General features: G+C 36.1%; 4 protein-coding genes, 3 non-coding genes and 1 pseudogene across 8 annotated transcripts; 7 read left to right on the top strand and 1 right to left on the bottom strand.

The window, feature by feature from the left end:
• Positions 1 to 11,897: 11,897 nt before the first annotated feature.
• Positions 11,898 to 14,328, top strand: LOC142643773 (acetylserotonin O-methyltransferase-like; annotated as a pseudogene).
• A 542-nt stretch (positions 14,329 to 14,870) lies between these two features.
• Positions 14,871 to 15,017, top strand: LOC142605413 (U4 spliceosomal RNA). The gene has a single exon (XR_012839038.1). It is a non-coding gene; the product is annotated as a U4 spliceosomal RNA (small nuclear RNA).
• A 23,411-nt stretch (positions 15,018 to 38,428) lies between these two features.
• LOC142643811 (acetylserotonin O-methyltransferase-like) lies at positions 38,429 to 40,213 on the top strand. Its single transcript, XM_075818524.1, has 2 exons — positions 38,429 to 39,252; positions 39,747 to 40,213. Exons 1-2 carry the CDS (start codon positions 38,494 to 38,496, stop codon positions 40,041 to 40,043), a joined length of 1,056 nt encoding a protein of 351 aa, XP_075674639.1. The 5' UTR covers positions 38,429 to 38,493; the 3' UTR covers positions 40,044 to 40,213.
• A 243-nt stretch (positions 40,214 to 40,456) lies between these two features.
• On the top strand, positions 40,457 to 40,609 carry LOC142605411 (U4 spliceosomal RNA). The gene has a single exon (XR_012839036.1). It is a non-coding gene; the product is annotated as a U4 spliceosomal RNA (small nuclear RNA).
• An 8,536-nt stretch (positions 40,610 to 49,145) lies between these two features.
• Positions 49,146 to 50,863, top strand: LOC142643701 (acetylserotonin O-methyltransferase-like). The gene is made up of 2 exons (XM_075818407.1): positions 49,146 to 49,959; positions 50,494 to 50,863. Exons 1-2 carry the CDS (start codon positions 49,201 to 49,203, stop codon positions 50,788 to 50,790), a joined length of 1,056 nt encoding a protein of 351 aa, XP_075674522.1. The 5' UTR covers positions 49,146 to 49,200; the 3' UTR covers positions 50,791 to 50,863.
• A 276-nt stretch (positions 50,864 to 51,139) lies between these two features.
• On the top strand, positions 51,140 to 51,292 carry LOC142605410 (U4 spliceosomal RNA). Its single transcript, XR_012839035.1, has one exon. It is a non-coding gene; the product is annotated as a U4 spliceosomal RNA (small nuclear RNA).
• Positions 51,293 to 53,119: 1,827 nt separating this feature from the next.
• On the bottom strand, positions 53,120 to 57,175 carry LOC142643799 (GPI mannosyltransferase 1). Of its 2 annotated transcripts, XM_075818516.1 has the most exons (6): positions 57,015 to 57,155; positions 56,443 to 56,576; positions 56,273 to 56,355; positions 55,997 to 56,179; positions 53,848 to 54,395; positions 53,120 to 53,668 (listed from the first exon to the last, which is right to left on the bottom strand). In XM_075818516.1, exons 2-6 carry the CDS (start codon positions 56,544 to 56,546, stop codon positions 53,357 to 53,359), a joined length of 1,230 nt encoding a protein of 409 aa, XP_075674631.1. In that variant the 5' UTR covers positions 56,547 to 56,576; positions 57,015 to 57,155; the 3' UTR covers positions 53,120 to 53,356. The 2 variants fall into 2 exon arrangements, with proteins under 2 accessions (XP_075674631.1, XP_075674630.1); XM_075818515.1 differs by having other exon boundaries at positions 56,273 to 56,576; positions 57,015 to 57,175.
• A 4,064-nt stretch (positions 57,176 to 61,239) lies between these two features.
• On the top strand, positions 61,240 to 63,894 carry LOC142643666 (heterodimeric geranylgeranyl pyrophosphate synthase small subunit, chloroplastic). The gene is made up of 2 exons (XM_075818368.1): positions 61,240 to 61,801; positions 63,004 to 63,894. Exons 1-2 carry the CDS (start codon positions 61,427 to 61,429, stop codon positions 63,658 to 63,660), a joined length of 1,032 nt encoding a protein of 343 aa, XP_075674483.1. The 5' UTR covers positions 61,240 to 61,426; the 3' UTR covers positions 63,661 to 63,894.
• The last annotated feature ends 8,195 nt before the right edge of the window (positions 63,895 to 72,089 follow it).

Below are 72,089 nucleotides of genomic sequence, written 5' to 3'. Positions count from 1 at the left end.
ATTTCTCTCTCTCTCTCTCTCTGCACGGACGTTAACTCCAATCGAATGAAATGGTATTCCTTTTCTTTCCTTTTTGTTTTACACAATGCAATGCACTATTCCATCTTGATCCTGACATAACTATATTTGTCATCAACATACCCATGGTTAATGTTTATTTTTTTTGCTTTCTAAAATATTTGGTTTTATTTTTTACACCCCTAAACTATAGTGTTCAAAATTTAATTTTGTTAGTATAAACCAATTCAAGAATTCTTTGAGTAAGAGATATATAGTCCATTTTTCTTTTATAGAAAGGTTAGAGGTCTAAGTGTACATTTAAGTTAGATTAATAAGGGTGATATGAATATGTAATTAGACATGAGTGTATGGGTTTGTATTTCCTTTTTAAGGACTATGAGTTTACATTTTAATTGTTTGTTCATTTAGACCCCTTAAATAGATTGCTTAACCTAATTTATTAACCAAGTGATTACTTAGATTAATTTTCAGATCTAAGTTAAACACAAATAAATCATATCATGCAAAAATGCGAAAAAGTAAATAACACTACGATAAATCTACCATTTTTTCTATCACAACTCGTCATGTTGTGAGTTATAGCAAAAGTAGTGTAATTTGTTATGGTCCTATCATTTTTCATAAATAAATAAAAGAAAAATGGGATCTGATTGTCATTATAAGTTGTTTAGTATTATTAATTACATAGTAAAGACAGTGTAAAGAAATATCTAAATTAAGGGAATCATTTCTTGTGTTACCAAATCCTACTTACAATAAAGGATCTTTCATTCCCCCCACTTGGTCAATATTAGGGTTTTTTTTTCCCTATAACTATTACATTCTTTGAATTATGAGTAAAATTATATTCAGTTAGCTAAAGTAACCATTGGTGAGACGAAATTAATTGAGGGATAAAGATATATCTAAAGTTTGAAAGTCATCCCATATCGGAGAGGTGAGGCAGATTAAGTTCCATTAATTTGACAAGTAGCTATATGTAAAGAAGAGCTGCACAATATTGTAAAATATCTCCTTTGCAGTTGGGTCTATATGATGCAGATTGTTAGGTTCTAACCGCCGAAGTGTATTGCTGGTTGAAAGCTATTAGCCTTCGCCAGATTTGGCCCTGTCCTTAGAAATTTTTTAAAAGGGTTCCCTTCTCACTAAAAAATGGAACCCTGGCCTTCGATGAAATCTGTGTGTTTGACAATTAGGATTGCGGGTCGCGAGTTTATGGCACTTGATGCACACAATCTCTCCACACATTTTCGCCAATTGCAGGTTGTTCAGGCATTAATGGCACTTGATGCACACAATCTCTCAACACATTTTTGTCAGTTGCACGTTGTTCAGGCTTTGAGCTTCTCAAAGCCAATACATTTGATCTCCATTGCTTCCAATCACTTGCTGAAATGGTACATTTCAATGTCAAGTTAATCACCCTTGAACATATGAAATAAAATTATGACCTAGATACAACAAGCTAAGTATAGTTATTGCTAATATGTATGTTGTTAATCTAATAAGAGCCTCATCCAATCGTTGATGGGTGCATATCAATGTTATGTTTTTACAATTTTGTCTTAAGCATAGCAATTTTAAGGTTTCACCCTTCCCTTCGGGTGACATAAAAGCACTCTCACCGAAGTTCCAAACTCCATAGCACTTCATGAGAGAAACCTCAATTAATCGAAACCAATGCCATGGCTTGAACTCTCTTCGGTCTGTGGCCAAATGTATGCCTGAGACCAAAAAAGGTCTAATGGAGTCGGTCGACTATGATCCTAATATTACTATGGTTTGGTCAAATAAGTTAACCAGTCAACCACAAACATAGCAGCATCCCTAACCAATTTTCCATGTACTCACATGCTTCTAGGGAAATTATAAATTAGAAGATGCAGCTATGGTATTGACTCATGAAAGAAGGAAAAAAAAAGAAAAGAAAAGACCATTATGATCTATCTCCTCTACCAACAAGCCGGAGGGACACCCCATTATGCCCTGCCAACCCACAAGCCAAAAAAATAGGCATCACATCAACCGATGCTTGGGTTTTGTGAAAGTTTTTTTGCAAGAAAAGAGCTCACAGAGAACAATTATGAAAGAGTTTAAGGCATATATTAATCATCCATTTTAAGGCAAATTATTTAAAAAGTTAGTCACTTTTTCATTTTCTAATAAAAAGTTTTTAAAATGGTTTACTAGTATATACCCTAAGGGTATACATTAATTATCTATTTTATAAAAAAAATTTAAAAATTAAAAAATTGTTTAAAAAGTTAATTTATTCTGAGGGCATACGTTAGTTAAAACCATTATAAAAGAACCAATATCAAAAGGGAGACATGCAACCTTAAGACAAAGATTCCCATTGCTACTCTAAGAAACATTAGGCATGTAACTAATTTTATCATTGCGGTGGCCATCAGCAAGCCCTACAAGGAAGAGCCAATCTCCAAAACCATTCTTCAGTGTTTGTGTAGGAGTGAGTATCTTGAGGTCATCATGTCAGGTTCTAAAAGTTTAGAATAATTGACAAACCATGAACAAAAATTTATCTAGATATAGATCTAAGAGTTTATGAAGTCATATTAGACAATACTTAAAGTGTTGCAAGTCAAAATTCAAATAACATACAAGCTGCAAGTTCCGAAAGTTAAAATCAAACTGGTTTGAACGATTAGGTTTGATTGATCAGAAGGGTTCAATTGATCATGCTCGATCAATCAGATGTCGCAAATCAGCAAACGTAAAAAGCCCAAAACTTGTCTGTTTGAAGCCCAAATCACGATCCGTTTTTCCAATATTTAAAGGACATTATAAGCTAACCCTAGAAGGGTTTTTTAGAGGTTTTTAGAGAGAAAGAGTGCATCTTGTGCCTCCAATTGTAGATCATGGGATTTTGCACCCAAATCTTTCTAAAGTCTTCTACTGGCAATATTCCTTGAAAAATCTCAAGATCTAGTGTTGTAGAAGTTGTTGCATACAAGATCAACTATTGATGATGATCTGAAACCTTTGAGTGGGATCTCAAAATGAGACCAATTTGAGCTATCAGGCTCGATTGATCGGAGGGGTTCAATCGATCAAGCTAGCTCAATCAGATGTCGTAGATCAAAAAAAATCAACAAACGTAAAAAGCCCATAACTTGTCTGTTTGAAGCCCAAATCGCAATCTTTTTTTCTAATATTTAAAGGACATTATAAACTAACCCTAGAAGGGTTTTTTAGAGGTTTTTAGAGAGAAAAGTGTGCATCTTGTGCCTCCAATTGTAGATCACGGGATTTTGTACCCAAATCTCTCTAAAGTCTTCTACCGGCAATATTCCTTGAAAAATCTCAAGATCCAGTGTTGTAGAAGTTGTTGCATACAAGATCAACTATTGATGATGATCTGAAACCTTTGAGTGGGATCTCAAAATGAGACCAGTTTGAGCTATCAGGCTCGATTGATCGGAGGGGTTCAATCGATCAATTAGATGTCGTAGATCAACAAAAATCAACAAACGTAAAAAGCCCATAACTTGTCCGTTTGAAGCCCAAATCGCAATCCTTTTTTCCAATATTTAAAGGACATTATAAACTAACCCTAGAAGGGTTTTTTAGAGGTTTTTAGAGAGAAAAGTGTGCATCTTGTGCCTCCAATTGTAGATCACGGGATTTTGTACCCAAATCTCTCTAAAGTCTTCTACTGGCAATATTCCTTGAAAAATCTCAAGATCCAGTATTGTAGAAGTTGTTGCATACAAGATCAACTATTGATGATGATCTAAAACCTTTGAGTGGGATCTCAAAATCAGACCAGTTTGAGCTATCAGGCTTGATTGATCGGAGGGGTTCAATCGATCAAGCTCGGTCAAGCCAGATGTCGTAGATCTTAATAATCTTATGTGCATATAAATCAAACCAATAAAATCAATTTTTCAGAAAATCCACTTTATTCAAGATCATGGTTAATTAAACCATGCATGAATATAATTGAAAATAGATTTCAAGGATGTAATTAAAAACACGCTAATAATGTTGCACCATTCCTGTTGACTTTTTTTTTAGTATCAATATTTCTTGACCCCTTTGGATTATATAACTCAGCATGCACAAATTCCATCAAGCATACCGTGAGTTTTATTTTTATTTTCTAAAGTTTTATTTTTGATTACATATATTTGTTAAGCAAAGCAATAATCTTCATAAGAAAATATTAATTTCCTCAAATAAAGCTAGCACCAAATATGCATGTCAGCATTTGTCTTTTTGGTAATAAAAATGTTCTTAAACTGAATACAAAATTATTCTTAGCAAAAGTTGGAGTCGGAGTTTGAAAATGTTATTCAATCAAACATTGATTTTTTGATACAAATCAATGTGGGCGAATAATAAAAGAACAAAAAATAAATGTTCAATTTATAATTAAAAAAAATGGACTGCCTTGTTTACTAATAATATATAAGCTTAAATTTCTGAATTTGTTCATGATTTATTTGGGTTTTAACCGGATAGTTGAAATTATAGTTAAAAGATATTGTTAGAATTGTTTCACGTCTTTGTTCATTTTTGTAAAGTTTTAAACCCCTTAACACAATATGTTTAACCTAATATTAAGCCAAATTGATTAACAAATTTGTTAATTAAAACTAGGTTAAACCAATATGTGTAAAATAAATATAATGCGGAAATATAAAAAACACAAAGATCTGATGACCCAGGAAAACCAAAGCAGTAAAAAGCTTGGAGATAATTTAATCGAGCTATCCTCAATGTAAAATAGATCTACTATGAAAGAATTGAAGTTTGTACAATAGAACTTAGACCACTAACATCCTATTGCTACCTCGAGTAGCAAACTTACTACTACGACCACATGACAGCTCCGAGTCCACGGACTATTTCTATCCTTTGATCCACTGCAACCACAAGTTCTTCTACTTGTGACTTTGAAACTCCAATCATAGATTTCAAATCTTCGTTAAGTTCTTTATGTAGCAACTGAAGCAATCACCAAGCTCTTGACATCAATCTTGATCTTGATAACCCTAAGTGTGTATGAAGGTAAACACCCCTAGATATTACAAGAGATTCAACCCACAACACATCAAAAGCTTCTAAAACGTAGCTAGAGTTTTCCTTTTTATATGTGGAGTAAAACATAAAACCCTACACGTCAAACAAGCTTGGGCTGAGTTGGAAATTTTGCAAAAATTAATTCTACACGATTTTCGATCGATCGAATCTAATTTTCGATTGATCAAACCTTGTAGAATTTGTCCACTAATTTCTACAACCACTCAATTCCAATTTTACAATAAAACATACTTTGAACAAACCTAAACCTAGACTCTATATTTTGATCATGATTCGCCAACACATTGCACATTGAAGTTCAAATACATTAGTTCCTAAGATCTTAGAACCTAACAATTTTTTAGATAATTCAATGGCTACAACTAGGGAATGCAACCGGAATTTGAATCCTAGAGCTATAAGAGCCTCTTAACGTTTCTGTCATTCATATGATTGAACAAGTTTGGCTAGTTGGTCTGGTATAATTTTTAAAACCATAAGTAAATATGCTAATTAAATTCAATCACTAGCTAAAAGAAAAGGAAAAGGGAAAAGTTTAATGTAAATATACTTTTGATTCTTTGAGGATATGGGATAGGTCACATTGTTTTATTGATTGCTTTCTTAGAGGGAGTTGTTATATTGCTTGTTGATTGCAAACTCCATATCCTACCAGCTCCTGGCCGGGCCTAAAAAATGTGTCTTGTATTTGCTTATAATAACTATGTGGCCGACAAAGATGCACTGATCAATATAAATGGATCAATCAATCTACCTGCCAATCACAGTTTCGGGTTTGGTACACCAGATCTAATTAGGATTCGGAATAGTAAAGAAAATTATATGAAGCAAAACACATGATTTACATTAATATTCCGTGAAAAACGTCCACTACAATTAGCCTTTTTTTTCCTTTTCTTTTTTTCTTTCGCGAAGGCTATTAGCCAACTAGATAGCTTAGTTTTTTTGATGAACAGATAGCTTAGTTAATATCAAGCACTCAACATAGATTATTAAAATGTATTGAATTAGGCTAGGCTAATGTAAAGAGCTATATATAGAAATGTTACAAATTTTAATAAATCTTACAAACGGGTGTTTCACTACTTTTAAAGAAATCTCTTAAGTAATTATTTATTAGGTATTCGTGCATAATTATTGTCACGTAAAATAAAAACTTATATTAAAATTGGTAATAATTTTAAATTTCCGATCATTAGACATATCAACATATCTCGATGCATCAGGTTTTTAAGTCAAATAACCAAATAAAAAGCTAAAAGGCCTCTCCATCTAGTAACTTCTACTCATCAGATATTTTATGTTAGATAACCAAACAAAAAGCTATGGGTCACTCCATCTGGTGACTTCTGCCCATAAGATTTTTTTGTTAAATAACCAAACAAAAAGTTAAGGGTCTCTCCATCTACTAACTTCTACCTATCAGGCTTTTTGTTAAATAGCCACACCAAAAAAAAAAAAAAAAAAGCGCTAGGGTGGTCTCTCCATCCACTGACTTCTCTCTATCAGGCTTTTTGTTAAATAGCCAAAAATAATAAAAATAAGAATATATATAAATAATAAAATAATAAAAAGCTAAGAGTTTGATCTCCATCTAGTGGCATCTCTCCATCTATTGAGTTCTACCAAACAAAAAGCTAAGGGTCTCTCCATCTAGTCACATCTACCTTTGTTCAATTATGGAGGTTTACTGGTTCAATTAATTCAAGCGGTTTTTGTCGTCTAATGTCTAATAAGGAACTTAAGTTCAAATGTTATTTATATCAAAAATCAATTAATGGTTTGATTTGATAATAAAAGACAATAATCATATAATATCAAGTTTATCATAAACAATATAAGGGTTTGATCTCATTGGCTTCACCCCTCTCTCTCTCTCTCTCTCTCTCTCTCTCTCTCTCTATATATATATATATATATATATGTATATATATATGTTGGGTGCAAGTTTAGAACAATATGGCTAGGAGTAGAATTTAGTATTTAAGTTGTTGTTATGCTAGATATGAAAAAAACAAAGTATTGCCGAAACTCTATTGCTGAATTTCGGATCTTACAACTTCATTTACAACTCACATCTATATATAGATGTGTTAGGAGTTTAGGATAACTGCAAGTTTGCTTCATTTCTCTTTAATTGACACTTGTCCATGAGGTGTATACTTGCATGCTTGCTTGGTGCTAGATTTTTCATTTGTTGACAGTTTAGATTTCAGTTGCTTCTTTCTTTGACACATAGGGAGCCACTTGTCAATTGCAAATTACATTTTAACACCCCCTCTTAATTTGTAATTCCCACATTTTTCTTGAACCCTTCCAATTTTTCAGAAGTACCAAACTTTGTAAAAACATCTGCTAGTTGCTCATTTGTGTTGACAAAGTTGAGCTGTATTTCTTCTTCTTGCACCAATTTTCGGATGAAGTGATGGCGGAGTTCAATGTGCTTTGTTCTACTGTGAAACACCGGATTTTTGGTCATAGCAATGGCTGACATGTTGTCACAGTAGATGATGGTTGGCATCTCTTCACTCTGTTGCATGTTTGAAAGAATTCTTCTTAGCCATACAACTTCACATGCTGCATCTGTTGCTGCTATGTATTCGGCTTCGGTTGATAATGCAACGATTTTCTGCTTCTTTGAGGACCACGAAATTGGTTTTGTACCTAGGAAAAATAAGTAACCAGAAGTGCTCTTGCGGTCATCAATCGAACCTACCCAGTCGCTATCTGTATATCCCACTAGCTTGCTGTCTTTTTCTTTCGCATATTTGATACCAAGTTTCTTTGTACCATTTAGGTAGCGTAGAATTCTTTTTGCTGCTAGGAGGTGGATTTTGCTTGTTCATTCATGAATCTGGAAATAAGACTGACTGGTTGCACAATATCTGGCCCTGTGTTTGTTAAATAAATTAAGCTTCCAACCAAACTTCGATAATTTCTTGCATCAACTTTTTCTGCGCCATCATCTGAGTGCAATTTCTCATTGAATGCCATTGGGGTGGATACTGGTTTGCAATTGTTCATTTGGAACCTTTTAAGTAGATCTTCAAGATATTTTTCTTGAGATATAAATATTTCTCCTTTGCATTGACGTACTTGGATCCCTAGAAAATATTTCATGGGACCTAAGTCTGTCATTTCATATTTTTTCATCATTGCTCCTTTAAATTCTACAACCATCTCTGGGTTTGTACCAGCATAAATAAGGTCATCAACATATAAACAAACTAAAAGAAGATCTTTTATACCTTTTTTCTTGACATATAGTGATGGTTCACTTGGACTTCTTTGGAATCCATTTTGCTGAAAATATGAGTCAAATTTGCTATTCCATGTTCGCGCCGCTTGCTTTAGTCCATATAAGGCCTTTTTGAGATGATAGACCTTGTCTTCTTTTCCTTTCTGCACATAGCCTGGTGCTTGTTCGACGTATACCTCTTCTTAAAGTTCTCCATTTAAGAATGCCGCTTTTACATCAAGCTGGAAAACTTGTTGCTCCATTTGGGCAGCTATGGCTAGGACAGTTCTGATAGTTTCCATGCGAGCAACTGGTGCAAAAGTTCCATTGAAATCCACACCTGGTTGTTGTGAGTAACCTTTTGCCACTAATCGCGCCTTGTGCTTTTGAATTGAACCATCTTCTTTGTACTTTGTCTTATAGACCCATTTTAGCCCGATTACTTCTTTCTTTTCAGGCTGATCAACAAGTTCCCATGTGTTGTTCTTTTCAATAGTTGCAATTTCATCTTTTATTGCTTTTTTCCAAACTTCTTCTTTAGCTGCTTCTTCAAAATTTTGAGGCTCACATGCAAAAAATGCTACATCAGATGATTCATAAATTTCTTTCAGAGAACGTACTCTTCCTGGTGGAGTTTCAAACTCTAAAGATGTTCCAATTGATGGACTTGTTCTTGCTGATGGGCTGTGACTTGAGCTTGAACTTGGAGCTGATTGAGAGCTTGAACCTTCTTGATTTATCACTAGTTCAATAATCTTGAATAGCTTAGGCCCTTGATTTGAATCGCTTTCCCACTTCCATGTTGCTGATTCATCAAAGATAACATCACGAGAAATCACTATCTTGTTTGTTTTGGGATTGTAAAGGCGGTAGCCTTTTGATTCATTGCTGTAGCCGACAAAGATGTTCTTTTCTCCTTTTTCATCGAACTTTTCTCTTTCTTGTTTTGGAATATGAGCATAAGCAACACATCCAAACACTTTTAGTTGATGAACTTGAGGTTTCTGTCCATGCCACGCTTGATAAGGAGTCTTGTTCAGAACAGCCTTTGTAGGAGACCTGTTTAAGATATAAACAGCAGTGTTAACTGCTTCAGCCCAAAAATTATTTGACAGCCCTTTCCATTTTAACATGCTTCGTGCCATTTCCACAATTGTACGGTTTTTGCGTTCTGCCACACCATTTTGTTGTGGAGTACGACGAACTGTGAGTTGTCTTTGAATGCCTTGCTCTTTGCAATATTTTTGGAAAGGTCCATAAATAAATTCTCCACCAGGATCTGTTCTGAGAGTCTTCATTATTCTGCCACTTTGTTTCTCTGCAAAAGCTTTAAACTGAAGAAAAAAAATTAAAATCCTCTGATTTTTGTTTAAGAAAATAGACCCACATCATTCTAGTGTAGTCATCAACGAATAAGAGAAAGTATCTATTATTATTGAATGATGAGGTTCTTGTTGGTCCACAAATATCAGCATGCACCAATTCAAGTGGTGCTCGGGCTCTCCATGCAGTTTTTGGAAACGGGAGCCTATGCATTTTTCCATAAATACAGCCGTCACAAACTTGATTTGGCTTAGCAATTGGAGGCAATCCTAGAACCATATTTTTATCCTTCAGCAATTTAAGGCCATTATAATTTAAATGTCCATATTTTAAATGCCACAAATATGCTTCATCTATTTTTTCAGTCTTGAAGGCGAAATTCTCAGCTAGTGGCATAGTGAGAGGAAAAACATTTTTAGAATTCATTTTAACTTTTGCCACTACGGAATTATTCTTCTTATCTATGATTGTCCCTTCATCATCATCAAAATTTATTTTGTTGCCTTTCCTTAATAGTTGTCCAAGGCTTAAAAGATTTGCAGCTATACCAAGAACAAAATGCACATCATAGATAAGTTTAGAGTTACCTCCTTTTGATTCAACATCTACTACACCTTTTCCTTTGATGTCATGAAATTTTCCATCTCCAAGCTTCACTTTGGATGCGTAGCCTTTATCAAGACTCACGAAAAATTCTTTGCTTCCTATCATATGATTACTGCAAGCACTATCCAGATACCATGTACTTCTTGGTTCTTGTTGTACAGACATACATGAGAAAAACACTTGTGCATTTTCAACTTCCTTAGTGAAGTTGGCATCATGTTCTTCTTTAGCACTTTTATCATCTTTATACCAGCAATCTCTTTGAGAGTGATTTGGGAATTTACACTTAGTGCATCGAAAATAGCAATTTGTCCAGATTTTTTACAGATTATGCATTGAGAGTCAAAGTTACTAGAGAAATTTCTTTGGCTTGAAAAACTTCTTTTTCCTCTGCCTCGACCTCTAAAATTCTATTTTCCTCGTCCTCCTCCAGTTTGATTCCTTTGTTGGGAGGAACTGCTGGCTTTATTTTCTTGTTCATTTTTTGAGTTTTTATTGTCTGTACTTTTCACTTTAGATTGAAAGGCTTGTTCAAAAGATTGAGAAGAAAATCTACCCATCCTTTTTTCATGTGCTTCAAGAGATCCACAAAGCTCGTCTAGTGTAAGCTTTGATAAGTCTTTAGCTTCTTCAATTAGGGCATAGTTGAAGGTGGATGTGCTTGTACTTGCTGCCATGGCTTATGGTTGTTTGGCTTATAGTCCTAGGACAAAAGGGGCTGGCAACCTTGATCTGATACCAAATTTGTTGGGTGCAAGTTTAGAACAATATAGCTAGGAGTAGAATTTAGTATTTAAGTTGCTGTTATGCTAGATCTGAAAAAAATAGAGTATTGAAGAAACTCTATTGCTGAATTTCGGATCTTACAACTACATTTACAACTCACATCTATATATAGACGTGTTAGGAGTTTAGGATAACTGCAAGCTTCAAGAATACTACAGAAGTTTGCTTCGTTTCTCTTTAATTGACACTTGTCCATGAGGTGTATACTTGCATGCTTGCTTGGTGCTAGATTTTTCATTTGTTGACACTTAGGGTCCGTTTGGATAGAGCTTATTGTTGAAAACTGAAAACTGAAAACTGAAAACACTGTACCAAAATAATTTTTAAATGTGTAAATAGTGTCATGGGACCCATTTTTAATAAAAAAAATTATGTAAAGTGAAGTTTGTGGGTCCCGTGAACAGTACACGGGACCCACAAATGTGCTGAAAAGTCAGCAAAAGCTGGCTACTGTTCATGCACATTGCATGAACAGTAGACTTTGTCCCCTGACCCGTACAGCAGCAGAAGAAGAAAAAAAAAAAAAAACGCAAAACGCATAAGCTGTATCCAAACTCAGCTTTAGATTTCAGTTGCTTCTTTCTTTGACACATAGGGAGCTACTTGTCAATTACAAATTACATTTTAACAATAAAGAGCAAGAGTACAAGTCAAAAAGTAGGACAAATCTTTTTGGCTGGATTAGCACTAAAGGAAATAAAATAAAAATATTAGTAAAATCTTGAAAGTAATTAATCATAGTGATAGCTTCATTTTCCTATTGCGCAATAAATCTTTTTGTGTATATGAACCATCAACCTGAAATGTCTTACCTAGCTCAAGCAGAATTAATAGATTGCTCATGCTAAGAGAGGAGGGAAGAGAGAAAGAGATGGAAGAAACGCAAAGAGAGTTTCACCATGAAGAAGAAGAAGAACATGCAGACATAAATATCTGGAAGTACATAATGGGATTTTCAGAATTGGCCGTAGTCAAGTGTGCCATTGATCTTGGGATAGCTGATGCCATTGAAAGCCACGGACGCCCCATTACACTCTCGGACTTGTCTTCAACTCTAGGATGTGCTCCTTCCCCACTCTATCGCATTATGAGGTTCCTAATGCACCGTGGAAAATTCAAAGAGAAACTCACTACCCAAGGCTCCCCAGGCAAGGGGGGAGACCCCCCAACTTTGATTATTTTTTAATCATTCTATACATTTCTTTATCTAATATTTTATCGTTTTTCACAAACTGAGTGTATAAGCAATAAATTTTAGGATTAATTATAATATTATAAACTACATAATTTGATATTATTTTCAAGTTAAATTATGAAGTTTTAAATATACAAAAGAAATTTATATAATTAAAAATTTTATCATTTAACTATTTGAATTTAACAAAAACTAACTTGGAAGCTTTATTTGAGATTTATCTAATCACGAAAAACCATTTTATGAAAAATTTAAGTAGAACGTTCACTATTTAAAATTATGACAACACAATTTATTCATATCTAAAAATATCTTTATAAGTAACATAATATACTTGATATGCTATCTTTCCTTGAATTCTCTTACATTAAAATATAATCTAATATTCAAATGAGTAGCATTGCGTTGTTTAAATTGATGTTAAGTACCATATTCATATATATATATAATGTGTGTGCATTATATGGGCATCTAGTCATGTTTTTGAGCGTGGAAGACAAGCTAAGTATGTTGTATTTTTCGTCTTCTGATGCTAAATCTTGGCTCCACTTCTGTTCCCAGGTTATGCACAAACGCCTCTATCTCGCCGTTTGATGAGACAAGGAGAACATAGCATGGCTGCTTTAATTTTGCTGGAGAGCAGCCCAGTGATGCTGGCACCATGGCTTAGTCTAAGTGCCCAAGTTCTAGCCAATGGGACTTCGTCATTTGAGAAAGCTCATGGTAAAGATCTATGGAGCTATACAGCAGCAAATCCTGATCATAGCCAGCTCTTCAATGAAGCAATGGCTTGTGATGCAAGGCTGGTGGTGCAGGCGATGATTCAAGGTTGTCCAGGATTATTTGATGGGCTTAGCAGTTTGGTAGATGTGGGTGGAGGCAATGGAACCACTATAAAGTTGTTGGTTAAGGCATGTCCATGGCTTCAAGGCATCAACTTTGATCTTCCTCATGTTGTCTCTGTTGCTGCAGAGATCAGCGGAGTTGAAAATGTTGGGGGTGATATGTTTGAAAGTGTTCCAAAGGCTGATGCTGCTTTCATATTGGTAAGTTCATGCAAATGAAAATGGTGCCCTGGGTGTATAGGTCATTTATGTGTTTAGGAAGCCACTAAAGAAGACCTGCTGTTCACCTAGCTGAAACACACATAAAAGGTTTTGTAAAAGGTCTTCAAGTAGTTTCAACTTTCAAATCTTTCATACCTCCGAAATATATGCTATTAAGCCTATTAGATAAGACAATGCTATGAATTTGAAAATAAGAAACATGAACAAGAGTTACAAGACACGACACACAATATACAAAAATTATAGTAATTAATTAATACATATCTTTCGGTATATTTTAGTCATTTTAAAAACATATTTATGTTTAAGTTTTCAAAATAAAATCATTGAAATTATGTTTAAAATAGAAGGAATTTTTAAATAAGAAGTTATAATGTTTTTTTCTTCCAACGCAGAAAATTATCCTAGACATATTTTTGTTTGTCATGCTTGACAAGGACATGTCAAGGATTTTATTGAAGCGTCCGAACTTCTTTAATTTAAAATAGCAATATTGTTACTTCAACCGTAAGCTTAAATTTTTCCTTGGCCCCCATACTCTATTAGAATCAAAATTGGTTTTGTATTTCTCAAGTTTAATTAAGTACACCCTTTTTATGATATCTGGTTCTTTGGCTTAAGTAGTTTACTTTGAATATTGCAGTGGGTTCTGCATGATTGGGCAGACAAAGAGTGCATCCAAATCCTTAAAAAATGCAAAGAAGCAATTCCAGAGGACAAGGGAAAGGTAATAATTGTTGATGCTGTGATCCAAGAACAAGAGGAAACGGACAAGCTGACTGATGCAAGGTTGATGCTAACATGGTGATAATGGCCCATACAACTACGGGCAAAGAGAGGACCTTGAAAGAGTGGGGATTTGTTCTTGGAGAAGCTGGATTTAGTAGATACACAGTGAAACCAATTCGTGCTATGCAATCAGTAATTGTGGCGTTTCCATAATTTATAGTAGCTAAGAAATAAGGATTATCTCTACTTTATAATTTGAACTACCGTTGATTCTCTTTCGCTTTGTTGTTATGGCTACCTAATTCAATAAAACCAGTTTAAGTTGATGTAGTTTGCCTGGTATTAAGTGCATCTATATGACTATCGAGATTTTCTTTGCTTTTTTGTTTTTTTTTCCTCTTCTTTATTATGTGTCTTTCCATCCTAATTGAATTAAAACATTGGTGAAACGAAAATTTCGGAAGAATTTTTTTTTTTTCCTTTCTTTGGCTAGAAAATATCATTCATTAAAAAAAAAGTTAAATCTGTTCCGCGGTTTAGAAAATAATTTTGTAGTCTTATAATAATTTAACAAACTTTCATCAAATAATAAACATTTCCACATATTACTTCAGTACATTCAAATAGTAAGATATGCTGAATAAAATTATTTTTATTTAAAAGTTGTTATAAAACTGAAACTGACACATATATAGGCTGCAGTGAACAAGGGAGAAGCCGATCAAAAAAAATTTCTTTTTTTTCCTGTAAAAGAGAATTGCAACCCACATTGTTTGTGTCTGGCAAACTGAGCTGCACAGCTGAATATAAGTGTGGAGCAAAACCACATTAACCATCCATCTTTGCGCTTGGGGCAATGATGCAGCTAGTGAGGTTCTAACTGAGGTGCGTCTATTATATTGCTGGTTGAAAACTATTTCCAAACCCCCTCTTAGGCCTGGGTTCAGCCTTGGCCTTTGAGAATTTCTAGAAGGAATCCTTCTTTAGGGTAAAGCCCTACAATTACTTGTTCTCAAATGTGCAGATTGTGAAATGCAAATTTGAATTATTATTTCAATTCAAATGTTTGATAAAAATGTCTGTTAAATATTATGCTTGTGTTCTTTGTGGTGTTATGTGACATAATTATCCATCTAATGCAAGAATAGTTAACAAATTTGCTTTTAGGCTCCTTATAATATAACTCTAAATTTTTTATTCAATGTGAACTTCGAAAATCTAATGGTTGAAGTGCATGTACTTTATAATCTTAACATGCATGTTAAATTTCATTCAAATTAGACATTATTTACTATTCAATTAATAAACTTATTTCTTATGAATAATTTTTTATTACAAAAATTTGAAATTTAAACATATTATTGATGATATAATTATTGATCTTTGATCTTCTTGAAAGTTTGTAAACATGGAAGATTCAATAAAACATGTAATCCAATAATTAAATTTTCAATACACACATTCAATTAAAATATATAAGAGGAGTTTGAAGAATTTTTCTAGTTTGGAGTGAAACCTTTTCCGTATATTTTTGAAAACCCTCAAGCTAAGGGATTTATAGGAGGGAAGGTGTCTTATAAGAAAGATTTGATTTGTTGACACTAATATTGAAATATGTCACATGCTTAAGGATATTGGAATTGTGGAAAGAAAAATACATACATTTATCTCTCATCACTGCTAGCATCCAAATAGGGAAAACGTGAGTAAAAACAACTAATCAACACATGTTTAATTTATGCATCCAACTAATATGCCAACTATCAAGACATGCCTAACAAGTTTTAACATCATTTTTTTTTTTAAGCAAGTTTTAACATTATTATCTATGCAGCACTTCAACATCAACTTGATAATATAATATTATATATATTGCACCAGAACATGACAAAACGCATGGGGCCATATATAGCATTTTTTTATAATAAAAAAAACTATCTAGACTACATTTTGTGTAGATGAGTTACCTTTCGTGTTATTTGTGATTTGTATATGATTGGTTCCACTCAATTTTATCTACAATATTTTTTTCATTTTATTTTAATTTTAACGAGAGAAAAAAAAAAACTATCACACAAGAAAAATTATGTAATTTGGCCTAACGGCTTACTTCAAAATATAAAACTCTAAAGGTTACATCTTTAATATATGATAAGGTATATTCTTTTGATACAAGAGCATATTTATACAAAATAATTACAAACATCATCCCAAATTAATGTAAGCAATTTTCTTTTAATTAAATAGCAATTGATTTCTTTCTAAAAAAATTGCAATTAATTTAATTCCTTGTATATTTAATTTTCATAATTATTTCCTGTTGGAGTTGGTAGACTTGCCATCTCTCTCTCTCTATGTGCGCGCACGTTAACTCCAGTAGAATGAAATGCTATTCTTTTTCTTTCCTCTTTGTTTTACACAATGCAATGCACTATTCCATCTTGAGCCTGACATAACTATATTTGTCATCAACGTACTCATGGTTAATGTTTAATTTTTTTTTTGCTTTCTAAAATATTTGGTTTTATTTTTTACACCCCTAAGCTATAGGGTTCAAAATGTAATTTTGTTAGTATAAACCAATTCAAGAATTCTTTAAGTAAGAGATATATGGTCCATTTTTCTTTTATAGAAAGATTAGAGGTCTAAGTGTACATTTAAGTTAGATTGATAAGGGTGATATGGATATGTAATTAGACGTGAGTGTATGGGTTTATAAATTTTTTTTTTTAAGAACTATGAGTTTACATTTTAACTGTTTGTTCATTTATACCCCTTAAACAAATTGCTTAACCAAATTTATTAACCAAGTGATTACTTAGATTAATTTTCAGATCTAGGTTAAATACAAATAAATCATATCATGCAAAGATGCAGGAAAGTAAACAACACTACAATTTAGTGACCTAAGAAAACCAATAAAATAAACCGTTTCGAGGTAAAAACCTGGAGAGAATTTAACCTAGTTATCCTCAAGGTAAACCAAATCCACTATAAGAGAATTGATGTTTTTACAATCAAATTTAACCCTAAATCTATTGTTACCTCATGTAGTAACTTACTGACACGACCGCGTGCAAGCTCTAAATCCACGGACTCCTCTTCTTGGATTTACACCAACACAAGCCGCTTAACTTGTGAGTTTGAGATCTCACTCAAAGGTTTCAGATCACCATCAGTAATTATCTGGATGCAGTAACTATGTTCTACCAACACTTGATTGTAGTTCTTGCTCTAGTAGACTCTTGTGTAATTAGAAGGTACAAAACATCTTAGATCTCACAAAGAGTAACACACAAGTCTCTCAAAAAGACTTCAAAACGTGGCTAGGGTTTCCCTTTTATATGTAGAGAAGTTTAGATGAAACCCTAATTGTTTTCGCAGGTTTGGGCATGTTTAAAATTCTATAGAAAAAACTATGTCTGCGATTCTCGATCGATCAAGCCTAATTCTTGATCGGTTGAGCAAGACAAAATCACACTCCCTTTTTCTATACTCAGATGGATTTGAACCTTGAAACACCCACTTTTAAGCATTGCCTAAAACCTAGACTAGATACGTTTTGTTCTCGGTTTGCCAACACAATACAAATGTGATTCTAAATATTTAAATATAAATCTTTAGAACCTAACAATCTCCCCTTTTGGCAATCCGTGACAAAACACATAAACAATGAAATGCTCAAAATTTGAATACTAGCCCAAATACAAAATATTGCCCTAATACAGTCCTTACACAACGACTAACTATTAGTTGCTAGTATAGACAGCAATTGTAGAAAAAATTCACCTATAAATTCCTAAAACATTGAAAACAAACCATAAATGCATGTGTGAAAGATACTGTATAACAATCTAAATAAAAATCTGAAATTTGAATTCACAAAACATACAAAGAGACAATGAACACATTAATATGAGAACCTCATCATCATCAACTATCATAATCAATAACCACACCAATGTTTGTGAATCAAAGACATAAATAGATACAAACATAAAAATATAAACACAAAACCAAAAAAAAAAATACATCAAACTCCCCCTAAATACAAGAAATCTACTCCCACTATGTACAAAACTTACGTAACTCCTAAATCTACTCCCCCTTTTTGTTATGCATTGCCAAAGGCAAAATTAGTCCTCAAAGGATGGTGGAGATGGAAAAGCACTCCTATTCTCCACAAAATCTGCTCTTAAAGAGCCAACCTCTATCAAAAACTCATCAAGAAGCTGTCCATAAGCAACCTGTATAGTCATGAAGGACTGCATCTTAGCACTGAGTGAAAGAGAAGGAGCAACCGTAGGATCAACATCCTCAACACCACCAAAAGGATCCACAGCAGCAGTCAAATCCACAAATGCCTCCTCAGCAACAAGCATAGCACCAGAGGCAGGAGCTGTAGTGGTAGCTTCTCCTCATGATCTCTTAGCAGTACCAGTACTTGGTTCAGCACTCTTCATCTGTGTCTGTCGCTGTCTAAGATAGGTAACTCCTATAGGGGCAGTGAAATGTACTAACTCTAAGGGAGGAAACTCAAACAACCCTAAAAACCTCAAAATCCTAAAAATAAACATAGGGAAAAACAACTTTTGACTCTTACTTGTACTCCTAGAAAAACCAACAACAGTTTGAATAAACATGGAAGGAAAACACATGGAACCATCAATAATAAGAGCATAAAGAAAAGCACATATATCTATTGGGACAGTATGAACATGAGAAATGGGGTAGATGTTATGACAAGAAATCCTAAGATATAAAGAATTGAGCTCAATGAATTCACAAGAATTGATTTTTGGCTCAGTAACCCAAGAAATAAGACGACCACAAAGAAGTGACATCATGTCATCAACAGCAGGAAAGTCAGTGTATGGGTATGTGGGTTAACGAACTGAAGGAACACCTAAAGCTTCAGAAAAAATTTGTTTAGAGATTGTAAACTCTTGACCTCTAATCCAGGAAGTCAAGTAATGACCACCGATGACCTCAAAATACATAGAGAGGTTAGAGTAAAACTCTCTAATCAAAGCAGCAACAAAAGGATTAGATTCCTCGCACAAAGAAACTCAGTTCCTAGACATAAAGTTCCTACGAATGGAAGGATCTAGCTCACTCAAAAATATTTCCCTCTAACCGCAGATAGACCTATAATTAGTTAAAGTATCATATGTTTCCTCACATTTTTTGGACAGAAAACACTCTCTATCACCTAAGACAGAACTAGATGAGGAGTAGCCAAGATTCCTATTTGCTCTAGCTTCGAACTTTCTTCCAACCTTAAGAGCCATGACTAAGTACAAAACAAAAAACAAAAACCAAGTGTAAGTACACAATTGTACCCGGACCCAAAGACAAACGTGGGCTCAGGCCCAATGAGCCTTAAACAATAAGATTTGTAGAGTGTGGATTTGAAATCTAGGTTAGGGATGTTGGAAGCTTGATAAACAGGCAAGAATGTTAAAGTCTTTGCAAATGATAAACAAATATGACAAGGGAACCTCCTCGGACGTAAGCCGAGGACAATTCGTATATTATTTCTCTTTTTATTACAAAGATTACAATTCTTAGTGTCTTTTCTTGCTCACTGATCGATCCCATTTTCTTTCCTCTCTTCTCTTCTTAAATACTTCTCCTTCTTCCCTATTTTGTCCATGTGTCACACAAATCTTATCCTTAGATACCCCCTACTTTCCACCACCTTCTTGAAATCTTTAAATAATAACAGGAAAGTTGAATTCTATTGTTCAGGGGTCATTTTCCATTAATGCAGCCAGGGAGGTAGGTGCAGCGTCTTTAATATGGAGGTAGCAGCCTTTTTCTGATATATTTCTCTCACACCGTTGCGTCTAGAGGATACTTGGATCCCCCTCTTAACCAATAGTTTTTCCAGAACTCTGCCTTTAATCTTCTTGGCAAGTCTCAGGGTCATCGCAGGCCTATCCGAGGGGACATTCGTCCTTGGACAGCTCCTCGGACCTTCGCAATGTGGGCCAACTTGTGGGCCTAGAGGCCTTTAGTCAAAAATCGAACTGGCGCCCGTCAATAAAGCCCAAGGCCCAAATACTTGCTCAGGACCTTTTACCCCCCACAGTAGCCCCTCAAAACTTTATTTTTCCCCATCTGAGGAGAAAAATAGAGTTTTGATCCGACCAAAGTACCTCCCGCACGTTTCGTACATCGCCATGCGTATGGGGGTCCTTTCGTTTCCCAAAAAATGCCGTCTGGCACTTCGAATCGCGGAACGCGCGCATTTATGACCGCAAGTTACACCCTGTTCCGTACGTTCAACGATGAGATGAACATCTAACGATCCATGTCGCCCCCTGAAAATTTGAGTGGGACAAATCCCATTTCGAGACCGCCTCCCGCACGTCAAAACGCTTGGAAATCCACGCCTTCATTCATTTCTTCAGGATTCAATCACATCAAAGTATCAGTTATCACCTTTTCTCTCCAGAAACTCGTGGAAACTTGCATAACCAAGCCTCGTAAGTTCTTGCTTTCTTTGCTCCTTTCTTCTCGGATTCTGTCCTCGGCTCCGTTCTTAACTATTTTTCCTCTCAAAACTTGCCCTTTCATTTCTTCTAGATGGGTAGGTTTAGGTGTTTAGTAGATACCGCCGCTGGGATGGAAGGTTTTAGGGTCAAATACCAGATTCCCAATGACATAGGCCTAAAATACTGCCCAGTAGAAGCCATAGGTGGTTTTAGAAAAACGGGAGAGGTTATCATCCCTATGATTACCTTCATAGAAGGTGGGATGACTCTCCCTATGAGAAGTGTAACTAGGGAATACCTTCGCAATCATAGGTTATGCCCAGACCAAAGCGCACCCAATGTGTTTAGGGTCTTAGGAAGTGTCGACGCTCTAAATGAGCAGATGGGCCTGAACCTCACATGGCACGATGTTGCCTTCATGTACGAATGCCACAAACTCAAGAACGTAGGTTATTACATTAAGTCGCGGTCTAGTGTAGCTAGGTTGATTTCTTGTCTACCTAAGTCCAACGAAGGCATGAAGGACGACTACCTCATCGCCTCAGGCAACTGGCACGACAGCCCTCACTGCCCAGTCGTTTGGGGAGATCCAGGTGTGACTCCTTAGGAGTTAATTTTCCTACCCTATGATTCAATCTTAACACCTTTAAATGTTTTATTTCTTATTGTACGCTACTGCTTCCGATTTTTCACATTCATTACAGATCTGACCATACTTGTCTTCTTGGGTGTCTTTTCTCGCAGATAACCAGCACGTGCACCCACGCCTGAGCCATTGTAATGTAGTCGACCTAAACCGCGTTCTCTGTTCAGAAGTCTTTGTGAGTGAAGACTTGCAAGTAAGAGCGGCTCATTTAATAATAGGATACGACCCCATATCCTCGAACTTCCAAGAGATAGAAAATGCCATAATTGCCGGGGATAAAAGACGCAGAAGGATAAACGTTGCACGACCAGGCTTCCTCTCCAACCACGATCTCCCCGACGAACCCAACACAATCCTGTACACACTCCCCATCGCTGCAATCCCTCTTTCGGCACACTCTCAGACAACCACCGCTCCGGAGGAGCAAGTGTCCTCGTCGCACTCGTTAGACGAGGAGATAGACCAAATTCAGCTCAAGGACATCAAAAGACCCCGAGGAAACCCGTTTGTCGTACTCTCCGACGAGGAGGATGAGCCCACTGAGGCCTCCGGGATAGTAGGCTTGATAGTTGCAAGCCCCGACACCAGCTCCGAGGAGGAAGAGATGGACGTGCTTAAAGGACTCATGCATAAGAGGGGCAAGAGAGTCGCCAAAAAAGGAGCAGGGAGGTCTCAAGTTCCTCCGTCCTTGCCACCACCCCCTCCTCCAGCCGATCCTAAGCCTCCCGTCGAGGAGCCCAAGAAGAAGAGGAAGGGAGAGGCCGAGGAGGCTGGTGGCGAAAAGCAGAAGAAGCTGAAACAACAGCAACAGCAAACCCAACAGCAGAAATTGGACAAAGGCAAGGGACGTGCTCCTTCAGTAGAAAGCGGGGAGATAAGGGACCTGGCCAAAGTGCGCCGAGCACCGGCTACCTGGTCTCCCGAGCTAAAATTGGACGGGGCACCAATCTCTTGCCAGTCCAACAAGGCCATGCCCTCCACCTGGCCGATGCGTTGGAACATTCCCTTCTTCTGTCCAAGGACAGGAGGCCTTGGAGAAAATGAGCCAACCTCATCTATTCCTTTCTTTGAAAAGGGACTTGGCCCTAGTAAGTTTCACTCCTTATCTCCATTTCATTCTTCATGATATCTAACTATTAGTGGATGTTTTTATGCGTCTGACTCTCTAATACTCTGTCACTGGCCGTCTAGAAAGTCTTTGCTACCGATAAATTTGTGGAGGATTCTCGGAAGAAAGCAGGACTGGAACTGGAGCTTCGGTTAGAAACCGAGAAGTCCCTAGGCCAAGCCCTCGCAGAAAACAAGAAACTCACCTCTCAGCTGGCGAATCTAAAAAGAGAAAGAGATGGCGCCGAGGCCAGCCTGAGAACCATGAGAACCCAAGTGGAGGGGTAGCGCAAGCTTCTTCATTAAAAGGATGAAGAGCTATCCAAAGCTCAGCAGGAGCGCTCTGACTTTGAGAAGGAGCTTGCGAAGATGAAGGACGAAGCTCGTACCTTGAAGGGTTCGCTGGAGGCCGCAAAGAAGGTTGCTTACGACGAAGGGGTGGCGGCCACAGAAAACCAGCTGACAAAAGAATTCGCAGCTCTGTGCCAAGAATACCGCCAACAGGTTTGGGGGGAAGCCTTAACTGCAGCAGGGATTCCCTCAACTTCTGAGTTGAGGAAGCCCGAGAACACTTGGCTTCCCGTGGACATACAGGAGATAGAAGAGCCTCCTGCTGTCACTCTTGCCCCTGAGACGGCTCTTTCTGCGCTCCCTCCAGCGATCCCAGAGCCCATTCCAGATCCTACAGAACCTACAGGTTCCAATAAAGAGAAGGAATAGGGTGGAGGTGCTGAGAAGGACCTAAGTCAAAGTGTTGAGCCCATCGTCCCTCCATCAATTACAGCAAACAAAGGAAAACAAGCCCTGTCTTCCTTTGAGATGGAGTTAAAAAGCACTGAGGCCACCAGTACTTCCTAGCAAGACTCCCCTCCAAAAGCTTAGGGCCGAACCTAGGACTTCTTTTTTCTTTGTAACTAAGATTTTCCTTGTAATGTATATCAAAAACAATTAATGAAAATCTGTCTTGTTTGGTCTTTATTTGAGCTATATTTATTCTATTTTTGTTTTTACCATAAGAGCTCTCATTAGCACACAAAGAAAGGATGAATAGGGCAACTAACTCCACTTCCAATAGCTGAACTGTCATAACTTTAAACAATAGTACACATGCTTAACAAGCTAACTTAAAATTCAACTTAAGGCATGAAGTGATCAAGAATGTTTCATCAAAAATCTCAACATTAACACGACAGGGATTTTTGCTTACATTTCTGAAGTAAAGTGTTCAAGAACCTGACATAAACAAACTTCGTTCTGATGGTAAATACAACATCAATTTGTACAAGGCATATAGGCGAGGACCGTGCATATCAATGTAATACTTAGAATTTGTAACTTGAAACGTTAAGGTGTGCAGTCCGAGGACCCTACATTATCGACTTTTTGCTTGATGCTTAAGAATTTGTAACAAATTATCAGATATCAATTTATACAGGGTATGCGGTCCGAGGGCCATCCCTGACCAAATTTATGTTTGATACTTAGTAATGGTAACTTAATATGTTAATTTCTCCAAAGTAGAAGGTCTGTGGACCCGGCATAACTAAGGTTCTGTTTAACAAATAATAAGATATCAATTTCCACAAGATATATGGTCTGAGGACCATCCATGACCAAGTTTCTGTTTGATACTTAGTAATAGTAACTTAAGTTAATTTCCCCAAAGTAGAAGGTCTATGGACCCGGCATAACTAAGGTTCTGTTTAACAAATGATAAGATATCAATTTCCATAAGGTATGTGGTCCGAGGACCATCCATGACCAAGTTTCTATTTGATACTTAGTAATATATCAATTTCTACAAGGTATGTGGTCTGAGGACAATACATTACCAAGTTTTTGTTTGATATTTTAGAACATATCAATTTCCACAAGGTATGTGGTCCGAGGACCATGCATTACCAAGTTTCTGTTTGATATTTTAGAACATATCAATTTCCACAAGGTATGTGGTCCGAGGACCATGCATTACTAAGTTTCTGTTTGATATTTTAGAAAATATCAATTTTCACAAGGTATGTGGTCCGAGAACCATACATTACCAAGTTTCTATTTGATATTTTAGAACATATCAATTTCCACAAGGTATGTGGTCCGAGTACAATACATTATCAAGTTTTTGTTTGATATTTTAGAACATATCAATTTCCATAAGGTATGTGGTCTGAGGACCATGCATTACCAAGTTTCTGTTTGATATTTTAGAACATATCAATTTTCAAAAGGTATGTGGTCTGAGGACCATGCATTACCAAGTTTCTGTTTGATATTTTAGAACATATCAATTTCCACAAGGTATGTGGTCCGAGGACCATGAATTACCAAGTTTCCGTTTGATATTTTAGAACATATCAATTTCCACAAGGTATGTGGTCCGAGGACCATGCATTACCAAGTTTCCGTTTGATACTTTAGAACATATCAATTTCCACAAGGTATATGGTCCGAGGACCATGCATTACCAAGTTTCTCTTTGATACTTTAGAACATATCAATTTCCACAAGGTATGTGGTCTGAGGACCATGCATTACCAAGTTTCTGTTTGATATTTTAGAACATATCAATTTTCACAAGGTATGTGGTCCGAGGACCATGCATTACCAAGTTTCTGTTTGATATTTTAGAAGTTGTAATTTATAAGCCCATATACATTCATAATTTAAACCACGAACGAAAAAAGTGCCTTTTATTAATAATAATACCTTCGAAGGCTGTTTACATTCCACGAGCGTTGTACAACTTTTTCATCTAGATCAACTAGTCGATATGACCCTATGCCTGCTACAAAAATAATCTGATATGGTCCTTCCCAATTTGGTCTTAGCTTTCCCCAAGCTAGGTTTTTAGCAGTACCCACAACTTTTCTCAACACCAAATCTCCGGGCGCTAGTGGCCTTAGCTTTACGTGGGCGTCATACCCTCGTTTAAGCTTCTGTTGATAATAAGCCATTTGGACCATGGCGGCTTCTCGCCGTTCCTCAACCAAATCAAGGCTTTTCTCCAGGAGGCCGTCATTATCTTCTGAACTAAAAGAACTCGTCCTTAGGGTTGGGAAACCAGATTCTAGAGGTATTACTGCCTCGGCCCCGTAGGTCATAGAGAACGGTGTCTCTCCAGTGGATTTGCGCGGCATAGTTCGATACGTCCACAAAACATGTGGTAGTTCTTCTACCCATCTGCCCTTCGTGTCGTCCAGCCTCTTCTTGAGTCCACTGACTATAACCTTGTTAACGGCCTCAGCCTACCCATTTCCCTGAGGATAAGCTGGGGTAGAGTATCTGTTTATGATGCACATGTCACTATAATACTTCCTAAAAGCTCTACTATCGAATTGAACGCCATTGTCCGAAATGAGTGTGTGTGGTACGCCAAACCTAGTGATGATATTCTTCCAAATGAACTTCTTGGAGTCGATGTCCCTAATATTTGCTAAAGGCTCAGCCTCAACTCACTTGGTGAAGTAGTCAGTTCCCATGAGTAGCCACCTTTTGTTTCCTACAGCCCTCGAAAACGGCCCTACTATGTCCAATCCTCATTGAGCGAAAGGCCAAGGACTAGACAAAGGATTAAGGACTCCCCCAGGCTGATGAATGTTAGGAGCGAACCTTTGGCACTGGTCACACTTTCTTGTATAGTCCTGAGCTTCCCTCTGCATATTGGGCCACCAATATCCCTGAGTCAGGGCCCTATGGGCTAAGGACCTTCCCCCGGTATGGCTTCCACAGATTCCCTCATGCAATTCTCTTAAAAGGGCATCCGTTGACTCGGGGTGTACACACAATAAGTATGGTTCAGAGAAGGAGCGTTTATATAATTTCTGATCCTCGGATAACCAGAACCGAGGAGCCTTTTGACGGATCTTATCTGCTTCAAACTTGTCCTCTGGAAGAATGTCATTTTTCAGAAAAGATACCACAGGGTCAATCCAACTAGGTCCAAGCCTTATCAAGTGGACACGGGCTGCTGTAACAGTGGTGAGAGTCGGCTCCAGCAAATCCTCGACTAGGATAATCCTAGGTAAGCACAGAGCCGAGGATGTCGCCAAGGTAGCCAATGAGTCTGCATGTGTATTCCCACTCCTAGAAATGTGGGAAAGGATAAAGGAATCAAATCTAGATTGTAAGCGTTTGACCTGGGTCAAGTATTCTTGCATTCTTGGGTCCCTAGCCTCCATGGTCCCTGTCACTTAGCCGACCACTAACTGAGAATCCGAGAACATATGAAGTTCCCTTCCGCCCATGCTGCGCACCATGTTCATACCAACCAAAACTACTTCGTACTCGGCCTCGTTGTTAGTCACCGAGAACGCTAACCTCAAGGATTTTTCAAAGATGATTCCCTCAGGGGATATCAAAACAAGCCCGACACCAAACCCTCTCTGGTTAGCTGCGTCATCAACGAACACTTTCCAAATCGGAGGTCCTTTGTTTGTGATCATGCCAACTGATTTTTCATCCATGTGTGATTACTTCACAATTTCTTCCAACAATGGTTCAGCAAACTCCGCCACCAAATCTGTGAGAACCTGGCCCTTTACCGAGGTGCGTGGCATGTATTTGATATCACAGGCTCCCAAAATAGTTCCCCATTTAGCCACCCTTCCAGAGTAGTCAGCACTGCGCAACACTGACTTGAGAGGCAGTTGGGTCAAAACTACAACGGTGTGAGACTGGAAATAGTGAGGAAGCTTCCGAGTGGCATGAACTACAGCTAGAAATGCCTTTTCCAAAAGTAGGTAACACACCTCAGCTTCATTCAAAGATTTACTAACGTAGTAAACTGGTCTCTGCACCCCACCGTATTTCCTTATGAGAACCAAGCTGATCGCGTGGATGGCCACTGCCAGATATGCAAACAGGATCTCATCTACCTCTGGCCGAGACATAATGGGTGGCCGGGAAAGATATTCCTTAAGTTGCTGGAAGGCCATAACGCAGTCCTCAGACCATTGGAACCCTTTCCATTTGTTCAACAGTTGGAAGAAAGGCTTGCACCTGTCAGCTGACCGAGAGATAAACCTGCTGAGAGCAGCGATCATTCCGGTCAACTTCTGAACTTCTTTTGAATTCCGAGGTGGCTGTAAGCCTTGAATGGCTCTAACTTGTACCGAGTTCACTTCTATCCCTCTATAAGTAACCATATAACCTAAGAACTTTCCAGAACCCACGCCAAAAGAACACTTTGAGGCGTTAAGACGCAACTTGTACTTTCTAAGTACTTGAAAGGTGTCGTCCAAATCTTTCACGTGTGAAGGTATTGTTTTATTTTTCACCACCATATCATCCACGTATACCTCAATGGTCTTTCCAAGTTGCAATTCAAACATTCTGGTCATCATCCTTTGGTAAGTAACCCCAGCATTCTTCAATCCAAACGACATAACCTTGTAGTGATAATTCCCTGTTGGAGTAATAAAAGTAGTCTTCTCCTGATCCTCTGCCGCTAATGGAATTTGATGATAACCCTGGAAGGCATTCAAAAAGCTCATCCGAGGATGTCCGACCGTGGCATCCACAAGTTGATCAATACGGGGCATTGGGAATGAGTCATTTGGGCAGGTTTTGTTTAAATCTGTGAAGTCCACACACACTCTCCACTTTCTATTTTTCTTTTTGACCACAACCATATGCGCCAACCACTCCGGGCAGAAAACTTCCTTGATAGCCCCGGCCCTCTTTAACTTGAGCACTTCCTCCTTAACAGCCTCGGAGTGCTCTTTTGAGGAACGCTGAGATGGCTGCCTTCTAGGGATGATAGCAGGGTTGACATTCAAATAATAACAAATGAAGCTTAGGTCTACCCCCGGAGCTTCATAGGGATCCCACGCAAAGACATCGATGTTGTCCTTTAAAAACTCCAGCAACTCCATCTTCTCTTGGTATGGTAAACGTATGCCAACTTGAAAGAACCTTTTAGGATCATCTGCTTTCAGAAACTTCTCCAAGTCTTCACATATGGCTTCCTCTACTGTCACCGCATCGGGCGCATCCAGAGTTGTTAATTGCTACAAGTCAACAGTCGAGGCCGAGGACTCCGCTTCGGCTTGATGTAGTACTGCAGCCGATATGCATTGCCTGGCCACTGATTGGCTGCCCAAAATTTCTTCGATGTATTCCCCCGAAGGGAATTTTACTTTAACGTGCAAGGTGGAGGAGACGGCTCCCAAAGCCTACAGCCAGGGCCTAGCAAGGATAGCAGTGTATGGGGAATATACATCGACCATGATAAAATCCACCTCAACCGTTTCCGAGCCAGATTGCACGGGCAACCGAATCTGTCCCTTTGGTATAACGGTCTTCCCTTCAAAAACTTATTAACGGCGAGTCATAAGGAGTAAGATCCTCCAATTTCAACTTCAGCCCCTTAAATAAGTCAGGGTACATAATATCTGCCCCGCTACCCTAGTCAATCATCACCCTCCTAACGTCGTAATTCCCTATCCTCAGAGTAACCACCAGGGCGTCGTCATGGGTTGGATGGTCCCAGCCTTGTTCTCCTCTGAAAATCCCAAAACAGGAAAATTCACTTTCATCCTCTTTGGTTTCACGCCTGAATCCTCGGCCTAGGAGTGTGAGATTGCCATCACTCTGGTGGGACATAAACCGGTCCTGCCAGGTGCAGTGAAGATCACATTTATCATTCCCAAGGACAGCCGAGATGAATTATTCTTCTGATTATTAGAGCTAGACTGACTGCCTTGCCCGTTAGGTTGGTACAGATGCTGCTTCAACTTCCCCTCGCTAACGAGCTGCTCCAAGTGGTTCCAGAGGGTCCGATAATTCTCGGTGGTATGACCCACGTCCTGGTAGTACTAGCAAAACAAATTCTGATTCTACTTCGCAGGGTCCCCCGACATCTTACTGGGCCATTTGAAGTAGGGCTCCTTACGAACCTTCTCTAGCAGCTAGTGTACTGGCTCTCGAAATACAGTACTAACAGCCTGAGGAGTTGCTGAGCCATGTTGCCTGGAGTAATCTCTCCTCGGCTTATTATTGTAATATCTGTCCGACCTGAAATCCCTTTTCTCCTACGGGATAACCTTCGCCTTACCCTTACCTTGCTGTTGGTCTTCTTCCACCCTCTTGTACTCGTCAATGCGGTCCATAAGGCGACGTACGCTCCGTACGGGCTTTTTGGTCAAGGATTTCCTTAAATCATGGTCAGTGGGAAGGCCCACCTTAAAAGTATTAATCGCCACCTCGTTAAAATCTCCATCTATCTCATTAAACATCTCCCAGTACCTGTCGGAGTACGCTTTCAACGTCTTACCCTCCCTCATGGCTATGGATAAAAGTGAATCCAACGGCCGAGGAACTCTACTACAAGTGATGAACCGTGACGCAAATGCCCTAGTAAGTTCCCCAAACGAACCGACAGACCCCGATTTTAGGCCATTGAACCATCTCATAGCCACAAGTCCCAAGCTAGAAGGGAAGACTTTGCCCATCAAGGTCTCATTGTGAGAATGCACCGCCATTCTCTGGTTAAAGTGGCTCACATGTTCCACCGGGTCCGTTCGACCGTTATAAATGGTGAAGGTGGGCTGGGTGAACCTCCTTGGGAGCCTCCCGTACTCAATCCTGTATGAGAATGGCGATTTGGAGAGTTGGTGTAACGCCCGGCTCATAGCGTCATTCCCCAATCCCCTAAAGGGGAGCTTCCTGTGTCTGCGACTTGGTAGGTCATCCTCTTCGCAAGAGGATGTTTTGCTGGGGGGTGACCATGACCTTAAACTGTAACTACTTCCTCGAGATTCCTCCGAAGAAGGACTAGATGGGGGTGAAGCACGCCTCCGTCTGACGCAGCGCAGCTTCTTCATGAGGTGATAAATCTCCTTCTGCATGGCCTTGGCATCATCCTTATAGGCGACACTGCCTCTACCACGAGTATGACTTGCGCTAGGATATACAGTGTGAACGCTTCCTTCTTGATCCCTCCGGTGTTCAAGACGTTCGAAGAGATCCTCAGGTTGCAATCCCTGAGATTATGCATGGTGTGAGCCTAAGCCTGCTATGGTATTCCAGTTCCTTCCACACTAGATTTCCCACAAACGGCGCCAATTATAAGCGCACAATTGTACCCGGACCCAAAGACAAACGTGGGCTCAGGCCCAATGAGCCTTAAACAATAAGATTTGTAGAGTGTGGATTTGAAATCTAGGTTAGGGATGTTGGAAGCTTGATAAACAAGCAAGAATGTTAAAGTATTTGCAAATGATAAACAAATATGACAAGGGAACCTCCTCGGACGTAAGCCGAGGAAAATTCGTATATTATGTCTCTTTTTATTACAAAGATTACAATTCTTAGTTTCTTTTCTTGCTCATTGATCAATCCCATTTTCTTTCCTCTCTTCTCTACTTAAATACTTCTCCTTCTTCCCTATTTTGTCCACGTGTCACACAAATCTTATCCTTAGATACCCCCCTGCTTTCCACCACCTTCTTGAAGTCTTTAAATAATAGCAGGAAGGTTGAATTCTACCGTTCAGGGATCATTTCCCATTAATGCGGTTAGGGAGGTAGGTGCAGGGTCTTTAACGTGGAGGTAGCAGCCTTTTTTTGATATATTTCTCTCACACCGTTGCGTCTAGAAGGTACTTGGATCCCCCTCTTAACCAATAGTTTTTCTAGAACTCTGCCTTTAATCTTCTTGCCAAGTCTTAGGGTCATCGCGGGCCTGTCCGAGGGGACATTCGTCCTTGGACAGCTCCTCGAACCTTCGCAATGTGGGCCAACTTGTGGGCCCAGAGGCCTTTAGTCAAAAATCGAACTAGCGCCCGTCAATAAAGCCCAAGGTCCAAATACTTGCTCAGGACCTTTTACCCCCCACACCAAGGGCAGACTGCATCAAGAGGGGTTAGAGACAAGATAACATGCAATTTGAAAAACTACATGATGCATGACATTTAAACCTATATGATGCATGCTCTAATGCTCTAAAACACTATAATTCCATCAAAAAATTTGAAAATTGACAAAGAAAATTAAGAATTTTAGAAAATCCCCAATTTTGAAAAACCTTATTTTCAAAAACGACCTCATATTGATCAATTGAACAACATAACAAGCATAAAACATGTTATAATTACTCAATCTATCAATAACACATATCAAATTCACTCAACTTTGCCCAATTTCACAAAATCCCCAATTTCCCAAGAACTTAGAGCCCCAATTTCGAAATTTTTAATCAACCACAAAAATTTTGTAATTAAAGTATGTGAATCATGTTAATATGATACATAAACAAAAACCCATGGTTCAGATTTGATCAAAAAGTCCATAATCATCAAAAACCCCAAATTTTCAAAATGCGAAAATCCCTAAAAAATCATTGAAAAATGCATGAAAACATGTAAAAAGATGAAAAAGAAAGGACAAAAATGTCTTACCCTAAGTGTATGATGAAAACCTGTGAATATTTGACCAAGAAAATGACAAAAAAAATTTTGAGAAAATGGATCAAGAGAGAAATTTGAGAGAAAGACAAAGAGCTTTTGAAAAAGTCAAATATGATTCCTATGTGTTTTTAAAAATCAAAATCCAATTGATTGAGAGGAATCAAGAAGGAATCGAGTTTCACAGGAACTATGCTCAACTGATCGAAAGAAATCAGGTTGGAATCGAAGGAACCCGAAACTTTAAATTAAAAACCTGTTTTTCTTTTTCAAATTTTGATCGGTCGAGAAATAGACTCGATCAGTCAAATTCTAAAGAGACAAAAATTTTGAAATATTTTGGAAAAAAAAATTTGCAGAATCATTTAAAAAAAACTGTTTTTATGCTATGACATGTATGTTGATGACTTCAAATGATTTTCAAAACCAAACTTTTCAAAGAAAAATTCAAACTTTATCAAATTTCCTCAATCTTTTCTTTCCTTACTCCCCAAAATGCATTAAACACATCAAGAAGTTTAATTTTAGAAAGCCACAAAACTTAACACACAAACACATGTACCAAATTTAACAAAGTTTTGCTTATGGTGTGTGCAACTAGTAAGTGTATGAGATACTCACAAGGTGATATGTAAACAAAAAATAAACACACTCTCTACATTATTCATCACATAAGTTTAAAGTGACTATCACCTAAAGAGTTACATCATATAACTCCCACATCTCCTTGAAAATACGCTTACAACCATGCAATTTTTTCTTTTTCTTTTTCTTTTTCTTTTGAAGAATATTTTTCTTTGTTTTTCATTTTGCTTTTGCTTCTTTTAACTAATGTACAATAACACCTTAAGAATTTTGCTATGCAAGTGCTACAGCTTACCAAGAACAGCTTTTATGATTTGCACATAGGTGTTTATGATTGGCGAGTAACAGTGGTGAGATGGTTATTTCTATTTTTCTCCTATGATTTTTTAAGTCCTTGCAATCAAAAGAATGTGACTTCAAAATCAGGAGCATGTGATTAAAAACCATAAACAACTCACACAGTATAAGCACTACATAGCACAAACTAGCAAGTGCAGAAAAATAGAGCTCATCAAAGCTAAACAAGGTACACAGCTATGAAATGCAAATTTCATAGGCCAACCTCAATTACACATCTTGAAGATGTATAATACAATTGTTTTTTTCTGAAAAACAAACCTAGAATGCAATGTATGAATGTTATGCAAATGCAATCGAAAAGAAAAACAATTTTGGTCACAAGAGATAGAAAGAATCAACACAAAAACCATGTCAAACAAACTCACTGAAGTTGAGTCTTTTGCATCCAGACCTTTTTATATGCAAACTTAGAGTTAGGATTTCTTTTTGAATTTACCCTAATTTCAACTCCAGTATTGGTAGAAAGGTTAAAAACCTTCACCAACTCATGAATAAGTGCTATAGGATCTTGTGTTTTGGCACAGGCACTTTTTATTTGGAAGATTGCTTTAAAGCTTGCAACTTAAAGCAATTTCGTCTAGTATGTCCAGCTCCACCACAATAGTAACAAAACCACTAAGGTTTGTGGTTTTTCTTGCTTCCAGATTGATTAGGATTCTTAGGTTTAGACTCACTCAGATCTACCCTAGTTCTTCTAGAAGTTTGAACTACGTCCTTATATACCTTAACTTCAAAAAGAGTTGGATGAACAACAGACGATGATGTAGCAAGTACAAACTTAGGAGGATTCACTACAATAGTAGATCCACTCTCAATAAACCCTAAACCTGTCTTGTTAGAAACAGACTTTTGAACATGCAACATCTCATCTAGTTTAGAGGTAGAAGTTCTATCTAATTGTTCTCTAGCAACAAATAATTCTAATTCTAAACTTTTAACATTTTCAAGCAAAGATGTGTTCTCAATCTTAACAGAGTTCAAGAGTTCATTAGCATCAAACAACTTTAGCAGCAAATTCTTCGTTTCTTCTTCAAGAGTGTTTATCTTTTTCAACCCTGATTCAGCAATCATAGCATCTTTAGCTGCTACTTTGCAAAGCTTGTTGTAAGCTACTTGCAAATCTGCATTCTCAGAGAGTTCTCCATCAGAAAGGTTTTCATCAGCAGTCTCTATTTCACTTACTACAACAGTAGTAGTGAAAGCTATGAAATTTCCTTATTGATCACTTTCAAACTCATAATCAGCAACTTCATTATCACTCAAAGTAATAGTCATAACTTTACCTTTTGACCTCAAGAAAGTTGGATACTCAGATTTTAGATGACTATAACCCTAACAACAATAACACTATTGTCCTAAAGAATTATTTGAAGATTGACCTATTTTATCCTTTGATTTCTCAGTATTGTTGTTTTTGGCAGTGTCATTCTTCTTCACATTTTTAAGGTCAACATTGTTTCTATTTCTTGCCCTCCTATTATTATTTCTCAAAAAGTTTCTAAAGTTCTTAGCATGATAAGCAATCTCAGTAGATGAGAGTTCATCATCAAATCTACAATCATCAATAGATTTTAAAGCCATAGATTTGGATTTATTAGTTTTTGGTAAGTCAAATTCACAGGACTGAAGAGATCCTACAAGTTCATCTACAAGGATAGAATCAACATCTTAACTTTCAGTTATGGCAATCACTTTAGGTCTAAAATGTTCATTTAATAATCTAAGAATTTTCCCAACAATTTTAGGTTGATCATATACTTCACCCAAATTAAAATCAGAATCGACAACATTATTCAACTTAGCATAGAATTCATCAAAAGATTCATCATTAGACATTCTAATACTTTCAAATTTAGATGTCAACTGCTGCAATTTATTGATTTTTACTGCCTTAATGCCTTCATGCACAGTTTGCAAGATGTTCCAAGCAACGTGAGCAATCTCCACATTTGAGATCCTCTTAAATTCTTCCATGGAAACAATATTGAATATCTCATTCATAGCCTTACTATTAAAGCTTGCTTTCCTTTTGGGCAGTAGTCCATTCACCAATAGTAGTGGTTGGCTTTTCCCAACCATTCTCAACAGACAGCCACACTCTCTCATCAACGAATTTCAAAAAGGCTTTCACCTTAACCTTCTAGTAAGCATAGTTATTTCTATCAAAGTGTGGGAGGGTCACAAGAGAGTGATCATGTTCCATGACAGCAAGAGTCAAGGATCAAGGATCAACTCTAGGTTAAGAAACCTAAGAACAAGAGCTAACCCGCTCCGATACCACTTGTTTGTTCGTTTAGACCCCTTAAACAGATTGTTTAACCTAATTTATTAACCAAGTGATTACTTAGATTAATTTTCAGATCTAGGTTAAACACAAATAAATCATATCATGCAAAGATGCAGAAAAGTAAATAACACCACGATATGATGACCTAGGAAAACTAATAAAGCAAACCATTTCAAGGTAAAAACCTGGAGAGGATTTAACCTAACTATCCTCAAGGTAGACCAAATCCACTATAAGAGAATTGATATTTTTACAATTAGATTTAACCCTAAATTTATTGCTAACTCATGTAGTAATTTACTTACACAACCACATGCAAACTTTGAATCCATGGACTCTTTCTCTTATTGGATTTACACCAACACAAGCCACCTTGCTTGTGACTTTGAGATTACACTCAAAGGTTTCAGATCACCATCAGTAATGATCTTGATGCAGCAACTATGTTCTACAACTCTTGATTGTAGTTCTTGCTCTGGTAGACTCTTGTGTAGTTAGAAGATACAAAACCTCTCAGATCTCACAAAGAGTAACACACAAGTCTCTCAAAAAGTCTTCAAAACATGACTAGGGTTTCCTTTTTATATGTAGAGAAGTTTAGATGAAACTCTAAACGTTTTCTTAAGCTTGGGCCTATTTAAAATTCTACAAAAAAAAATATGCCTGCAATTCTCGATCTATCGAGCCTAATTCTCAATCGGTCAAGCAAGGTAGAATCAAACTCCCTTTTTCTATACTCAGATGGACTTGAACCTTGAAACACCCACTTTTAAGCATTGCCTAAAACCTATACGAGACATGTTTTCTTCTCGATTTGCCAATACAATACAAATGTGCTTCTAAATATTTAAATCTAAATCTTCAGAACCTGACATTAACTTACATAGGTCCTAACTTCTAATCAAAGATATGTGTTCTTATGAACAAAGATAGAAAAAATCTTAAAATGGTACACCAATTGACTAATATCCAACTCATATCTTAATATTCCATTTTCCTATCCAATCCAAAACCGTTATAGGTATGGTTCTTGTTAAATATGCTATTATGGATGCGGAAGCGAAAGCATAAAGTATAGAACACAATAACACAAGAGGATACGTGGTTCAGCCTAACGGCCTACATCCACGGAGGAAACCCTAAAGGGCTACATCAATAATATATTAGAGTGTAGAACAAATCCTGTGTTACAATGAACCATAACATGTGTATATATAGTAGACTAAACCCTAAACTAATAGACTTCTAGTACAAGTAGGAAACTTGGCTTGCACACAAAGTAGAATTAGGCTTGGGCTTATGCTAATGAGCTATATATCTCTAACACCCCCTCTCAAACTCAAGATGGAAACTTGATGAAATCTTGAGATTTGATTAGGTTGAAAAGATCTATTGAATGAAGTTTGGCTCTGTGACGGTGGCTTGAGAAAGACAATGGTCTTGCAGTGTTGATGCGACTTCTAACGGTGACATGACTATACCGGAGAATTTTGACGGCAGCAGTAGAAAACCAAAGAAGATGAACGCAGCGAAGAAACACCGAGGAATACAAAGATTGCTCTTAATACACCGTAAGAACAGAAAACCATGGCCATAGGAAAGCAGCTCTGATACCATGTTAAATATTAGCATTGATACACTATGTTGGATATGTTATTATGGATGCGGAAGCGAAAGCATAAAGTATAGAACACAATAACACAAGAGGATTACGTGGTTCAGCCTAACGGCCTACATCCACGGAGGAAACCCTAAAGGGCTACATCAATAATATATTAGAGTGTAGAACAAATCCTGTGTTACAATGAACCATAACATGTGTATATATAGTAGACTAAACCCTAAACTAATAGACTTCTAGTACAAGTAGGAAACTTGGCTTGCACACAAAGTAGAATTAGACTTGGGCTTATGCTAATGAGCTATATATCTCTAACAGTTCTAATCAAGATGCGTGTTTCCATTAAACGAGATGGGATGTTCTAGAGAATATAGGAAGCTTATGTGCAGGTAGTGAAATACCCGGTTGTCGAGTCATTCAGCGAATGATTCCTAGTTCGATCCAAAAGGTAGAAATTCCTTAGAAACGACTGGGAGCTCTAGCCCATTTCTATTTCCTGGGGACTCTCGAGAAAGAGAAAGGATCAAGCTATATATATATAAATAAATATATATATATATATATATATATATATATATATATATATATTTATAAGTTATTGGCCAACAAAAGATACTTGAAAGAGCCAGTAAAAATCGAACAATTAATCTGTCTGATATCATCATGCATTTGGCGCTTGATAATATCCATATCTGACTAAAGGATTTGGAATCAATAAACAAACAATAAAAAATTTTAAGCACATGCAATACCGGTTTTACCAGAAACACGCCGTACATCAGCCAACGAAACTAAAGCACATTTGGTTCTCAACAGTGATGCAGCCCTGGACATCAGATGCCCATTGAAGCCAAACGTGTGGTTTGCTATATTGATTAATCTAGATAGTGTAATCACTAGCTACGTGATTCATCAAGTTACAAAACTATATGGAATTTTAGCCAATTGGAAAATTGTACAAATATTAAGCAAGATAAGTATTAGATTGTCTCAAGCATCTTATAAGGTTAACATTAATAGGTTCTTAAATTATCTATCTTGTATAAATATTAAGCAAGATATATATGTATTAGATTGTCTCAAGCATCTTATAGTTAACATTAGCAGGTTCTTAAATAATCTCTCTAAAAATAATTAGTAGGTTCTGTTTAGTTCAACTAGTATAATTTCTAGTCCTTGGATAAGGGACTTATGATCAATTCACCTTCACCAAAAATATATTTATTGTTGTCTTAATCTAATGGTAATGGACAATTATCATGGATCAAACATTAGAAGCTTAAATCCTATCATATCTATAAAATGAACATTTTTTTTGGATAGAAATCAAATTGTATTAATAGAATTTAAAACCGCGTGCAAAGACGGTAGCCTCTCATAATACAGACCAAAATTATCATGAAATAACAACATACATATGTTCACAGGTGAACAATCAAAAAGCATAAAATCTTGGCTTGAATTTGATCTCTTTCTAGCCAAAGCATTTACACATTATTTGCTACACGAACAAGAATTTGGTTAACAATGGTCCTACAAACACAACTTTAGCATCAATCTCTATCTCAACTACCAAAAGGATTAAACTAATACAAAGCATCAAACCACTCCTAAGAGCCCAAAACCCAGGCATCAACACTAGATGCTACCCCGATAGACCAGGTGAAATAAGACTAACATTATGTGTTAATATGAAAAGCACTAAACACATTCCCCACCCACTCTTTTTTTTAAATATAAATAAAGCAATACCACTCCAAAATAGAAACCAAAGTCTATATTGCTGGATTACCACAAAAGCAATAAAAAATAGAAAAATAATAGTGAAAGGATCTCAGTGGTATCTTTATTTCTATTTTGCAAAGGCTCTTTCCTTTTATATATGTGGCCATTCAACCTGAAATGTCACAAGTATCAACACAACTATAAGTAAAAGATTGCTCAAACTGAGAGAGATGGAAAAAACACAAAGAGAGGAAAAATGGAACGAGGAAGAACAAGCAGAAGTGGATATCTGGAAATACATATTTGGGTTCACAGAAATGGCTGTAGTCAAGTGTGCCATTGATCTTGGGATAGCTGATGCCATTGAAAGCCATGGAAGCCCCATGACACTCTCTGAGTTGTCATCAACTCTAGGATGTGCTCCTTCTCCTCTTTACCGCATTATGAGGTTCCTAATGCACCGAGGAATATTCAAGGGGAAACTCACTAGCCAAGGCTCCCCAGGTTATGCACAAACACCTCTATCTCGTCGTTTGATGAAACATGGAGAACATAGCATGGCTGCTTTGATTTTGCTAGAGAGTAGCCCAGTGATGCTGACACCATGGCTTAGTCTAAGTGCACGTGTTCTAGCCGATGGTACTTCATCATTTGAGGTGGCACATGGTGAAGATATATGGAGCTATTCAGCGTCAAATCCTGCTCACGGCCAACTCATCAATGAAGCAATGGCTTGTGATGCTAGGGTGATAGTGCCAGCAATGATTCACGGTTGCCCTGAGGTGTTTGATGGGCTTAGCAGTTTGGTCGACGTGGGTGGGGGAAATGGAAAAACTTTGAAGGTGTTGGTTAAGGCATTTCCATGGCTTCGAGGCATCAACTTTGATCAACCTCATGTTGTATCTGTTGCAGGAGTGATTAGTGGAGTTGAAAATGTTGGGGGTGACATGTTTGAAAGTGTTCCAAAGGCTGATGCAGCTTTCCTGAAGGTAGGGTCCGAAAAGAAAATATTATCTTTAACAGTAAAACTAAAGTTTCTTAGAACTTATATCTTAAGTTTTTCAATAAATTCAACTAAACAGTTAGATTAACCAATAAATCACATAGTTGAATTTACTGTCATTAAAGAAAGATAATATTGTTTATGTTGCATTGGACCATTGCGGTTAATGCATGCACCCATAGTTGAATTTATTTGGAGATAAAAATAAATAAAATAGAAAATAACCATACCTAAAGTTTTGGTCATTTACTTAGCTCATTTACCTAGCTGCGATATTTACTTAAGTGTATACCATTACCTACTAGGTAAGACTGTTATTGGAATTATGAAGCACATATTATATATATAAAATTATTTGAAGCACACTAGATATAACTCTCGCAGCTCCTTGTATGGTACAATTATTGATAAGAAAAGGTTTTTATACTCTTAATGATGTTCAGCTCTTTTGATTATGAAATTGACCTTTATGAATTGCAGTGGGTCCTGCATGATTGGGGAGACAATGAGTGCATCCAAATCCTTAAAAAATGCAGAGAAGCTGTTCTGGAGAATAAAGGAAAGGTAATAATTGTTGATGCAGTGATTGAAGAAGCAGAAAAAGATAAGCTAACCGATGTGAAGCTAGCACTAGACATGGCGATGATGGCTCATACTAATAGGGGCAAAGAGAGGACATTGAAAGAATGGGGATCTGTTCTTGGGGAGGCTGGATTCAGTAGATACACAGTGAAAACCATTCATGCTGTGCAATCAGTAATTGAGGCATTTCCATAATCTATATGTTTAAGCAAAGGAACCTGGTGTTATTGTTTATCTCTAATTTTAAGTGGTAATAAGTCTATCAATGTTGTAATGGCTACTAAGAGAAGACCAGTTTTACTGTTTGAGTTGATGTAGGTCGCTTGGTTTTAATTGCAATCTATTACTATATGATTATGAAAATTTTCTTCTTTTTGTTTCTGCATCTGAATTCAATCCTAAGTAAAATTAATCTCATATTGTTTTATTGGTGAAAACTAACAAGTTGGTGGAAAAACACGTTTAGTTCATTAAGAAAATGCAATGAATAAAGGACAAAGAGAAACCAAACATATGGTTGCAGATGCAGTAGTCCCACATGGTTTGTGTATGACATACTGAGCTCTATTAGATAAATATAAAAATAGAGCAAAAGCATTAGGCTAAGCATCTTTGCGCTTGGGGCAATGACGCAGCTAGTGAGGTTCTAACCGAGGCACGTCTATTGCTGGTTGAAAACTATTTCCAAACCCCCTCTTAGGCCTGGGTTTAGCCTTGGCCTTTGAGAATTTCTAGAAGGGCTCCCTTTTCTGGGTAAAGTCCTACAATATCTAGTTCTCCAAACTTTTTGTCTCATTTATATAATGGGTCCGATTAATATGTGCCAAACACATATTAAGCTATTTATTTTTTAAAATATTTTTTTGAAAATTGAAAAAATATTTTTACAAATATGTTGGGTACAGATATTTTTACAAATTTATTTCATAGATTAGTAGCATATTTTTACATGAACTTTATTTCATGATTTTAATTTATGAAAACAATTCATGTGTACACACTGTAAATTGTGCCGTTTTTATCATACATCATTCATAACAAGCCACATCAAACAGTTGTTGCATCTCTGCACTAATTCATTTGAGGCCAACTTAACATATAAAGTTATTAGTAAATGCCTGGGTGGTGGTGTGAGTGTCCGCATCAATATACTGTTGTTTATCAAGAGTTATATGGTGAGGATTTATGGGGATGGGGAGTGGGCAGTCCCAGTAGGGTTTTATAATAGGTCCAAGTCGATGGGTCTGAAACAATATTTCCAACACCACACTAAAACTGGTCAGTCAATTAGATTGGCGCCTAAGGACATTGAATGCAGCCCCAGGACATTGAATGCAGCCCCAGGACATTGCCTTAGGGTAGAGCCAATGACAATCAAAACCATATCAATGTAATATATAAATTTGGTACCTCAAAAAAGAGGTCATGAGTGTGGCCACTACTCTTATTCACTCAAACCCTCATGCATAGTGTGCAACTGCTTGAGTAATAGTGGGACTTGTCACTACTCAAACTTACAACTTCTGAATTTGCAAACGTAATGGATTATAAGAGTTTCTTACCACTAAGCCAGGCACTTGGGTGGAGGTCATAATATAATGGTTGACCTAGTAATGTGGATCTTGTGACTAGGATTAATGGGTTTTTGTAACTTGTAGCATATTATATTGAAGATGGTTAACTAAAATCCATTATGTACCTTTCACAATTAATTATTTGCAATGCAATAGGTGTTATTCACCTTTTATGTGGCTTTGGCATACTGTTGTGGTTGTGATATCAGATACTAAAAGGCATCTTGATACAACTTGAAACTAAAAGCATCTGTTACCAGCTCTTACGTTAGGTGAATAATTATATGATAGAACACCGGAAAGTAACATATTTCACAGGGAATGCAAATCACAAACTGAACATTTCGCTATGCGAACATTTAAATTGAAATCATAATTCAAAATTACATAACATGATCTGCACATTTGATTTAAACCCTATGTTGCATCTTTAAATTCAAAAAATACATTTCCCTCCTATAAAGCCCTTAGCCTGAGGATTAAACAAAAACATCATTGTCTAACACCAATACACGCTAGCTAGCAAGGTCCACCATACTGATGAAAAGAAAGAGACACCCTTCCATCCCTCTTCACGGCTTGCATTCAAATAATTTGTAAGACAAATCAACACATGTTTAACTTATGCATCAAACTAATATGCCAACTATCAAGACATGCACATGCATGCCCAACACGTTTTAACATTATTATCTATGCATCACTTCTTCAACATCAACTTGATAATATAATATCTACATATTGGACCAGAACATGACAAAAGTCACAAAACACATGGGACCATACATAGCTTTAAAAAAAATAAAAAAAACCCTATCCAGACTATGTACATTTTGCGTAGATGAGTTACTTTCCTGTTATTATTACATCAGTTTGTGATTTTGTATATGATTGGTTCCACTAATTTTTTCTACAATATTTTTTCATTTAATATAATTTTAACAAGAGAGAAGAAATTAAGAAAAATTTCGTAATTTAACCTAACGGCCTATGTCTAATATAAAGTCCTAGGGGTTACATCTTTGATATATGATAAAATGTATTCTTTTGATACAAGGACTTCTTTATACAAAAGAATTATAGACAACATCCCAATTATTATTAGTAAAAACAAGTTGCTTTAATTCCTTGTGTATTTAATTTTCCTAATTCTTTGCTGTTGGAGTTGGTAGACTTGTCATATTTGTGTTCCTCTCTCTCTCTCTCTCTCTCTCCAATCAAACGGATCGCTATTCTTCTTCTTTTTTTTCCTTCTTGTTTTACACAATGCAATGCACCATTCCATCTTGACCTTGACATAATTACATTCAATACACTTATGGTTAACGTTTAATTTTTTTACCTTAATATCAGGATTTATTTGTTACACACTTACACCCCTAAACTATAGGGTTTAAAATGTAATTTTTCTTTTAGCACAAACCAACTCAAGAATTCTTAGAGTAAGAGATATAAAGTCCATTTTTCTTTTATAGAAGGTTAGAGGTCTAAGAATACATTTAAGTTAGATTAATAAGGATGGTATGAAGATGTAATTAGATGAGAACATTAGACCGAGTGTATGGGTTTACTTTTTAAGAAAAAAGGAGTATGGGTTTACATTTTAACTTACATAAATCCTAAATTCTAATCAAAGATATGGGTTTTCATGAACAAAGATAGTAAAAATCTTAAAACGGTATACCGATTGACTGAAATTCAACTCGTATCTTAATATTCAGTTCTCTTATCCAATCCATAGCACTGATAACAGTCATAGACTCGTAGGTATGGTTCTAATCAAGACGCTAGTTTCCATTAATGGTTATCTAGCCTATGAGAATCCTACAAGGGTCCCAAAACCAAGCAGTTAGCAAGAATGAGAGTGGGGAGTGGGTAAAACCTAGCCCATTCAGTAACTAATCTCTATATATTAAGAAAATTCGGAAAGTTAGTTATTACATTTTTTTTACTGTCAAAAGTACCTTTAATTTAATTAACTTATCATTATTCCTAAAACATAAGATATGGGGTTAAAACAGTAAATTGACAAAAATTATTAAAAAAAACTACCTATGTTTATAAAACTACCCTATATTCTATAAAACTTCTCATTACCCTGTGTACACAACCAAAACTACCCCATATTTTAAAATAAATAAAAAATTGGCCAAAAAAAAAAAAAACCTCATTGCACATACAATACGTGTGTGACAGGGCTAGTAGTGTATATATTACCAGCTTAATAAAAAAGAAGTGGGTTCTAGTTAGCTCAACTGATAAAGTCTCTGATGGTTAAATAAGAGATCTAGGATTCAAATCCTGTTTACATAAAAAATTGATTTGTGTTTTGGTCTGATAACAAATAGCTATCATTAAGAGTAGATATCATAGGTTGAAACTCTCTCAAAAAATAAAATTAAATGGGAAAAATTAAATTAAATTAAAAAATTTGAGAATGCTGGAAAAAATAAATTAAATAAGAAAAACTTGATGTACTTTTAAGATATGAAACATGGATTGAGATAATGCAATTGCACCATGCAATTCACCTCAACCCTCTCACAACATTTTTATGACTTTTTATTTTTGCTTTTTTACTTTTACTTTTTTAATTTTATTCACTTTTTATATTTAAAGGTTAAGATTCAATGTTGCATTTTACAACTTTAAATCTTAACCGTTCATACTAATAGCATCTGGTACAATACTCTAGATAGTGCAACTTATCTTAATCCATGGAACATATATACCAAGTTGGAAATTTTCAAATGTACTTTATTTATTGTATTTTATTTATTTTTGGCGTATTGATTATTTGATATTTATTCCATTTTTGGCAATTTCCAAATGCATCTGTTGTCTTGTAGTTTTATGGTACTGTTGCATATTATTATAAGTTACTGGCCGATAAAAGATGATTAAGGGTCAGTAAAACTAAAAATCGACTAATTAATATTCTATCCGATAATCATCATGCATTTGACGTTTGATACTATCCATGTCTGACTAAAAGATTTGGAATCAGTAAACAAACAATAAAAATGTTAGGTACAATCCATATACATGTTTTAACACTTGCCTCTAAAGGTTCTGAACAATGATGTAGCCCTGGACATCACGATGCCTATGGGAGCCAAATGTGGGGTTGCTATGTTGATTAATCTAGATAGTTTAATCACTACTTCTCAGCAGCAGCAACAACAACCAAAAAAAAAAAAAAAAAAGAGATGGTTTAATCATTACTTGATTCATCAAGTTACAAAACTAGCCCAATAGCATAGGCTCAACGAGTACTTTGAATGCAAGTCAAATCTCCTACTTGTACTACAAATCTATTAACTATAGTTAATGTGTTGTTACTCTAGAGTTTAACTTATTATATATTCCTATGTTGGGTTCATTATAACACTTGATTTATACTTCATTCTTGTTAATAAAGATATAGCATTTTAGGATTTTCCCAGTGGACATAAACCTTCAAATTGAACGACGTAACCTCATGTTCTTATGTTATCCTATTTAGAGCTAATATTTAACAAACTATATGAAATTTTAGCCAAGTGGAAAATTGTATAAATATCAAGCAAGATAAGTATTTGATTGTCTCAAGCATCTTATAAGGTAAATATTAGTAGGTTCTTGTTGATGACTCTTTTTTCTTTTTCACCCCACGTGACACTACTTCATTGGCAACCCATGTCACATTAACATATAGATTGGGCTCACACAATGAATCAAAGCTCACGGTCCATATCACCTCTCTTACATTCATGGTAAACGGCTTCTTTAACAAGAGCTCATATTTACACAAAATCATAACAAAACCCGAGGTACATTATCTCATCTTCGGCTTATAATCCAAGCTCATAAGTCTCTTCAGGGAAACTTTAGGAGTCGTGGTTTGGAGAGCCAAGAGATATGTTCAGTAAAATTCCAGCAGTTTAAAGTTGATAAAAGAAGCATGTTGCTTGGTATGCCTTCTCCAACTCCCTAAACTCTAACGAGTCTGTGTATAGCGGGTAACATATGATAAGCATCTCTTATCACGTAGCACTTAAAATGATAAAATTCTCTATTGCTCTTTTCCTAAACCTTAATATTCATCATATGACACATATTCAATATCTCCAGCCATCTAACTGCTGGGAATATAACTGCTCATTCAATCTCCAGCTGTTGCTATACAAATTTAGAAACTTCATTATATTATTCTACATAAATTTCACTACTGCTTTCAGCTAAAATCCAACTCAAACACGTGGCTTAAGCTGATTGACTATCCTTTATCTCCAACTATATGCAAAATATTCAATATATCTCTCATACCCAGTTGATGTCTGCCATAATCAGACCATATATTTTTCTGCCAGTTGCCAAAGCAGAGCATTAAATACTCTTCTTGCTCACCAAGATTATGTCACAATACAATGAGACCTCAACTAAATCTCTAAAGCTTCATTCACTTTCAACCAATGCTTCTATTACTTGCTAGAAATGTGTTGTAATGGAACCTTGCACCAAAAACACAAACACCCAAAAAAAAAAACATTTCCAACAGAACCCCAGCAATGCATTCAGCACTTGACACCTGGCTGGAAGTGATATCATCATCCATTTAATGCTAAAATCCCAGCTGCCAACTGCTATACCCAAAATAACAAGATACCCTTGAAAGAGATCTTACCATTTTTAGCCAAATCCATAAAGTAAATGCTGAATACCCTCTCCAGTAATTTGATATCACCCCAGCTAACCTCATTTGCTTCTGCCCAAAGCAACAGCTGTCTCATGACAACTGTCTCATAATAGCTGTCACAGCTTTTCTTGACAGCTGTGGCAACTTTTTCAAAGCAGATGTAACAGCTAACCCAGCAACCTGGGCATTACTTTTTTTTCCCCATTTGGCTAAAACCAAAACCAACTAAACTAACCATATTTTTCTTGCCAAAATATCTTCCTTTTCAGCTACTCTTTCCCCCAGCAGCTCTTACCCAAAATAGCAAGAACACCTTGAAGCTAAACTTACCATTTTTGCCCAAATCTTAAGATGGATTTTCTGAAGATTCATTGCTATTTGACAGATTTTGGCTGAGATTCTTTACTAAAATACCCCCTTAAACTCAACTTTAAATAGGACCCTTCATCAACACCTCAAGGGGGGGGACACAAAAAAGGGAGAAGAACTCTTTCACAAACCTCTCTATTCTCTCTCCCTAAGCTCTAAATGAAGTTCTGAGTTTTTAGTTTCAAAATCAAGAACTAAACTCTTCAGCTCTTAGCTCATAAATGCCTTCATAAGCCCTCATCCATCCTCCAGCAAAACAGCAGAAAATCCCAGCAGTACATACCAGCAGAAAAGCCCAGCAGTAAATTCCAACAACATTGCTAAACACACTGCAGGACTATTACCACTCTTATACTCATTCTCCCACTCTTCATACTCATAAAATAGACCTATCTTATTGCTCCCATCTCCAAATACTTAAACACATCTCCATACTCTTCTCTTACAAAAATCTTTCCTCTTGGAAAGCAATCTCTACAACTCCTCCAACGGTTGTAATCTCATATTTTTACTATCTTTAACTACCATATCTCTCATACTTCTATATACCATACATATTACAAATATTACATCCCACAAAACATCTCTTTCTCCACTTCTCTTACACAATCTCATACACATTTACTACACCATTACATATAACACACCACACTCTGTTACACTCGGGAGTTCTACTATTTTGCTACTTATAAACACATCAATACTCTTCTCTATCTCTCTTATAAAAGCCCTTCTCATGAAAGATATAAACTTTTATTATTAAAGTCTTTCTCCTAGAAGGCACCAAGATCTCATATCAAAGCCCTACTCATGGAAGGCACAAATCCATCTTACATAAGGCCCTTCTCTTAGAAGACACAAATACTCTATACAAAAGCCCTTCTAGTGGAAGGCAACACTATTCATAGCTTCACAACAACTAAAAGAGCATTATCAAGGGAAAAACTCATTTAAGTGCATGATAAGAAGGGCAAGCTTAACCAGCCCCTACACACAACTAGGTATACTCTCTCTCTCCCTCCAGTTGCACCCATTTTTCCCCCTTAATCTCAAAGTTATCATGGCAAACTACCTCTCTACCGCTGGTGTCACTCTACTGGGATATCATCAGCTCATAGAAGTTGTACAGCTGGGCTATAAACTATATAAAGATAAGTGATTTTGCTTCCTCATCTTTAAATTTACATTATTGAGTACATGATTACTTCACATTTAAATACATATCATTTTATTCCAACTACTATTACAACTATTAACCAAGGCTTAAACTCATTTAAATGCTTGATAAGAGGGGCAAGCTTAACTAGCATCTACCGCTGGCATTCTGCTGGAATCTTATCAGCTCACTAATGCTACACAGCTGGGTTACAAACCATACAAAGATAAGTGATTTTGCTTCCTTATCTTTAAATTTACATTATTGAATACATGATTACTTTACTTCTAAATAAATACTATTTTATTTCAACTACTAATCAAAGTTATCATATCAAACGCATATTGTATATTTATTCGACTATTATCATGATTCTTAGACTTTGGCTTTAATGGTTTGATAGGCTTAAAAGTACACCGGTAGCTGTTGGACCACGTGGCCCAATGTTGAGTTCCGGGACGCAACTCCCCAAACGAACCCGGGTTTAGCAAGGTCACCCCTCCAAAGGACCACACGTGGTTGAGCAATCGAAAAAGGCCCCCGAACAGTTCTTAAATTATCTATCTAAAAAAATTAACAGCTTCCAATTTAATTCTACGTATAGTTTGTTCTCCTTGAATGAGAAACTTAAGATCAACTCGCGTACACCAAAAAAATACCTATTATTATCTTAGTCTGATAATAATGAGTAATTATCATTATCATGGACCATACCTCAAATGTAAACTAACAACATAATGTGTTAACATGAAAATCAATAAACACATTCTTCACGCACTCTTTTTAATATATATATATATATATATATATATATATATATATATATAAAAAGCAATAACACTCCAAAACAGAGACCAATTCTTTGTTGAGGGATTACCACAAAAGACAATAAAAAATAGAAAAATAATGGTGAAAGGATCTCAGTGGTATATATCTTTATTCCTATTTTGTAACAGTTAATGAGTAATTATCATTATCATGGACCATACCTCAAATGTAAACTAACAACATAATGTGTTAACATGAAAATCAATAAACACATTCTCCACGCACTCTTTTTAATATATATATATATATATATATATATATATATATATATATATAAAGCAATACCACTCCAAAACAGAGACCAATTCTTTGTTGAGGGATTACCACAAAAGACAATAAAAAATAGAAAAATAATGGTGAAAGGATCTCAGTGGTATTTATCTTTATTCCTATTTTGTAACAGTTAATGAATAATTATCATTATCATGGACCATACCTCAAATGTAAACTAACAACATAATGTGTTAACATGAAAATCAATAAACACATTCTTCACGCACTCTTTTTAATATATATATATATATATATATATAAAGCAATACCACTCCAAAACGGAGACCAATTCTTTGTTGAGGGATTACCACAAAAGACAATAGAAAAATAATGGTGAAAGGATCTCAGTGGTATATATCTTTATTCCTATTTTGTGACAGTTCTTTCTTTATATGCATATATATATATATAGGAACCTTCAACCTGAAAGGTCTTAACACAGCTATAAGTAAAAGGTTGCTGAAACTGAGAGAGATGGAAAAAACACAAAGGGCGGCAAAATGGAACGAGGAAGAACAAGCAGAAGTGGATATCTGGAAATACATACTTGGGTTCACAGAAATGGCTGTAGTCAGGTGTGCCATTGAGCTTGGGATAGCTGATGCCATTGAAAGCCATGGAAGCCCCATGACACTCTCTGAGTTGTCATCAACTCTAGGATGTGACCCTTCACCTCTCTACCGCATTATGAGGTTCCTAATGCACCGGGGAATATTCAAAGGGACACTCAATAGCCAAGGCTCCCCAGGTTATGCACAAACACCTCTATCTCGTCGTTTGATGAAACATGGAGAACATAGCATGGCTGCTTTGATTTTGCTAGAGAGTAGCCCAGTATTGCTGACACCATGGCTTAGTCTAAGTGCACGTGTTCTAGACGATGATACTTCATCATTTGAGGTGGCACATGGTGAAGATATATGGAGCTATTCAGCTGCAAATCCTGCTCACGGCCAACTTATCAATGAAGCAATGGCTTGTGATGCCAGGGTGTTAGTGCCTGCAATGATTCACGGTTGCCCTGAGGTGTTTGATGGGCTTGGCAGTTTGGTCGATGTGGGTGGTGGCAATGGAACAACTTTGAAGGTGTTGATTAAGGCATTTCCATGGCTTCGAGGCATCAACTTTGATCAACCTCATGTTGTATCTGTTGCAGGAGTGATCAGCGGAGTTGAAAATGTTGGGGGTGACATGTTTGAAAGTGTTCCAAAGGCTGATGCTGCTTTCCTGAAGGTAGGGTCCGAAAAGAAAATATTATCTTTTAGGATAAAACTTAAGTATAGTTCCTTAGAACTTATACTCTTTCCCAATAAATTCAACTATGTGGTCGGATTAACCAATGAATCACATAATTGAATTTACTGTCCTTGAATGAAGATAATATTGTTTATATTGCATTGGACCATTGGTTAATGCATGCATGATAGTTGAATTTAATTGGAGATACAAATAAATAAAATAGAAAATAACTATACCTAAGTTTTGGTCATTTACTTGGCTTATTTGCGTTTAGGATGCCACTTAAGAAAGAAAGCATGTAGACTTAAACTAGCTGCGATATTTACTTGTGTATACAATTACCTACTAGGTAAGACTGTTAATGGAATTATGAAGCAAATTTATTTTTTTATATAAAATTATTTGAAGCACACTAGATATACCTCTCGCAGCTCCTTGTATAGTAAAATTATTGATCAGAAAAGGTTTTTTATATTCTTAATGATGTTCAGCTGTTTTTATTATGAAATTGACCTCTGTGAATTGCAGTGGATTCTGCATGACTGGGGAGACAATGAGTGCATCCAAATCCTTAAAAAATGTAGAGAAGCTGTTCTGGAGAACAAAGGAAAGGTAATAATTGTTGATGCTGTGATTGAAGAAGCAGAAATAGATAAGCTAACCGATGTGAGGCTAGCACTAGACATGGCGATGATGGCTCATACCAATAAGGGCAAAGAGAGGACATTGAAAGAATGGGGATTTGTTCTTGGGGAGGCTGGATTTAGTAGATACACAGTGAAAACCATTCATGCTGTGCAATCAGTGATTGAGGCATTTCCATAATTTATATATTTAAGTTAAGGAACATGGTGTTGTTGTTGTTGTTTAAGGAACGTGCATGGATCTCTAATTTGAAGTGGTAATAATCTAATAATCTATGATTATGAAAATTTTCTGCTTTTTGTTTCTGCATCTGAATTCAATAAGAACTAAAATTTTCATATTGATTCATTGGTGAAAACTAACAAGTTGGTTGAGAAACACGTTTTGTTCATTAAGAAAATGCAATGAATAAAGGAGAAAGTGAAACCAAACATACGGTTGAAGCTGCAGTAGTCCCACATGGTTTGTGTATGACATACTGAGCTCCATTAGATAAATATATAAATTGAGCAAAACGTTTTAGTTAAGCATCTTTGCGCTTGGGGCAATGACGCAGCTAATGAGGTTCTAACCGAGGCGCGTCTATTGCTGGTTGAAAACTATTTCCAAACCCCCTCTTAGGCCTGGGTTCAGCCTTGGCCTTTGAGAATTTCTGGAAGGGCTCCCTTTCTTGGGTAAAGCCCTACAATTACTAATCCAAAATATTTTATTAGACAGTGTATATATGTTCAAAAACTAATTTTTTGAAAGTCCTAATGGTTATAAACGGTTCTAATTAGATTGATTGAACAAAACTAGAGATTTGGATAATAGTGATTGAGCATAAAAGTTGACATGTGATAACCTCACTTAGTGCCCGTTTGGTTGGGCTTTTAGGGCTGAAACGCAACTTTATTTAAAAGCTGAATTTCTTTGAGCATTTGGTGAAGCAAAAACGCAACTTTTGTGTAAAAGTTGCGTTTTGAGCCAAGGCAAAAACGCCCAAGGAGGTCTGGAGCTCTATAAACAAAAAAGTCCACGAGCGTTTTCCAAGTATCCATTGGCTCATCCTAAAATTACCGAATTACCCATTGTGCAGCTGCCCCTCATTCTTCTCATCTCATCTCATCTCTCTGAGACTTTCTGATCTGAGAACTAAATTTTAATCTGAAAAATTTATGAGACTATCTAATCTGAGAAATAAATTTTGAAGGTAGAGATTTGATCAACAAAACACCAAGCACAGTGACTCTCACCTTCAGAGTCTCACGCACAGTGACTCATTGCAGATGAAGTGGTAAGAGAAAAAAAAAAAAAAGCTCTGCGGAATGAAAAGAGAGAAAGGAAGAAGAAAAAAAAAAAGGAAAGAGCTCTGTGGAATGAAAAGAGAGAAAGGAAGAAGAAGGAAGAAGAAGGAAAAAAAAAAAAAAAAAAAAGAAGAAGAGGAAGAAGAAGAAGAAAGAACTCTGCGGAATGAAAAGAGAGAAAGGAAGAGAAGAAAAAAAAAATAGAAAGGAAAGAGTTCTGCGCTGGAGGAAAAGGGGAAAGAAGGACAAAATAGAAAAAGGGAAGGCTACGTGTGTGGAGGGGAAAAAAAAGAGGGAAAGGAGAAAAAAAAAAAAAAAAAAAGAGAGAAAAAAAAAATCTTAAGGGTACGTGTATGGAGGAAAAAAAAAGAGGAAAAGAAAAAGCAAAAAAAAAAAAAATACTATCACAATATTTTTACAATATTTTCACAATAAATTTAAAATGATAGGTTATTATTAGCTAATATTGGTGAGAAAAAAATAAATTTCTTAGAAAGAGAAAAAAAAAAATTTTAACGTTTAAATTAAAATCAATATCAAATTTTTCACAATATTTTCACAATAAATTTTATTATTAGCTAATATTGGTAAGAAAAAAATAATTTTTGTAAAAAGAGAAAAAAAAAATTGTAATAGTACGTTCAAATTAAAATCAGTATCAATTATCACAATATTTTCACAATAAATCTTAAATGGTTAATTATTATTAGTTAATATTAATGAGAAAAAAAAATTTAGAAAGAGAAAAATTGATTTAAGTATATGAAGTAGTTGATTTAAGTATGAAATAAACAATCTTATATCTACATTGTCCTTTTTGGTAATTTACCCTTCAAACTGCAACTTTTATAAGTGCTAGCCAAACACTCAGCTTTTTCAAAAAACACTTTTTAACAACTTTTACCAAACACTCAGCTTTTTGAAAAAACACTTTTTCATTATGCACCTTTTGAAAACTCAACTTTTTCATTATGCACTTTTTCAAAAAGCCCAACCAAACTCACCCTTAACTCTAGAAAATAGTGTAATTTATAACTCACTAAAAAATATTGAAAATCCAACTATATAACTCATAGAAAATCCAACTAGAAAAAATTGTGTAAATAACAATAATAATAAAACTCTTAAGGAATTGAGTTTTTTAAATTGAAATGGTGTAATTTTTAATTCAGCCTTCTTTATTTATTAAAAAAAAAAATTGTCCTTGAAATAAGCACAACAAATTTGACTGAGAAGAAAATATCATTGTTGACAGAGGTTAAAGAGAAGAAATTCTCAGTTAGATGTATGTAATGGGCGATAAACGAACGAAATGTATTCTTACATTATAGAAAGGTTACATACTGACATTCTAAAACTGGAAAAAAGAAACAGCTGCACCATCTAATTTTCCAATACAGAGTGGGAGAAAAAAGTATGATAGACAACATGAAGAGCAATTAATAAAGTTACTTGTTCCATCATTGTAATTTCCTTGCACCCTTTGAAGTGTTTTCTAACCCGATGAAAACCGGAGAGCATCGATGATGCTGGATGACTGCTGTCAGAACATAGGTGTTTGCAGCTAAGAAAAAAATGCTTGCCATCCACAGTTGAAGGAAGACATTCTTTCCCCTGAATTCGAGCATATAACCCCACATCAACCAATGAAGTTGAGCACCCATCCACGCTAATATGCAGGAAAGACCTTTCCATCTTAGCTTCATTTGGCTCCATGGAAGTATTAGAGGCAAAAGACAGAAAAACCACACAAAATATTGTGCAGTGATTACCTGTCAGAATTGGGCAGGAGGATTAGATTCTCTCATAATTTTAATACCTCTTATTGACTGTATATCGCAAGTTGTACATAAACATTAGAAGTAGGGTTGTCTAAGATGTTATTCAAAAAGTTTTTAAGATGACAATGAAAATGCCAAGAAAAGGAAATAAAATGATTAGGCATACAAACCTTGTTGAATGCCACAAATGCAACTGTCTGCAAAAACCAGCAAAACGGGAGGTCTTGTGCAAAACTCAGAACAAGAATGATCTGCACTACGAATTGAGGCAAAAACGAAATGAGCTTCTCCACCACCAAGATTTCATTCTCCAGCTGAAGGTATATATGATAAAAATAAATGGAGAAGTTGTGCCTTGGATCCGTACGGGTAAGATGATATAGCAATGCCTCATGCAAGAAGTCCCACCCATAAAGGCAAAAGAAAAGGGCAGTACAAAATAAGAAAACAGCCCCAGAAACGAAACCAAAAAGTATTCTCTCTTTTGTTAATGCTGTTCTCAAAGTTGACCATGGATGGAACAGAGCTGCCAGTCTTGTAATACAAGTGCTTCGAGGAGATTCTTGTTCAGTGCGGCCCCAATTTTGAAGAGTAGGCTTCCGACCATATCGGAAGACATATGGATCAAGAATCAGAAGAATAGAAAGAACATAGATTATAGGGTAGATTCTAAAGTGGACAAGAAGCCCAAACCAAAATGCAGCTTGCAACACACGACCTGTTGCGCAGAAAGTTTACAATATTAGGTTAAAAACAAATACAAAATATAAATGATAAAAATAAGGTTATATATATATACACGTGTGTGTGTGTGACTGGTAAAAAACCATTGCACACAATCATTTCCCACTATCTTAACTAGATCTAATGTCCTACTTGGCTACTCCTTAATAAAAATTAATGTTCACTGGACAGTGGACACAGAAGGGAAATTTCTTTTGTATAAATAGAGTGTTTCCGCTTTTATTACCACCAGCCACCACATAACAAACTGTTTCAGAAAACAAACCAAATCCTTGCACATCTCATCAAACTAGTTCTCCTTTTAGCTTTTACAACAAAGTGTACATATTTAGAATACAGCATCCAATTACACTTCTACGGTTCTACCTATAAGGCTTAAAGGATCACAGATTAAGGAGTCCATATATGAAGGTCCCAGATTGCTGAAGCAATCAAATAACATATATTAAAAGAATAATCTACAATAATCTCCAAGATGCTGCAATGGTTTTAGAGCCCAGCCTAGTCACTTCAAAACAAAAGAAAACTGAGATGGTGTTGATATTGTCAAACACAACAGAAAATTGCAACAAAAAAAAAAAAAGGTGATACATTCTAGACTTCTCACCAGAAAATAAATTTCAAAGAACCCTCAACTATCTTATAGTCTTGTCTCCTTGACCATACGGAATTGTCAAAAAAAAACAGTCAAATAAACCAAAAATTGGATCAATCAGAAGATGTATGTCAATAAGTATAACACTATAACCAATAGAGCAAAACTAGCAGTTGTTGTTGTAATATTCCATCTTCAGAAACATTTCAATGACTCAATGGTCAAAGCTAAAGATAACTTGCACTTAACATAAAAAGCTAGGACTATAGACCCCTAAGATAATGTTCAACAATAAGGTAGTTAATTTATATTATCAAAATAACAAATTCCCTTTTAGATCCAAAAATTATCAAAAAGTAACATTTCTCTATTATCCTCCCTATATATGGTAAAAATTAATAATAATCCAACAAAAAGAAAGGGCTTAATTGCAGAATAGACTAAGTACAAGAACCTTGACATGAAAATGCCTAGTGCTCATGAACTAATAATGCCTAGAGCATTATAAGAAAATGTTAAATTCATGCATTATGAAAATCCAAGGAACTGTTTTTAACCCTTGTGATATAGATAACCAACATAATAATCAAACATACACCTTCCCATGAATTATCAAATGGTCAAACATCTCTTAGGTACCCTCACTGTTTTCCCAATTAGAATAATATTAAATGGTTAAACACATCCTTTCCAAACAAATTAAGCTTTTGGGACAAGCAGTAATTTATCATTCAGTCATAACAGGTGATCTTAGGTTCAAAAAGTGTCTCCACTCTTACCTCCAAACCCGTAGTTTATCATTCCCAATGGCCTGAGAGTTTAGTGTGTGAACTCGTGTGAATGAGTTTGTAAAAAAGTGTCAATCAACTTAATCTAGCAAGTTTATGCTATAAAACAATACAAAGTCTATCAGGTTCAAAGCTAACATCATAGAAATATGCAATGAGCAACAGGAAATGAAAAAAAGAAAAAGCTTACACCATTCATGAGGCATAAGAGGACCCAAAGAACCATAGCACAAACAACAGGCTCACAATTCCCACGAGTCCCAATTGTAAAAGTAAACGGATTGAACAGCCAGACCATTACAGAACTAACACAAAATTTTTCTGGGACCCCACGTAGCTTCAAAATACTCCTTATAAAATACCCCACAAGCAAATCTGCAATTTCCAAACAAACCCAGATCACAAAAAAAATAATAAAATAAAAATTACAGTCAAACTCAAAAAAAGGTAGCAACTTTAACACCATACCTGAAGCTGAGAAGAGAAACTTGCCCCAAGATCGGTGGAAAATCGAATTGGGTATGAGCAAAAAAGCGAGTAAAGGTGAGTATCTGTATGTGGATCTAAGATAAGGGGATTTGCCAGAGGCCATTAGAGAAGCAGCATCAGAGAAAACAAGGTAATCAATGTCAGTGTACCTGACTTCCATGTGGGTGTCTTGCCATTCACCGTATATGATTAAGAATACTCTGAAAATGGCTGATAGTACGAGGAGAGACCGAAAGTTCATGGCGGTGAACATTGGTTCTGCAAGTTGAAGCAGCAAAGGAAACTGCACACAGAGAGACAACACAGGTGATTAGGAAGAGTTTTAAAGGAATTTATAATGATTAAGAAGTCTCATGATTTGATTAGAAACAACAAACATAAACTTCCCTGCAACCAGAAAATTCCCAAAACAATTTCCAACATAACATTTATTGTAATAAATTAGAATCAGCAAACAGAAAATCAGCAACAAGCAAAAACAGAAACAAAAAAAAAAATGTAGCTTTCTCAAACTAACATTTAAAAACAAAAACATAAATTCCTGCAAACAGGAAATTCCCAATACATTCCAATCCTCAACGATTTATCATTAGATTAAAAAAATATTATAAATTCCCTACAAACAGAAAATTCCCAACTGACATGACAAATTTATCATTCCAATTACCTAAATCAAAAATCCCAAGCATGTAAATGAAGAAGACAGAGACAACTCTCTCACCTGATCAGCAAGAAAAGCTTTGGACTTGGTGGGTCAGACAGAAGAGAGGAGAGGCCAAGATGGGTCAGCTGAGTCGGGCCGGCGGCGGCGAGAAAGAGAGGTGAGAGTTTGAGAGGGTTGAGACTTGAGACTTCGTGTTTGTTGAGTGTGGAGAGTAAAAAATAAAAAAAAGTGTAAACAGTAATAACTATTACATCACCCGAAAATAATATTATTATTATTATTATTATTATTTTAAATTGAGTTTATAATATATTATATAGGTAGATTATAACTAGAAAAGAGCTTAATTTTTGTTGTTGTAAACTGTGATTATAAGTAGTGTACATTAAACGCAGACAATCAGTATGAAGAATTTCAAATGGGTTGAAAAAAAAATTAATAAAAAAAAAATTAAAAAAAGCAAGCTTTTTAGCTTTCTAGCACCGCTACTGTAGATGCTATTACCAGGTACAGGGTTCAAGGAAAGTGAAGTTGGGTCTAGCAAAGAACTTAGACTGTATGGACTTCACACAGTATAAGCAATGTATTGGGTTTTTTTTATGTTTACAATCAAATTGTGGGTATTGCAATACTGTTGTGGCCACAAGCTGGCCCATGAAATAGAAAGAATTTGGGTTTGGTGTGTGGTGGGGAAACTGGTGGTCAAATTGGCCTATAAAGCAATCTCAAATGGTTGGCCCAATGGTATTCAAGGCACGACGAGATGTACAAGATTCTAGGTTCAAAACTTTTAAATCTATATCTTGGAGCTATCAAAGGATTTCTTCTTGTAATTACCTAATGTGTATTAAACGGATGGACTATACAGTATACAGGCAAAATTTGCCAAATAGTATAATTCTGAAAAAAATTTAGGCAGATGACATGCGTTCAAACTTTATTAGTTAGTTGGACTCTTTTTTGGAAATCGTGTATAGTAAAATCAACTTCCAGCCAAAATCGCCAAAATCAAGTTTAATATACTCGACTTCCTATCGAAAAATAGCTCTGAGATGGATAAAAAAGGAAGTCGAGTATAGTAAACTCAATTTTGGCTGGAATTTTGGCTGGAAGTCGATTTTGCTGTACTCGATTTCCAAAAAACAGTCCAACTAACTAATAAACTTTGAACGCATGCTATCCGCCTAAAATTTTTCCAATATCATACTGTTTGGCAAATTTTGCCCAGTATACATGTTCGAAGGAGTTGTTAGGTTCTCAAATAACTCTAGAAACCCTGGCAAGAAGAAGGAAGGAAAAAAAATGGCTCAAAGATCAAAAAGGATTTATCTTTTATATGTGGTAGGGGAAGCGGCTTGAGTATATAGAGGATGAGAGGATGGATTATAATTTATCATTTTGTTTATTTTATTTTTCTTAAAAATGTAAAACAAGTGCAAAAGACCCAAGAGATTGGCCCATGAAATAGAAAGAATATGTGTTTGATGTGTGGTGGGGAAAATGGAGGTCAAATTGGCCCATAAAGCAATCTCAAATGGCTAGCCCAATGGTATTCAAGGCACGACGAGATGTACGAGATCTTAGGTTCAAAACTTTTAATCTGAATCTCGGAGCTACTCAAAGGATTTCTTCTTGTAATTACCTAATGTGTATTAAACGGATGAACTATATAGTATACATATTCAAAGGAGTTGTCAGGTTCTCAAATAACTCTAGAAACCCTAGCTAGAAGAAGGAAGAAAAGAAATGGCCCAAAGATCAGAAAGGATTTATCTTTTATATGTGGTAGGGGAAGTGGCTTGAGTATATAGAGGATGAGAGGATGAATTATAATTTATCATTTTGTTTATTTTATTTTTCTTAAAAATGTAAAATAAATGCAAAAGACCCAAAAGGCCAAACCCAAACTCTGAATAGAGATAGGAAAGGCCCCCAAATATTACAAGCAGTCCTGATTGCTAGATTGTGAGTAAAAAAATTTGTAGATTCATATCATGTTTAAACACAGAATGTCTCTGCCCATTAATTTGCTTAGGTAAAAGTTGCTATCACAGTCATATGCTATTGAACTAATCCATTACTGATATAATGGAGAAGAAGAAAAATAAAAGTCCATTACTCATACAAGAGCCAATGAAGAAAAATGAGCTATTATGGAATTTTCTTTTTCTTCTTCTACTAATAATAATAATAATAATAATAAGTGTACAGTATAATATTCACCATAGCTTTTTAAACAACTTTTGATATGATTTATTGTAATTAGTGTATAAGAAAAATGGTATTAATAGTAGACCCAAATGAAATCAATTTTCCCCTAAAAAAATGGAATCTATTTTATTTAAATCACAACAACTCAAGTCAATAGTTATAAAAAAATTGTATAAAAAAAATAAGTTATATCCCTAACATTATTCTTCTTCAAAATAAAAAGATTTTAGAATAAATTGCAAATTACTTAGTGCAATTTTGATTTTATCCCCTTAAAATTTCAAAATAGCTATTATTAAATTTTCTTTTGCTATCAAATAAAAAGACTTTATTAGTCAAAACATGGAGGGACAACTAGATATTTTATCTCAATCTTTTCCATGAAGACTGTGAGGTCACAATTCACACCCGAACCTAACTGTATGAAGGGATCAGGCCCAGAAAGCCTAATATAATGAAATTTGTAGAGAGTGGGCTTGAAACATAGGTTTTATAGATATTGGATAACAAAAATAATGGGCTAAATCTCCAATTCACATGCAACGAACGTATGCCGATGACGGTTTGTATTGTTTTTCCTTATTCTAAAGATAGATTATAATTGAGGGTGGTGTGTACAATGCTTTTCTCCTTTTTTCTCTGATTCCCCCTCTTGAATGCCTTTCTTTTCTTTTTATATCATCTTCCTTCCCCCTGCATCCTCCACGTATGTATTAGATCACTGATCCAGATACTTATCTCATCCATCGCCTTCTTGAAGTCTTCCCACAATAGCTGTAAGGCTAATCACTACTGTTCAGATGTCATTTCCTCATTAATGCGGCCAGAGGGGTAGGTGTAGAGTTTTTAATGCGGTGGTAGCAGCTTTTCCTAAGATATTTCTCATTCGTTATTACTCTCTATGCCTTCGTGAAACACATCTTCATCCACCAAACCTTCTAGAATCTCCTTCAAAACATTATAACGTTACATATGATATTCACTTCATGTAGCTGTGAAGTTGCCCCTCCTTTGACTATTTCCATCAGCCTATTTCACAACAGCTTGCTTGTGAGCTTTTAAGTTAGGCACCTTAACTACTACCAACCCTCCTCGGACAAGTTAATACTCTCAGATCAGGCCCAAGGTCCAAAAACACACCCCGGACCTTTTGTCCTCACAAAGACAATATTAGAGATATTAAAAAAAATGATAATCATTTTCATAAATTGTTAAGCTAGAAAATTGTGATTGAAAATTTGAAACAATACTAAATTTTATTATACATCAATCAAACAAAGCTTTGTTGGTAACTGTGAAAAATTTGTTCCATTCCTTTCGGTGAGAAACATTTTTTGAAATATATTATTTGAAAAAATAACTTATTTTCTTATGTGTTGTTACCACCCTTAAAATGAGCAAGAATACCTTTTTTTTTTTCTTCTGTTTTGCACGTACACTAAATCATAAATGATTTTTATAAATCTAAATAATTGTACAAACAAAAACTTTCATTCTAAAAACAATTCCTGTATGAGAAAATAATTTATATTTTTCTTTTAGACATTTAGGAGCCTCAAATGGAAAACAAATCCCAAATTCGGAATATAACAAATAAAAATTTCAGAGAAAAACAAATTATTTAAATAAAAATTAATCTTTTGAAAGGAAAAAATAAAGGTCAAATACTAGAAATTAAAGAAAACAAAACAAAAACTTTTTGTTTTTTTATGAGTCAAAACAAAAACATTTTCTTGCAAATGAACATTCATGATTCATGTCACTAATTTATTAGAGGATAGATACATTACTAGGTAGAAAGATGTGATCCCCACTTTATTACCAAGAAGGGGCTCAATGAGTCACATGACTCACATTATTTTTGTTGTCTTATACAAGATGGAATTTCTACTCTAACATAATTGAAATGTATATATATGTGAAGCTTCCTCTTGAAGATTTAAATTCCGACCATTGCCCCCTACACTCTACAAGTATACTCCACAAGCCTTGTTTAGGGTAGGATTTTTTTTTTTTTTAACGTGATAGTCTAGGACTTATTATACCACTATTCACAGTACACTCCATAATCCCTTTATTCACATTATCTTTCTTTCTTTCCACTATTTCTCACATTGTGCAGAAGCACCAGAAAAAGCCTCCACTGTTCCAAGTCCCACGCTGAAAGATAATATATATTACACAACACAATAAAGAAATAGATAAACAGCAAAAGTTGACCAAAAGAAAAAAAAGAAACGGCAACAGGAACAAAAACAATGGTTTTCTCCATTTTACTATCATCCCCACCTCATCTCTTACTCCCAAGAAAGACACCCACAACCACAATCCTTAAACAAACACCAAAACCATCACCACCAATTCGATGCTCAGCTTCTTCATTATCGTCAACTCCATCTTTATCGACCCAGTTCGATTTGAAAACGTACTGGACAACCTTGATTGGAGAGATAAACAAGAAGCTAGACGAAGCTATTCCTGTACAATATCCAGAGAAGATCTATGAGGCCATGCGTTACTCTGTTCTTGCCAAAGCTGCCAAGCGTGCCCCACCTGTCATGTGTGTTGCTGCCTGTGAACTCTTTGGTGGTAATCGCCTTGCTGCTTTTCCCACTGCCTGTGCGCTCGAAATGGTGACCTTCAATTCACTTTTGCTTCTTTTTCTTTTTGTTTTTTGGCTTTTTGAGCCGAATTTGCAATTGGGTTTTTGGGTTTTTGCTTATATTACCATTGGATCATATGGGCTTTTGCTTCTCTTTTTTGGTTTTTTGAGCTGAATTTGCAATTGGGTTTTTTCTAATTTGACCATTGGATCATTGGAATTTTGATTTGAATGATTAATTAGTATTGGTTCTGTTAAAAATAATGGATTTAATTATCATGACATGCAACAAAGTCAATACTTTTGAATTGCTTTTTACCATCATTAAGTGAAGACACCAATGGATTCTTTCCCTTGTTACAAGAGATTTGATCTGTTTAGCTAACCAGAACCCATATAATGTACAACTTACTTTGATTAAATTTAGTTGTCTTTAATGGAAATTACTGAGATAACGTTTGGTTTGTTGCAAATTGTTCAATAAGAAGTCCAATTGACACACCAAGGTGGTATTTTTTATATAAAAGACTTTCTTTTTTTTTTTGAAAGAAAGAAAGTACTTTCAAAATGTTTCATCAAAATGTGAATATAACTGCATGAGTTGTCCAAGAGGCCGAAAACAAGCTTGTTAGGTGTAATTTGGATGGAAGCTGATTTTGATAGAACAATTTTGTAATTGTGGTATACCCAGTTTTATGCTGGCCTATTTGGCATAGGCAAGATTGGCCTAACAAAATGGAATAAACTTTACCAAACTAACCTTTCCCTGTGTTTGGTTAAAGAATCGGATTTTGTTCAGAATTGGAAATCCTGCCTTCTACAGGAAAGTTTTTCCATTAGATTTTGGAGTGAGTGACTCTAGAGTTCAATCTGAAAGTCTTTGTTATTTAAAAGCAACAAAATAGTGCCATATAAGTCTTTGTAGCTGGATTCTTCTAGCTCTCTTTGTTGAGTACTTGAATTTTAGCTACAACTGTTGATGCTTGCAGTTTTTTTCACTGCTTTTAATGTTAGTGCTACCTCTGTACTTAATAATTTTTCTTTTAAAGGCTATGAAACAGTGTAATTGGAATTGTGTCCTCAAAATGCATTTCCAAGGCCCAGTTTTTAGAAGCAGTGAATCAATGTTCAGATTAAAGTTTGCATAGCTTCCCCCCCCCCCCCCCCCCCAATTTAACTGTAAACTTAACCATTTAAACAAATTGTTAATTCAATACTCTGGGTTCTAAACAGGTTCATGCAGCTTCATTGATACATGATGACCTGCCCTGCATGGATGATGACCCATCACGCCGAGGCAAGCCCTCAAATCACAAAATCTATGGTGTTGACATGGCTATCCTTGCCGGTGATGCACTCTTCCCCCTTGGCTTTCGCCACATTGTCTCCCACACACCTTCTGACCTCGTGCCTGAGCCTCGCCTCCTCCGCGTGATTACAGAGATAGCACGTGCTGTAGGGTCAACTGGCATGGCTGCTGGGCAGTTTCTTGACCTTGAGGGTGAGCCCAATTCTGTAGAATTTGTGCAGGAAAAGAAGTTCGGGGAAATGGGTGAGTGCTCTGCTGTGTGTGGAGGACTACTAGCTGGTGCTGAAGATGATGAGCTTCAGAGATTGAGGAGGTATGGCAGAGCTGTTGGGGTATTGTATCAGGTTGTGGATGATGTTTTGGAAGAGAAAATGAGGGAAAATGAGGAGACAATGAAGAAGGGGAAGAGTTATGTGGGTGTATATGGGGTTGAGAAAGCACTTGAGGTGGCAGAGGAGCTTAGGGCCAAGGCCAAGAAGGAATTGGATGGGTTTGAGAAATATGGTGAGAGTGTGGCACCTCTGTATAGCTTTGTAGATTATGCTGTTGATAGAGGTTTTAGTGTTGATAGTGCAAGTTAATAATGTATTTTTTACTGGTAATTTTGGGTTTTGCACATCAATACCGAAGGATGAGAATGGTCTGAAACGAATGCAGACCTAGATTTAGACTAGGACTCCAAGATTTGTATCAATATCTTGTTCTGAATTATTGTTGATATGTGGTCTCTCAGCAGCTGATCCCAAAATGTTAGGACTAAGGTTTGCTTCTTGTTATTGTGGTTGTTGCATATGACCTCTCATACTTTCTGCACTTTCTTTTTTGTTAGTCTAAATTGAGCTGTTGTTTTAGAATATGAGTTCACCAGTCAAAATGTATTGTGAATGGATACAAATAAGAGTAACGAATATGAGAAAACATGCAATTTAAGACGAGAAATTCTTGATACTTTTGTGTGTTGTGGGGGAGAGAGAGAGAGAGAGAGCGCTGTTGCTTGATATATGAGAGCTGTTGCTTTCTTTTAGAAGTTCGATTAGTCTATTTTCTTACCCTACTTATCGAATGGTGCATGCATATAGCCTGGTCAAATTGGATTGCAACAAATTTGTTCACACATTACATTCAAAGTAAGCATGTTAGAAGAACAGCTTATTAATATGTATTTATTACCCAACCATATTGTCAGTATCCATAGCATTTTGACTTTTCCTTCAGTTCAATAGTTCATGCACACAGCAATAGCTTTCCTAATCAGATCTTACATTAACAAATACAAAAGAGCCTCCTAATTATATCAATAGCTTCCAGCACATATCTATGTCAATTCATTCCATCTGAGCAGGCTCAAATTAAGCCTATGGCATTGAATAGCACAAGAAAACAATGGGCTGTACTTTTTTTAAGTACCGATGGACCTTAAGGATTTGTTTTACTTTTTGGTGCTAGCCTGCTAGGACAATGAAGGAACTGAAGCAATGTTTGTTTATGCATTTAAACTAAATCCCGTCAATAGTTCATGCACACAGCAATAGCTTTCCTAATCAGATCTTACATTAACAAATACAAAGGAGCCTCCTAATTATATCAATAGCTTCCAGCACATATCTATGTCAATTCATTCCATCTGAGCAGGCTCAAATTAAGCCTATGGCATTGAATAGCACAAGAAAACAATGGGCTGTACTTTTTTTATGTACCGATGGACCTTAAGGATTTGTTTTACTTTTTGGTGCTAGCCTGCTAGGACAATGAAGGAACTGAAGCAATGTTTGTTTATGCATTTAAACTAAATCCCGTCATTGGGTAGGATCAAATTAGGCTCAACATCCAAACAGAACTCAGGCCTCTCTTAACCAAATTGTTGAATGAAGTTTATTTAAAGAAAAGAAAATAGAAGAAAAAGGCCCAAAACCAAATGGTATGCCCCTAGGCCCTTGGCGTTGTCATCTCTCAGCAATTTCCTTTTTTGCTTTTTAGTGGGGGAAAAAGTAATAGTAGGGATATTACACATTTTATTGCATTAAATAATAAATTGATGTGCAAAGTTTTCTATATAAAATCAATAAATAAATAAACATTTTTTTTATACGTTTTTCTTTTTTAAAAATTTATTTGTATCGACTTTTTTTTTGTAATTTTTGATGCATTCAACAAACACTTAATAGACAATTTCAGTGTGTGGAGGACTACTAGCTGGTGCTGAAGATGATGAGCTTCAGAGATTGAGGAGGTATGGCAAAGCTGTTGGGGTATTGTATCAAGTTGTGGATGATGTTTTGGAAGAGAAAAAGAGGGAAAATGAGGAAAATGAAGAGACAAGGAAGAAGGGGAAGAGTTTTGTGGGTGTATATGGGGTTGAGAAGGCACTTGAGGTGGTAGAGGAGCTTGGGTCAAGGCCAAGAAGGAATTGGATGGATTTGAGAAATATGGTGAGAGGGTGGCACCTCTGTATAGCTTTGTAAATTATGCTGTTGATAGAGGTTTTAGTGTTGATAGTGCAAGTTAATAATGTATTTTTTACTGGTAATTTTGGGTTTTGCACATCAATACCTAAGGATGAGAGTGGTCCGAAATGAATGCCGACCTATATTTAGACGAGGACTCCAAGATTTATATCAATATCTTTGTTATTGTGGTTGTTGCATGTGACCTCTTATACTTTCTTCACTTTCTTTTTTGTTAGTCCAAATTGAGCTGTTGTTTTAGAATATGAGTTCACCATTGCATTTGGTGTGGGCTCAGTCAAAATGTACTGTGAATGGATACAAATAAGAGTAACGAGTATGAGAAAACGTGCAATTTAAGACTAGAGAAATTATTGATGTACTTGTGTGTGTTGTGGGGGAGAGAAGGGGCAATATGAGAGTTGTTGCTTTCTTTTAATAGTTTTTTTACCCAACTTATTGAATGGTGCATGCATATATCCTGTTCAAATTGGATTGCAGCACATTTTTTCACACATTACATTCAAAATTTCAAAGTATGCACGCCAGAACAACATATTAATATGCATTAATTACCCAACCACATTGTCAGTATCCGTAGCATTTTGACTTTTCCTTCAGCCTATGCAGGGTTTGGCCGGTGCTTTTTAAACTAGACATCTCTTTTTGTTTTGGAAAAATTGCACTTTACCCAACTGTGGTTTGACCCGTTTTAACAGTGCTCACTTATGGTTTAAAAGTTATCACTTAACCCACCTGAGATGGCCTCTGTTAGACTCCCGTTACCCACCTCTGCCCTTTCCGTTAGAAAATCTCCTTTACTAAATAAGCCAAAATTAGAACCCAAATAGAACCCTAAAAGGAAGAACGAGCTATCTCCCTCTCTCTACCTTAGAATCTCTAAAAATCTTCAAACCCATAATCCCTTTCTCTCTTCACTTAGATTGCCAAAGTGAAATCTGAACACTTGCAAGCAAGGAGGTGAATTGAAGCTTGGGTTTTCCTCTATATCATGTATGAAATGACTTTCTAGACCATTGTTGTGTTTGTTCTTTTTCAATGTGTAACGATTGATGAAGGTGATTCGGATTAAAGGGTTTTTGTCATAAAATTAGTTGTTTTCTGTTAAATAATTTCTTACTTTTATAGTTGACATTGATGACTGTAGTCCTTAGGAATATTTTAGGTAGATGCATCTTTAGGTTGTCTGTGGTCCCATGGAGACAAATTGTTTAGTTGGTTGTGTTTCTTGTCTCCCCTGACCTCACGTTAAATGGTATTTTATGTTGTATAAAATTATTTTGCTTTTATCAATGATTGGTGCTCTCTGTGCATGTGTTGGTTATGTATTTAATTACTATTGTTTGTGCATGTGTTTTAACTCCTGCAAATGGCTGTTGAAATTTGTTTTGATTTTATTATTCACCATAGTGGGAATTTTGAGTGGAACTCTGGTTTAGAGTATGTAGGTGGTGAGGTATCTGTAATGGGTAATGTTAATCCAGATCTACTAAGTCATTTTGAGATACAAGACATTTGTCCTGATGCTGGGGGACCCATTAACAGTAGGATTTATTATTTAATACTTGGTGGTGACTTAGAACAAGGGTTAAGGTTAATTATTTCAGATGATGATGTGACTTACATGTATGAACTACATTCTGAATGACCAACAAATAAAATCACACCTTATGTAGAACCTGAAGTTGAGCCAATTGCTATTGAAGAACCTATAGTTGAACCAGATCAACCAATTGCAGTAGACCAACCATGGGAAATGAATGATGAAGATGATGATACTTATTGTGAGGAGATGACCAATATTGTCTCTGTTAGATCATTTACGGTTGACCAAAATGATGTTAGTGAAGAACCTGTTGAGGGTTTAAGGGATGGTAGTGTTGGTGGAGCTGTGGATGACAATGTTGGGGGTGGGCAAACTGTTGGTTGTGGAGCAGTGCATGTGGATGAAATGCTACCCATGGACAAACTATTGATAGTGAAGATGTTCATGTGGATGAACCTGATTGGCTAGATGAAGGGTATGAATGACCAGATTATCCTGATAACATATTTGGTGCTCAGAACAATGGGGTGCCCAATATGAGAGAGTATCAAAGAGATACTGGAAAGGTTAATGAGGGAGAGCATTTGAAGGAGCTAGTTATAGATAATGGGAAGAAACCAGAAGCTGCTGCCAATGATCAAGCTCTTGATGATGATGATTGGGCTGAAAAAGCTCTTGATGATGATGACACTAGGAGCATTAATAGTTCTGAGGATGAGGATGAAAAGGTGAGATGTCCAGAGTTCAATGAGAAGACTGGCATGAGTAACCCTCAGTTATGCAAGGGTATGAAGTTTCTAAATGGGAAGGTGTTTAGGGCTGCCTTGAGGGAATATGCAGTGCAAAAGCCTGTGGACATTAAGTTCAAGCTTAATGAAAAGACCAAAGTTTCTGTCCACTACAAGTATGAATGTGGTTGGAGGATATATGCATCACAGATTTCAAGAGAGTTAACCTTCTAGATAAAGACCATAATTCCAACTTGTACATGTGGGAGGACATTCAAGCATAGTTAGGTCACTTCTACATATGTAGCTAGGAAGTACTTGGATGATTTCAACAAAAACCCTGATTGGGCAATTTATGGTATGAAGCATCGAGTTATGCAGGATGTGTTTGTGGACTTGAGCATAAATCAAGTGTACAAAGCTAAGAGGAAAACTAGAGAGTTTATACTAGGTGATGAGAGGTTGCAGTATGAATGTGGGAAGTTTAGGGACTATGCTGAGATGACAAAAGTAACTGATGTGGGGAGTAAGGTGATTCTGCATATAAATTACTGAACCTAACAAACAACCCAAGTTCAAGAGGATATATGTGAAATACAATGCATAGAAAGTTGGATTCTTGGGGGCGTGCAGGCCACTTGTAGGATTAGATGATTGTCATTTGAAGGGCAAGTTTGGTGGACATATATTATCAGCAACTACAAGGGATGAGAATGACAATATTTTCCTTGTTGCATTAGGTGTAGTTGAGCAAGAAAACAAGGATTCTTTGGTGTGCTTTTTACAAACATTTGCAGATGATATTGGGAGGCCAGATGAGCTGAATTTGGTGTTCATTTCAGATAGGCAGATGGTAATACAATTCACTTTTTTTTTTAGATTTTTGTTTGTTCTTAGTCATTACATTTCTGCTTTTTGAAAGTTCTGTTTTTGTTCTTAGGCAGATGGTGTTCATTTTTGTTCTTTGAAAGTTTTTTTATTTTATTTTTGATAACCAAGGATTGATACCTACCATGGTGATTTGTTCCCAACAGTTGAACATAGATTCTATGTAAAGCATATTTACAACATCTTTAAGTTAAACTTCAAGGGTTTAGAATTGAAGGCTGCATTACGGAGGTGTGCTGTAGCAACAACAGTTAGGAAGTTTAAGAAGAGAATGCAAGATATGAAGGACTTGGACAAAGAAGCATGGGAGTATCTAACAGACATCCAACCAACCCAATGGACCAAGTCACATTTCATTCCAAGGGCCATCTCTGATTGTTATGTGAACAATCTTAGTGAATCATTTAATTCTATGATACTAGATGCTAGGGATAAGCCTATCATTGCCATGCTAGATTAGGGTTAGGTTGATGACTAGAATGTACAGTAAGAGGACTGGGATCGAAAAGTTCACTAGTGACATATGTCCAAACATAATGCAAAAGCTTGAGTAGTTAAAAGTTGATTATAAGTCATTTTCTGTTGTTCCATCAGGTTTTTTTATATATGAGGTTGATAATGAATATGAGAGGCATGTGGTTGACCTTACAAGAAAGTGTTGTAGTTATAGAGTTTGGGATTTGACAGGAATCCCATGTAAACATGATGTTGCAGCAATCTATAAGAACCTGGAGTGGCCTGAGGATTATGTGCATGCATGCTATAGAAAGGATGCCTATGTGGCTGCATACAAGGAGATGACTACCCCACTGCCTGGCCAAGATGAATGCCTTGAAGCCAACCAACCTGCCCCTATTGATCCAATTGTATACAAGCCTCTAGGCAGGCCACCAGTGAAAAGGAAGAAAGATGCAGATGAGCCAAACAACTCATATAAAGTTTCTAGGTCAAATAGACCTATAAAATGTGAGTTTTGTCATAAGGAAAGGCATAATTTAAGGAGGTGTAAGGCTGGAATAACTAGTGAGACACCATGGCAATAGAGATAGAGACTTGAGAGGCAAAAAATATTTGTAAGTAAAGCAAGAATGTGTTCACTATGACAATTATATTACAAATCTATTTCTAATTTAAGGCAATTCTTTTTGTAGGGACAAAAGGGACAAGGAACAAGCACTAACCAACCAAGTCAGGGTGCAACTTCAATACCTCAGCCAGCCAGCCAGCAAGTCATATGTTCTCATATGGAAGAGGTGGCTTAAGAGCTGAGACATTTAGTGCAATGTTCTCAACAGGGGATAGTATGCAAGGCAAGGATAAGGATAAGGGCAATGACAGGGGCAAAGACAAAGGCAAGGGCAAGGTATTTGGGAAATGAAGATTGGAGAATGTGTTTGTAGACACTTTACTTTTTTGTTATTGTGCATGTTTGATAGTGACATGTCACCACTTTTTTGTTATTGTGCATAACTTTCTACTGTAAAATTATTTTGTTATTGTCTTAGTGGGGACAGAACCACTTACTATTGAAATGCTTTGGCATTGTTTAGCCATTAATATCAGGTGGAGTCCACTTGTTTTGAACAATGCGTATTATATAGGTATGGAATGATACTCTTGCTTTAAAACATACTTCTTTATGTTTTTTCATTTAATGTAAACAGAATCTTGTGGAGTGCATGTACAATTTCCCCTTATATAAAGAAGAACAGATTGCATACCTTATTAAAAAACCAGGCAGCATTACACATTATATAAACAAGACAGCATGCTCAATTCAAATTACAAGAACACATTACATAAAGAACACAAACAAGGCAACATTACATAAAGAAGAACACATTACATTAAGAACACATTGCATGCTCTATTCAAATAAACAACAACATTACATACTACCAAATACATGGAATACACTTGTCAAAAGTGGTAATACCCAAAATTATACAATAACTACAACAGCTTGCCTTCAAGGCAGAGTCAATGGCTTTGTTCCAAATTTTCTCATCCTACCAGAAAACACAAAAAAAAAAAAAAAAAAACTCTCATGACACAACAAGTGCAAATTTGTACTTCTGTAACTTCTCTTTAGCTATCCTCTCTCTCATCCTAGCTTTTTCTTCCCTTCGCTTGACTACACTTTTCCCTCTCAATAGTTGCTTTTTCCCTATCACTAGCCTCCTTTTCCTTTTTCTGTGCAACTCTTGCTTAATTCTTGTACGTACTGAATCTTGTAAGGACAATGGGTGCACATAAAGTATTTACAAGTAGGTTCATCATCCTACAAACAAAATCAAATTAAGGTTATTCATAAAGCCAACAAAACCAAAAAGTAAAAAAATAAATTTAAAATATGAAAACTAACTGTTACTAACCACATCATAGTAGCAGCACCCATAAAACCTTCTCCCAAAATTATTCAAGGTCAAAGCAGTCCATAGCTGACAACGGTCAGCAGAACATGAATGGTGACTGGAACCCGAGTAATAACTTGAAGAAGACATATTCAGATTTCACTTTGGCAATCGGAGTAAAGAGAGAAATGGGTTTGGGGATTTTTAGGGAACCTGATATAGAGGAAATCCCAAGTTTCAGTACACCTCCTTGCTTGCAAATGTTCAGATTTCACTTTGGCAATCTAAGTAAAGAGAGAAAGTGATTATGGGTTTGGGGATTCTAAGGTAGAGAGAGGGAGAGAGCTCGTTATTCCTTTCAAGGTTCTATTTGGGTTCTAATTTTGGCTTATATAGTAAAGGAGATTTTCTAACGGAAAAGGCAGAGATAGGTAATGGGGGTCTAACGGAGGCCACCTCAGGTGGGTTAAGTGATAACTTTTGAACCACAGGTGGGTACTGTTAAAACGGGTCAAACCACAGGTGGGTAAAGTGCAATTTTCCCTTTTGTTTCAAACATACAATGACAAGTGATAGTAAATTTTGATCTCCACATTTTATTTAATTAGTAGGTGATGTGTCAGTTTCTCATTCAGTGGTGGCTTCATGATTTTTTTTCTAGAGGGGTCGGCAATGGTGGAGCTAGAAATTTACCATTGAGGCAAGTAAAAAAAAATATAATTAAAATTCTTTTATATGTGCAGCTTCCATATTATATACATTATACAATAATTTAAAATAGTATTCTAAATATAATTTAGTATAAATATTGGTAAAAAAACAACCATTGAATGCATAAACATATATAATTAAATAACTAATAATACACGTAGTCAGACTAATGGTAAATGTAAAACTAAGAAGAAGAAAAAATATGAAACTAAGAAGAAAAAAAATAGTAACTAATACAAGTTTTAACTTTTGAAGTGTATGACTTCTTAACCATACACGCGACCAGTCTTTTGAAATTGGAGCAAGCACTAAAAGACA

Source organism: Castanea sativa, chromosome 7 (assembly GCF_040712315.1).
Source record: "Castanea sativa cultivar Marrone di Chiusa Pesio chromosome 7, ASM4071231v1".
In the NCBI taxonomy this organism is placed as follows: Eukaryota; Viridiplantae; Streptophyta; class Magnoliopsida; order Fagales; family Fagaceae; genus Castanea; species Castanea sativa.
The sequence above is the reverse complement of the archived record's forward strand: the minus strand, read 5'-3'. Positions and strand labels throughout refer to the sequence as shown.

Bases quoted from the DNA above. Each gene is read 5' to 3' on its own strand.
- LOC142643666 (XM_075818368.1), top strand. From the start codon at position 61,427: ATGGTTTTCTCCATTTTACTATCATCCCCACCTCATCTCTTACTCCCA. The intron at 61,802-63,003 runs GTGACCTTCAAT...GGTTCTAAACAG, and splicing joins CTGCCTGTGCGCTCGAAATG to GTTCATGCAGCTTCATTGAT.
- LOC142643799 (XM_075818515.1), bottom strand. From the start codon at position 56,546: ATGTTCACCGCCATGAACTTTCGGTCTCTCCTCGTACTATCAGCCATT. The intron at 56,180-56,272 runs GTATGGTGTTAA...TGGAAATTGCAG, and splicing joins GTTTCTCTTCTCAGCTTCAG to ATTTGCTTGTGGGGTATTTT. The intron at 54,396-55,996 runs GTGTAAGCTTTT...TCTGCGCAACAG, and splicing joins CCTCTTATGCCTCATGAATG to GTCGTGTGTTGCAAGCTGCA.
- LOC142643811 (XM_075818524.1), top strand. From the start codon at position 38,494: ATGGAAAAAACACAAAGAGAGGAAAAATGGAACGAGGAAGAACAAGCA. The intron at 39,253-39,746 runs GTAGGGTCCGAA...TATGAATTGCAG, and splicing joins CTGATGCAGCTTTCCTGAAG to TGGGTCCTGCATGATTGGGG.
- LOC142643701 (XM_075818407.1), top strand. From the start codon at position 49,201: ATGGAAAAAACACAAAGGGCGGCAAAATGGAACGAGGAAGAACAAGCA. The intron at 49,960-50,493 runs GTAGGGTCCGAA...TGTGAATTGCAG, and splicing joins CTGATGCTGCTTTCCTGAAG to TGGATTCTGCATGACTGGGG.